This window comes from Nuphar pumila, chromosome 3 (genome assembly GCF_984573655.1).
Source record: "Nuphar pumila chromosome 3, dmNupPumi1.hap1.1, whole genome shotgun sequence".
Classification (NCBI taxonomy): domain Eukaryota; kingdom Viridiplantae; phylum Streptophyta; class Magnoliopsida; order Nymphaeales; family Nymphaeaceae; genus Nuphar; species Nuphar pumila.
In genome coordinates this window covers 118387312-118459400 of record NC_143251.1, presented here as the reverse complement: position 1 = coordinate 118459400, position 72089 = coordinate 118387312, and the positions used below count along the sequence as shown (strand labels likewise).

Sequence of the window (72089 nt, the reverse complement as noted above, 5' to 3'; positions counted from 1 at the left end):
ACTCCATAAAGGAGTGGTCCCCAAATTATTTTCTCATTTGAATTAACTCCTCATCTCCTTTTACATCTAACATTCTCCCAAAAATTCAAAGAATAAAAAAATGAAGAAACAAAGATGCAAGATGGAGTAATCTACAACAGGATATATCATGCTTTCAGTAATGGTAGCTTTCGATTTGAACCACTATCTTAGTTGGCTAACTTTACCTCCATAGAAACGAAGTGAACTAAAGTCTTGATCTTGAACCTTTGGTGTAAGAGTATCCATTAGCAACAACATGTTAAAGGTTCTGGTTGTAATCTTTAGGGGTGGCGCGCTAATGGCCATGCGCCCAAATCCTGTTTTATAAGTGACTTCAGGAATAACCCAATTTCGTAAACTGCGGTCACACAGTCACACTCACATAGGTGGGCTTCTCCAGAGATGCACTGCTAACATCTCGCCTAGAAGGTTTTGAACTCATTCACAGTTTTCACTCTTCCTTAACTTGCAGCTACAACACCTTTCCAGAGTAATCAAGAGAAAAGACAGATATATAGCATCACATTAAGAAGATGCTATCAAGTTCACCCTACAGCTTGTTATTACCACATTGAACCTACTTTGTGGGATCTCCACTCAGATAGGTTGGGTTGCCACTATAGATGAACTACTGATGGACTTTAGTTTCATCCTCTCTCTAGATTTCAAGACTAATGACTTATCTAGTCCTTTCGTTAATGGATCAGTTGTGTTCTCTTTGGATCCAACATAGTCCATAGCAACCACTAACTAAGACACCAGTTCCCTTATAGATTTGATTCTGACTTGGATGTGTCTTCTCTATTTTTTATTATATTTTGTATTTTTAATCTTTGCAATTATAGTCATATTGTCACAATGCACAGATATTGCAAGAATTGGTTTGCTCATTAAAGGAAGTTTATCAAGAAGTCTCTTTAACCATTCAACTTCTATTTCTGTAATATCTAAAACACAGAGCTCAGCCTCAAAAGTAAACCGTGATAAGATGATTTGCTTTACTGACCTCCAAGCGACTGCGCTACCACCCAAGGTAAATATATACCCCGTTACGCCATAACTCCCAGAGTTCATGGCTATCCAAATCGCATCACTATATCCCTCAAGAACGGCAAGGAATCTCTTGTAATGCAAACTCAAGGAAATGGTTTCTTTCAGGTACCTTAGTACCCTGTCCAATGCCTTCCAATGAGTGCGATTTGGACAATTTGTGTATCTACTTAATTTTGTCACGGAGAACAAAATATCTAGTCTTGTGCAATTTGTAAGATACATCAAACTTCCAATAATCTAGGAATACCTTAATTGAGACACAGGAACACCAGTCGTATTCTTATAAAGAGGAGTAAAAGGGTCATATGGAGTTGCTACAGATCTTCCTTTGTCATAGCCAAATTTCTCAAGTACTTTCTCAAAAAAGTGAGATTGAGAAATAGCTATTCCATCAGCTGAACGAGTCAGCTTTAAGCCTAAGATCACATTTGCAATTCCCATATCCTTCATATCAAATTTACTACTAAGAAATGACTTCGTCTTATTCATAATTCCTATATTGGAACCAAACAATAGAATATCATCTACATACAAGCATAAAATGATACATGCATCACTTTTAACTTTGCAATAAACACATTTATCAGATTCATTGATAACAAAGCCAAATGATAAAATAACTTTATCAAATTTCGCATGCCATTGTTTAGGGGCTTGTTTTAGTTCATATAATGACTTAACAAGTCTACAAACTTTATTTTCATTACCAAAAGCTACAAAACCCTCATGTTGATCCATATAGATCTCTTCTTCAAGATCGCCATGCAAAAATGTAGTTTTCACGTGCATTTGATAGATTGAGAGATCATAAATGAAGGCGAGTGCAATAAGCACCCTAATTGTGGTCATCTGTGTAACCGGAGAATAGGTGTCAAAATAATCTATTCCTTCCTTTTGTTTAAACTTCTTAGCAACTAGTCTAGCCTTGTACTTATCAATGGATTCATCTGGTTTTAACTTCTTCTTAAAGATCTATTTGCTCCCAATAGTGGAGCTACCACAAAGGAGGTCAACCAGTTCCCAAGTGCTATTAAAGACAATGAAGTCCATTTCACTCTTTATGGCTTCTTTCCAATGCCTTGCTTCAGGTGAAGCCATTACATCTCAGAAAGTGGGAGGATCATCCTCGATAAGGTAAGTGATATAATCACTTCTCAAATTCTTGGTAATCCGTGGTCTCTTGCTCCTTGGTTCAACCACTTCCTCAGACTCATTTGGTCCAGAGTGGGAACAAGATGACTCAACATCCACATCTGTCATCATTTCCACATGTTCAGGAATGGAATCAGAAGTTGAAGGTACATCTAAAGAAGAAAGATTTTGAGGTACACCAATTTTCATGGAAAATACATCCTCAAATAATGTAGCTTCTTGAAGTTCAATAATAGAGTTTACATCTATGCCAGATATCTCAGACTTAATTACTAAGAACTTATAGGCATAGTTGTTCTCTACATAACCCAGAAAGACAACATCTACGGTTTTAGGACCCAACTTCTTTCTGTTATGCTCTGGGCAAGTACCTTTGCAAGGCACCTCCACACTTTGAGGTATTTTAAGCTAGATTTTCTATTTCTCCAAAGTTCAAATGGGCTACTATCCTTATGCTTCTAGGGAACTCTATTCAGAATATGGTAAGCCGTATTCAGAGCATTCCCCACATATAGGTAGGTAATCCAAAACTCCCAAGTAGAGCATTTATCATGTCAGTTAGGGTTCTATTCTTTCTTTCTGCAATCCCATTAGATTAAGGAGAATATGAAGCGGTAAACTCATGAACTATACCAACGGATTACCAATATTCATCAAGTTTGTTAGACATATATTCTTCCGCTCTATCATACCTCAATCTTTTAAGTTTTCTACCAGTTTGTGTTTTTGATTTATTCTTAAAAATAAGAAACTTATCAAAAGCTTCATCTTTTAATTTTAGCAGATACACATAGCAGTATTTAGTGTCATCATCTATAAAAGTGATAAAGTACTTTTTATGATTTCTAGTTAACACTTCATTAAACTCACAAATATCTGTGTGCACCGGATCCAATATTTTAGAATCTTTAACAATCGTATGGAATGGTTTCCTACATTGTTTTGCTTGCACACAAATTTCACATTTTTTAGTTTTATCTATGGAATGTTTAAGAATCATATTTAAGTTCATCATGCATTTTACAGAATTAAAATTCACATGACTCAATCTATTATGCCACAAATCAGATGATTCTATATTGTAAGCAACATTAGATAATGAATCAAAAGAAAAATCATTATCTAATTCAATGCTGCAAACATGTTCAATATGAAGTTTAAACAAACCATCATCTAAATACACATTACCAATAAATGTTCCAGAATGTAAAATAACAATTTTATTACATTTAAAGTTAAATTCATAACCCTCTCTAACTAGACATGAACCACTCAAAATATTCCTTTTAACTACAGGCACATGGTGAAATCTGTGTAAAGATAGAACTCGTCCTGAAGAAAACTTTAGGTCCACGCGTCCAATCCCCAACACTTTTTCAGCCATGGAGTTGTCCATAGTCATGGATCTGCCTTCAGCAGCCTGGTAGGAGGCAAAGACAGACTTATCAGCACAAACGTGCATATTAGCCCCAGTGTCAACCAACCACTCAGTTGGCTCATAAACATGATAGATTTGAGGGTTAATAGAAACATACTCAGCACTGGTCCCAACGACCTCAGTTACCATATTGACTTGAGGAGTATCATCTATGGTTCCATGAGCCTTGGCCTTCTTGGAAGGACATTCCTTAACTCAATGCCCAACCTGTCCACAGTTCCAGCAAGGTTTGTTCTTTGTCTTCTTTTGGATTTTGGCCTTAAGTTTAAATTGGTTTTTCATTGCAGGTTTAGCTTTTTGTCTCTTGCCTTTAACTGATCCGGTCATCATGTTCACTTTAGGTTATTCAGTTGGCATCACAACTTGTTTATAACTCCTATGCTCTTCCTTAATGGCTATGGCTACCATAAGATCATCCAGGGAGATCTTTCCTCTATGGTGCTTCAGAGATATGCCAAAGTCTACCCAAGACTTAGGAAATTTTTCCACGATGGTCATCACTTGAAACTTCTTAGAAAGTTTCATATCAGCCTCAACCAAACTGTGAAGCATTAACAGAAACTCATGTACATGTTTAGTGATCGACTTGCCTTCAACCATTTGATACTTCAAAAACTTGGCATCCGAGTACTTCTCAAGACCTTGGTCTTCGGTGTTGTACTTTTTGTCAAGTTGATCCCATAGGGCTTTAGCAGTGGTAGAGAAGGAACTGTATACGCCAAACAAAGTGTTGGACAATGCCAACAAAATGCAACCACGACATATATCATCCTTCTCTTTCCACTCTACAGTCGCAGAAACAACGGCGAGACCAGGATCAGTCTCAGAAATCAACAAGCATTTAAACTCAAGAACAAATAACAAGCCTATAGTCGTGAACCAGATTTTCATGCGTTGTAGCCAGCGCTTGAAATTCTGACCGGCAAATTTTTCAGGCATACCGGGCATGTCTACTTTCGATATAAAACTCGATGACATTGACATGCTTAGAATCTTCTTTAAGACTGTTGGAATTAAAACTAGTATCATGATATAAATCAGATTTTTATATAACCTGATATGCAAATAAACATTACAAGAAAAATGCGGATTAGCGACGAATGCTATCTATCGCAAATCTGATTAGCGACGGATTTGCGATGGATTAGCGACAGATAGCATCTGTCGCATATTCTTGGTCGCTAATTAGCGACAGAACTAATTTATCGCTAATTCCATACAGATTATGTCCAATGCTAATCCGTCGCTAAATAAGCCCTGATTTAGTTTTGCAACAAAATGTAATTTGTCTCTAATTCGTCGCTATTTTAGCGACAAATTACATTCCGTCATAAAACTAAATATTAGCGACGGATAATATCCATCGCAAAATTTAAAAAAAAATATTTGTCGACTGGTTTTGGGGATGCAGTGGGGGTAAAAAAAGAAATCAATAAAGACCAAACAATTAACATGACAAAGGAGTTCAAGCTAGATCACAAAAAGATATAGAGCTACAGGTAAATAAAAAGAAAGTGTAGTTGCTTCTCCACTTTTATCAACAATGCTTAAAGAATCAAGGCTCACTACGTAAAGGTGCAAAAATATCATCTTCTTTAATTCTCCCTTTTAACTCGGCAGAAATATAAATTTAAAAAAGAACAGTCAACTTGTTAAGCATCTAAGAAAATATAATACCTCCGGGGAGGAACAACTTGTTAGGAAACGTTCAAGCAAGAAAATGAAGAAACAAGAACAATCAAACCACAAAGAAGAAGGACACACAGATTTACGTGAAAAAACCTCCCCTCAAATCCGAGAGGGGGTAAAAAACCACGATCGCCCAAAGAGAAATCTTATTACTCTTTTCAAAGATACAAGAGAGAAAGGAAAAAAGAAAGACTTTATACAAGGCAAGAGCGTCAACCCTAAACCTAAACGAATCAGGTCTGATCCATAAGAATCTGGGACCCGCATCGGGGGGAACACCCAGACCCCCCCCCCCCCCCCTAGTAAGGGCAAAAACACTGAATCAGACTCCATAACTCATCACAACTGGCAACGTATACCCAGTAGCAACAAGAGGATCTTGAAGTAACATTCCAAAAGATGGATCACACAGGAATGGAGCATAACCCGAATGCGAAAAAAACCTCCATAAGACAACATATATCCATCCAAATCAAACTGCATCCTAGACCAATATGCATTATTGGCAGAAGGACCAACAGTCATTACAGAGATCTCAGCACCAAAATTTTCTATATTCCACACAAATTCTAAAGGCTACCTTATGAAGAAGTTGTTCCTGAAGGATACGATTGTCTGCTGATTTAATCTGCACAAGGTTGAATCGTTATACACTATAGTGGCATCCGAAAAAGAGAGAACATTTAAGAAAAGTCAAACCAACATATGTAAAGGGAAAGTATATCTGATGACAGTAGCCTGCATTGACAGATGCTCCGGATAGAATGATAACAATTAACCTTACCAAATTCCCCCATTATGCTACTTCAGAAATAAGACCAAGTTTTAGCAACCAAGAAATGAAAACAACAGAATAGGTCCAATAGGAGACTACCTCCAACTCATAGGCCTTCTCGTTGCATTGAGCCATTAATCTTGTAACAGCCTGCTCCATAATTAAGTATCTAAAAATCAACTTATGATATACAGAAAGTGGGAAAAAATCAACCACTTCAGTCATGTAGACACATACAAATAGACCACCACTTGAGCAATACCTGTTGCATGTCCACCAGTGACACATTTGACATTGATGCCTCACCAGTTTCAACAATACGCTGCTCAAGAATCCTCATTTGCTTCCGTTTCTTTTGGATTTCACCTTCCAACTTTTGTATCTCTTGCACTGGTCTGTCATGTTCTTTAGGGTTCACAAACTCTATAATGCCAAACTTCTTTGCTGGAAAAAGCCAGGAAAATTGACCACATAAGCAATGAGTGGAAGAACTGAAGTTTGTTTACCACAATTAAAGCAATAGTTTTTACCTTCTTCAAACCTACTAGAATTCAAATCAACACCAATAATTCTTGAAGCACCAACAATTCTTGAACCATGAGCTACCTGAATATCTTTATATCATAAATAGCTGAATAGAGAAGCTAAAAACAATGAAGAAACATAGTGAAATAATTGTACTCACAACAAGTCCTACAACACCCAGGCCAAAAACTGCCACTGTTGATCCCTTCTTTGGTTTTGCAACATTGAAAGTGGCACCTAACCCTGAACCCAGAAAAAGTTTGGAAACTATTCACTTCATCCCATAGAAAAACAAACAACGACTAACAACCCAATACCATAAGGTGGTTACATGTTGAAATTCCGCAACTTAGGATACATACTTTGTCCAATGGTGCTAATGGATTGATTTTTGCAAGGCAACCTTGTTTAACAACAGTGTATTCACTAAATGTCGATGTGCCTAAGAAGTGATTAACTGGAGTTCCATTAATAGAAAACCTGGATTTTCCATCACTAAGCATCACACCTCTCTCTGTGTTTATCCTTAAAAGCTCACACATGTTGCTTTCTTTAGACTTGCAGTGGGCACATTCTTTACGTTCTCCAATGAAAATTGGAAGAACATGATCCCCCACTTGAAAATTTGTCACCCCTTCTCTAACACTCTCCACAATGTTGAAAACCAACTAACCTGGCCAGTAGAATGGTGGAAAACGAGCGAATCGAGCAGAGTGGTGGGGCTGAGGCCCAGTGGGATGGTGACGAACGACGGCTGAGGGCCGATGACAGTGAGCCCCAAGGGGTTCCCCAACTTGAACCTCAATCCTCCCTCTTCACCTCTGACGCCTCCTTCCCCCTTCCCGGATAAACCCACCGGCCTGCCGCCGCTGTGGGGGTGGGGGTGGGGGGGGTGGGGGGTCAAGGCGTTGGAAGAGGCCATGGCGCCTGCGAGCAGCTATGAGAAGAAACAACACTCTGTCTCAGGGTTGTTCTCGGCGAAGAAAGAGGAGACGAGGGTCATGGGGCCGGGGCTAACCTCCCCCTTGAAGAACCCCTCCAGTGAGGGTCTTCCCAGAAGGGTGATCGTCGATCGAGGAGGTGGAATCGAAGCAGCCAAAGAAGGACTACTACCATCACTCTCCCCTTAATTAGCGACCGGTCTGTGGACGAGGAAGAGAAAAGAGAAGACTCGGAGGGCGGCTGCGTACAGTAAAAGGGAGAAAAGTGCGAAGCAGGTGAAAAAATTTTTTGTGTCCCCGTTTAAATCGAAAAGCGGCCAAAAAAAAATTTGTCGTTCATCCATCATGAAGTTGCGACGAATTTTGAAACGAAATGTTTCTGGTGCTAATTAACGACGGATTTTGAGATAAAATTTTGTTGTCTCTAATTCCAATTTTAGGGACGACTAGTTTTCTCTAGCTAATCCGTCGTAAATTTACGACAAAAATAATCCATCATAAATTTTTGTCGCTAATTAAGATTTTTTTTTGTAGTGAAAACATTTGAGTCAAATCGTAACATGGTTCAAGCATGTCATAATCGATTTTAGACCAAAATTCAAACGAAGGCAACATATCAAACATATGCACAGAACAGATTAAGAATAACAATAAAATCATGTTAATATTCTGTAATAGGCTAAGGCTTATAAAAATACTTTCCTTAGAGAAGATTCGCTCCCACATACGATACAAAAAGGGTCCGACGTCCTTCTCCCATGATACAATAGCCTCAACGATCTGAGTCGGTGCACTCTGATGATAGATCGTCCTTCGAAGACAACCTCAATGAATGACTGTTGCAGAACTCTCCTTTCCGGGAAACACCCACAGGGCAGCAAGAGAGAGCAGGACAGAGAGGGAGAAAACTAAAATGCGAGAGTCACTTGCATCTTCACCTTTTGTAACCGCAACCCTCTAACCACATTTTATAACCTCTGAACAGGTACTAAAATGTGGAAGAGACCCATGGTGACCCGTCAACGAAACAATTCATAATCTATTTTTCTTTTTTCATTATTTAATCCAAATAAAAAATAATAATAAATGCGGAACAAAAAGAACATTGGACTTTGAATGGATATAGCCCTAAAGGGCCAATTACCCGAACCCGAACTCTGCACGGCACGACGGGCGGGTGCGCGTGTGTGTGGTAGCCATCCCATCCCCCCTTGTTCTTTGGAACAAGTGATAGAATCTTCATGTAAGTTATAAACTCCACAACCTTTTTGAAATTCTTCAATATGAGACTATTTCACATCATCAAAGTCCAAAAGTACTTCATAAAAGATGGTCCCCAAATTGTTTTCTTCTTTGAATTAACTCCTCATCTCCTTTTTACATCATCCTGCTAAGAGTTTAACCTCCACCCAGACTCGATGGTAACTTTACTGCTATGTAAAATTGGACAAAAAAGAACCTCATTGAAATAATGTGACATGGAAAAAATATTGTACGGGTACATAGTACATGCATGTGTTTCCTAGAGTTGAAGATTATTGAATACACACCAAAACCCGTGTGTGTGCCCTAGCAGATTATTGAATACATAGCCGAAACCAACAAATTATATCTTTGCATCTGCTGTGCACGTGTGTGTGTTGTGTGAGAAGGTGATACTTTCAATCTCTTTTGAATTGGATGCTATCCAGAATCATGCTGGAACCATCTCAACTGCTCTCTGTAGGGGTAATCCAAGTAAGTCAATCACTCCGTAGCATCTGAAGTGATCTCAATAGAAAGTGGCATCACATCAGCTACTTGCCAGACAAATGTTCAGATGGCCAACCTTAAAAAGTGAAGCAGAACAAAAGTGTATCAATAGAAAGTGGTATCACATCAGTTACTTGTCAGCCAGGGTAGCCTACACAAAATGTTCAGATAGCCAACCTAAAAGAGCGAAACAGAACAAAAGTTCATGTCGTTAAGGAGAAAATGCACCATTTCATCCAAACAGAGAATAGTTCATGCGTTACTATCTGAACAATATGGCCACAAAACACACATGCTTGAGTCGTACAAGACTTGGTTGAGTTACTCAATGTTCAATAAAAGTCACATATAGACTATCAGTTTCAAATTCATTGGAGACTCCTACTTTTTGTTATTTTTAAGCAACAAGATCCATTAACAGAAAAAAGACTTTGGCTTGACTCTGTACGGCTCTGAGGCCAAAAGATTGTAAACTCTCTACCTACAGCTGACAAGCCAGCATTAAGTCTTTACATGGTTGAGTCATAGATGACTTGCTTGACTTGGTAGCAAGGCATCAGAAGCATCCATGAGATTTAAGAAATTTTTGGTTTGCAGATAACAATATCTGTGCACTGTATGTTTCAAGCGGTTAAAATGTAGAATGGACGTTGTACTACATCTGAACACTATATGGTTAAAAGTGACGAAACTGCAGAACTGACTTGTCCAAAATCTAAGGTTGTCTCGATCCTTGAAACAAGAAAAAAGAAAAAGGGTTTCTAAGGTTGTCTTGACTCTTGACCAGTGATTCTATTCTTTGGGATCTATAGGAATTGCAAAAACATTGTACACCGAAAAAGGTAGGATATAAAAGGTGAAGAGTAATGCTAGTATTTGCTGTTACAAAAGAGAAGGATTGGATCCCAAAGGGAAAAGAACTTATTCTAAATCCAAAGAAGATATACCAAAAAGAGTGCACAAGCCGAAAATTTTGGCCAATCATCCATCTCTATCGCTGAGTAAAATGAATAGATAGTTGGAAGTTAATAATGATCCAAGTTTTTCGGTTGTAGTCTATGTTACATGGACACTTCACCTAGGTTGAATTGTTGGTGTCAGATACTTCCGGACACCGATACTGACACTGTTTTTAAAATTGAGTGTCCAAAAATATGGACACGTGTGTCAAGTGTCGGACACTTTAAAAAGTGTCTCGACACGCCATGTTCAGCAAGTGTCATACCTGTGTCTAGTGTTGGGTATCATAAACACGGGTGTCCAGCTTTGTGGACACTTGTTAAACAAGCGTGGACTATTTTATAGTTGGAAGATTGCTTGGGAAGTATATCCATCATGCCAGCATCAAACATTCAATGCTCATGATTTGTTTTGACATTTTGTACTTAAAATCTTACATCATTGACATTTGTGTAAATCATCAAGGATCAAATTGCAAATGAGAAGGAATATGCATTTTATATTTTATGGTTTTGTTTGCATAAATATTTAAGTCTCTTTTTTCCTCTCTCTTATATATATATATATATATATATATACTCTTTCAAAATCAGTGCATTATAGACATGGTTTTTATCAAATCTGACCACATGGATGTGATATCAATGGTTCAAAACATTGGACCAAATTGTTTTTGATGTAAGGGTCCAAAAATCAAAATTTATATATTATAAAATCTTACCTATACAAAAAAAAACTTTGATCCAAGAGTTTATTCATATATTTTCAACCATGGAGATCACATCCATATAGTCAAATTTGCCAAAAGAACATGCGTAACATACAAATTTTGAAGGAGGATAAGGGTGGACCATCCCTCTTCTCTCTCTCTCTCTCTCTCTCTATATATATATATATATATATATATATATATATATATATATATATATTAGGTGGTATATATAAGTATATTTGTTTAGCTATATATACTCATAGAGTAATGAGTCTGCTAAACCCATTTGGTTCTAAACGACATGCTAAATGGGTTTTTTGGGCTTTTTTCATTTTATTTTTAAATTTTGACCATGCAGATGTGATCTATGTACTTGATTTTAGAGGGATTGGTAGGTTTTTATAAAGTTCAAAAAATTAATGGTACAAAATCTTTGTAAATTTTTGAGGCTCCAATCATCGAAAACACATGATCCAAGTGTGGATTCTTAGTAAATCGACTATGCCCAGCACATTTATGGGGCATGCAGTTTAACACCAAATTGGTTTAGCAGGGACTCATTTTCTCTCTCTCTCTCTCTATATATATATATATTTAAAATGGTTGTAACTGGTAATACCCATTAGGGCTAATCATTTTATATTTTTGTAATAGATTGTACTTATTAGGAGTATATCATTTTTTTTGTATTTTCTTTATTTTTTCCTTTTTTGTGATTCTCTTTTAATATAGGGGTTTTATGGTCACCATAAAGTCGTTGGGAGATCCCAATGACTATATGAGGCTCCCTTAGCCCTTTTTGAGATGTATAAATAGGGACAATCTTGTCACTATTTTTTATAATGCTTTTCTTAAGCATTCTACCTCAATAAAGTTATTTTTTTTATGTTTTTGTATTCTTTTGTATGTTCAGGGGTGCCTCTTGTGATCCTATGTATGTGTCATTGATTGACTTGTATTTTGTCCCTTTGTGGACCAGTATTTGTGCATATTTCAGTTTTGTACCCATTGTATGCACTTGTGCGCTTGTGTATTGTCTTTGACATTTGTATTGCCCTTTGTAGGACTTGTACTTGTACTTATGCACATTATGGTTTGTTTTCCACTTTACTTTATTACATGATATCATAGCCAAACAAAAGGTTTCTTGGTATTTTACCTTTTTGGGTTTTGAGCTTTTTTGGTTTGAATTCCTACTTCGTAAAAAAAAATGATGACTTGTGTATAGCTTGAATTCAAATGAGATCTTTTCAGTATGTATTTTAAAGATGACTAGTTTTACTTGAGTTGTCTATCTCATGCATTATCCATGAGAAAACACTCATTTTTTTCTTATTTTTGAAAACTATTTGTTATTTTTTAAAGCTCTTTGTGAAATTTTTTGTTTTATAATTATTAATTAGCAAATGATTGAGCTTTTTGAATTTTATTTAAGTGTAAAAAAGTGAATCTGATATGAGCTTTTCACCATCCAAATTAAAATCGGTTTAGGCATTTAGCCAACATCCAATTAGTAGAATATATGGTATTGGCTGATTCAAATCCAAACCCTACATGAGGTCATCTAGTTATTTAGGGCAAGCATCCTGATGTCGGTATGCCGTCACAAGTTCGATTCACTTTGGAACAAATCAGTAACAGGTATGGAGCAGCACTGTGGGGCTGGCCTATCCTCTTGTGGTCTACTACCACTATAGGGTGGGAGCGATTAAAGGCTTGATCCTGGTAAGTTCCTCATCATACATAAAAAAAAGAAGAAATAAAAAATTAACCATGGGATGAGAATACCTGCAGGGGGGCAGCCAGAACAGCTTATAAGTAGGGGTGTCAACTGGTTGGGTTTACCTGGACCAAACCCTATAGGGTCTGGGTATGGTGACAAATAAGAAAACCCAGGTTTAGACCTGAAAGTCCGATTTATACATGGACCCGGGCATAGTTTGTGAAATTTTAAACCAGCCCAGGCCCTACCCGAGTTCCGATTAAGACCTGCAATTTGTCAATGTAAAAATGATAAAAAATATTATTTTACAGGTTATAGTCCGGGTCGGTTCATGTAGTTATTATGGGGTCCAAGTATAGTTTCTCTTATAGTAGACCTGGGTCTGGACCCGATACTATACTCAAAAATCTGGTCCAAGTTTGGTTCCACCTGGGTCCGAACCAAACCCGACCCGTTGACACCCCTACTTATAAGGTGTTCTTCCTTGGATCTGCTCACCTGCCCATCCCTAGCTTTAATGAAGCATAGTTCTGTGTTTTGGGACTGAACATCTATGAAGTATTGGGCCTGGGCTTTTTATAGGGGGACAGTCACTATGTGGCTCCCCCCTGATGGGATATACTCACAGCCTTAATAGAGAAAACAATTGGACAATGAAAGGTATAGAAAGATTTTGATCCTTCCAATCATGATCACTTGCTGAGAAATTCTAAAGATCCGAAGCATCGTACTGGAGAGCTGAGATGACATTTTTTATTAGATTCTACTGTTTGGAGAAATGCCAGCCCCTTCTATTGGAAAACTTAGAGGTTCAACATAGTTTCATAAAAATTAGTATAATTTTCCTGATCTAAATCAAGGTTTTTTTACAAAAAGCAGATCTTCCACATATCCAAGGAGATGAAAGAACTGCACGAGAATGAAAATTGACATTGTTTTTGCCTTGAGAGTTGGCATTTGGAAATTACTTACAGCACTGAATTAGGTAATAATAGGTTGGTTATTTATTTTGCTAGGTATGGGCAATGAGCAGCAGTCTGGCTTGAAATTATCCGGGAAATTAAATGCTTTATCATAACAAGAGTTTTTATGTTTTCGACCATTACTCTTATTCTATTATGGTTTTTCTGTTTTGTTTGAATGTGTACATGCTCTGTTTACTTCTCGTTTCTGCTGCATTTATGCACAGTGGCTCTGCTGCTATATTTGCTTTTCGGATCAATGTATTTGTACTGCCATTCAAAAACAAAAATATTTTGTCTTGTCCCTAACAAAGGGGCTTATTTTTGAGCTCCACTGCCAATCAAAAACAAAAATTCCATACAAAAATATTGTATCTTGTCCCTAACAAAGGGACTTATTTTTGAGCTCCACTGCCATTCAAAAACAAAAATTCCATACAAAAATATTTTGTCTTGTCCCTGACAAAGGGACTTATTTTTGAGCTCCAAAATTTATCATATCATAACAATGTTTTTAACAGTATTAAGTATATATTCTGAGAGAGAGAGAGAGAGAGAGCTCAAAGGGGCTTTCTCTGGGACATTGGTACCCTAAAGATGTGTTCCTCTCCACTCTCTTCATCAACCCTAACAATCCATTTACTCTTTCCACCACCCTTCATTTGGGGTGACCCTACTCCCTCTACAAGCCCTCCTCTCCCCCTTGTCTCAAACTCGTCCCTCCTTCCTATCTTTGTTACCTCCATTTCCTTGCCAATTGGGTGTGTCACTGTCCTCACTACCTTTCCCTTCACTCCCTTCATAACATACTTTCCCATTCCTCTTCTCCCTACTCCCAAGTTACTAGCTACAACAACTGATCTCCTGGGATTAACATCCAACAACTTGAACAAACCTATGTTACCCTCACTCTTGCAATCAACAAGAGAGAAGTCTATGTTTTCATACCTGGGCACCAGCTCAAATGGATTCCCAACCTTGAATTCCACCATATCTTTCAATCCTGAGTCGCGGATAACCCGCTTCGATTCGTCGAGTCTCGTCGGCTTGGAAAGGATGCAGACCAGTCGGCCGCCAGTTTGGCGAGCTGCAGCTGCTAGAGCAATGGTTGACAGTGAGACATCGGAGGTGACTTCCACGATCAGCTTTGCACTCATGCCTGCTGCCAATGCTGATAACAACTCACAAGTCTGTGGCTCAATTGGCTTCGCGCAGTGTTCGCAGCTTTCATGATCTGCCTTGCACTGTGAAAAATGATACAAAGAAAGCTAGTTAGAACATTCAGTTCCAACCCTTACTGTTATACGTGGTGAATTATTGGTCCGTTCTGCTTCGTGGATGATTTGTAATTTTTTCACATAATATCAATTAAGTTTTTCTTTTCTTTTTAAAAAAGCCGTCCTTGTTCGCTTGTACGAGTCAGCTTTGGCCAACTCCAGCATTCAAGCCCATATAAGATTCGGCCAACTAGGCTCGGTCAAGTCGCACAAAAATCAAAACCCACTTGGTTCCAGACACCGTGGGGATCATGGCATTGGGTTACTTTGAGCTAAATGGCCAGGCTCATGGGGAATCCATTCATGCAGCTATTGGATTAATAGTTCCAAGCCAAAGTCAACAGATTCACTTTATCAATCATGAATTTCTAGTTAACTTTCACATATTCCTTCAAAAAACAAAAATTTTGTTGCAATCAATTCTGAGAAAAGGAAATGATTCATCAAAGGAAGAACTGATAATATCTTAATTTACTTGGAATGAAGCAGCAGATAATTTGGCCCTATGTGAACATGTATGCTGTGAACAAGGAGATGAATACAGTTTGTATAACAGAACTTTTGCATAATAAGTATCTTGATAATTACCATTGCAAATTTATAAGGGACATAAGAGAATCAGTGTGGGGTGAGTCTGGTCAGCCGATTGCAATCAACCATTCTTTTAGGGATTTACTTTTGTCATATGATTTCCATCGGAAAGGCTTGGTCTCTGTGAGGGGCTGCTGGTTTTTTATAGCGTGAAGGACAGTTTAGCTGGAAAGGAACGAAAGGACCTTTAGTAGACGTTTCAAACAAATGGGGGTAGTCCTTGACATGATACAATGGAAACTTAGGCAAAGATGCAAGCTCAAATAGTCTGAATCGGACCGATCTGAACAGGATCGATCTCCCAAGGTTAGGTTTGGACGACCATGAAGATGAAAAGAGTTCTTGGTCTGTTTTAGTTTTTTTTTTCGTTTGTATTGCTTCATGCATGGCATTAGGGCTACACCTCGCCCCCTATGTAAGTGTTGTCAAATTCTGTTTTCTATGCCAATGAAATGAATGTTTTTCTTAAAAAAAAAAGTATCTTGATAATTACTTTTGTAAGAGATTTGAAAATAATTTTGTGTAAGAACTTAAGGGAAATAGTGAGAAATAGCAACGGGAAGGGGTTGGGGGTTTATGGGGTAGCAGAGAGGGCAAAAGAGCCTCAAGATAAACAGCCACTGGGATGTGCTTGAGTTTTGATAACAATCAATTTGCATACTAAGATAGATGACAAAAATTGATGACTCAAAATCACATTTAACTTATTAAGAAAACATCTATGAATAAAATTGGTCGATCTAAAGAGAGCACATGATTGGTTGTATTGTACATCTATAAACTGCAAAATTTATAATTCAAATAAATCCATGATAGATATCGTTATACTCATGATGGGCTGAACCAGGATTCTAAACTAGGGTGGGCACAAATACAGAGTAAAAAGGAAAAAATAATTACAAATAATATGTTTCAAAAAGCCAAATCAAAATCCTATTTTCTACAAAACATCATAAAAGATTCATTTATGCTAGTTGATAAAAAAAAACCTAATATTCTAACCAAAATCAAATCAAACAATATTCATGGATTTAGTCCAATGGTAATTAGAAAAAAAATACAAAAATATTAAAACTATAACCTAAACATTTATATCATTCTAAAAAAAAAATCAAAACCCAAATTATTACAAACAACATAAATTATGCATTTATGCTAAGTGATAGAAAGCACTAATATTCTAACCAAAATCACATCTTGCAATATTCATATATTCATGCCTAATGATAATTAGACAAAAGAAAAGCACAAAAAAACCCTTAAGCCATAACTAAACATTTGCATCATTAAAAAAAACTAATCCCTGCAAGTATTATAAATTATGTATTTATGATTAATTAATAAAAAACCCTTAATATTCTAACCAAAATAAAATCACATAATATTCATGTATTCATGCCTAATGGTAATTACACACACCTTAAAACCATAAACTAAACATTTTTGTTATTCTAAAAAAACCAAATAAAAACCTTAAATCCTAACAAACATTACATTATAGATATGCTAATTGAAAAAAAAAACAAAACCCTTAATTAAATATCTATGTCATTTGAAAACCCAAAATAAAAGACATAATTCCTAACAAAAATAAAAAATTTAAGGGTTTGATAACCAAAATCAAGCATTTAATAATGGAATCATGCATAATGATAATTAAAAAGAAAATAGCAAACAAAAAACCCTAAAACCTTCATTATATATTCATGTTATTTGAAAAAATCTAAATCAATACCCAAAATCCTAAAAAAATTATATATTTATGCTAATTAAAAAAAACAAATAAAACCCTTAATATTCTAACTAAAAAACAATAATTCATTATTCATGTCTAATGCTAATTAAAAAATAACACACAAAAACCCTAAAACCCAAATTAAACATCTATGCTATTTCAGAAAATAATTAAATAAAAAACCTAAACCCTAACAATACATTATGATAACTAAAAAAAAGTAAAACCAAATCAAAACCCTAATTCCTACAAACATCATTAATTATGCATTTATGCTAATTGATTAAAAAACCTTAATATTCTAACTAAAATCAACTTTCATTATTCATGAATTCATGCCTAATAATAACTAGAAAAAACACAAAAAAATCTAAAATCATAGCTCAACATTCATGTCATTAAAAAAAAACAAATTAAATTCCTAAATCCTAACAAACATCACTCATACATATAATAATCAAAAAATAAAACCCCTAAAATTCTAACTAAAATCAAGCATGAATTTATGGAATCGTGTTTAATGTTGATTGAGAAAAGAAACACAAAATATGCCTAATTACATATTCATGTCATTTGAAAAATCAAAATAAAAAAATAAAAGATTTAGGAGTTTGATAAGTGATAACTAAAATCAAACATTCATTAATAGAATCTTACTTAATAATAACTAAAAAGAAAAAGAACACAAAAAAACCCTAATTCCTAATTTAACATTCACATTATTTACAAAACTCAAAATCAATACCTTAAATCCTAAATGCTAATTAAAAATCCTTTAATATTCTAATGAAAATCAAACATTCATTACATGCCTAATGTTAATTAAAAAAACTCAAAAAACCCTAAACCCTAATTAAACATTGTGCTATTTAAAAAATAAACTAAATCAATAACCTAAATCGTAAAAAATATCATGCATTATGCTAATTGCATATATATATATATATATATATATATATATATATATATATATATATATATATATATATATATATATATAACCCGTAAAATCAAAATCTATCGTGCGCTCATTTATGATTTGAAAAAAAAAGGAGGAAAAGAGGAAGAAGAGAAACCCAACGGGCAACCACTACAGGTGCATGTAAAAGAGGAAAAGGCCGTTGGAGGTCCACCTCATACTGTGGGGTCGCAAGGAGGGCCGAACAAGAGAGAGAGAGAGAGAGAGAGAGAGAGAGAGAGAGAGAGAGAGAGAGAGAGAGAGAGAGAGAGAGAGAGACGAAAAGCGATGAACATTACTTAAAAGTGAAACTTAACAAAGCATTGAGTCCCACAATCACAGACACAACAACAAAACATGAAAACACCATTTACTCAAAAAACAGAAAAAAACCCGAACACAAAACAGAAAACTCATCAAGGACCATAAACATCTAGATGAGGATCGGTTGGTGGCAGAGACAGGTCTTTGAGATATATGCATAAGATAGCATACACAATTCCAAGACCCTATGAGTCAAACGGTTAAGGTTGAACGGGACATCCCAAAAAGTAGCATCATTTCTAGCCATCCATATGAACCACCACATTGTAAATAACCAAACTCTCCAAATAGTCCTTCACTTCTTTTCACGTCTAATTATAGCAGGGTCGAAAATAAGATCTAACGCAAAGCAGCCCTCCCGCACAACAACTAATGGAGCCCTCCAAGTTTTAGAAAACAATTCTCGAAACACTTCACATGACCAAAAAAGATGTTGTGTGGTTTCTTCAGTCTGTCAACAAAGCACACACCAACTGGGAAACTGAAACCCCATCCTCTTGATATTGTTATGGGTTTGTATCCGGTCATGAAGAATCAACCAAGCCAATACCTTTGTCTTCGGAGATGATCCCTTCGCTCATAAAGCATTTTTGGGGATCCAGCCCAGACCTAGAGGTAAAAGAGAATGGTAGACCTTGTGGACTTGGAAAACTCCCGCATTTGAGACTGCCCATTGAAGCCAAGATCTGTCTACCCCCACGTCCAAATCCCTGTCATGAAACAAACGCAATGCCCTAAACCACATTTTCCTCAAATGCGATGTGTATGGTCCACGAGCCCATTGACGAACAACAAGTGAATCGATTAGACCATATTTCAGCCGGAGGAAGTTTGCACATGCATCCTGTGAAGTATGAGTCAACCAACACTGCTTCATAGCCAATGCCACACTCCTTTTACAAAAATTCCTAAGCCAGCCATAGTCCTTGGCATAACGATGGAGTCCCATCCCACCAAGTGCCTCTTATAAGGTCCATTTACACCACGCCACAAAAATCTTGACAGGATGCGATTAAGCTGTTGCTCAACGTTGACTGGCATGACACAAATCGGCATGAAGAATTCTGGAATCGCTGACAAAACATGCCTGATCAAAGTAATTCTGCCTGCAAGAGACAAATATCTGGCACGCCAAGACTAGAGCTTAAGACACACCTTATCAACAACCGGTGCCCATGATTTTTTAGAGGTTGGCTTGACTTGTAGGGGGAGCCCCAAGTACTTGATCGGCAACAACCCTAAAGTTCAGTTGAAAAATTTTTCCGCCGCATTTTGACTGGTCGGATAACCATTCAGAAGCATGACCGAACACTTATTTTCATTGAGCCTCAGCCTGGACAAAGCTGCAAAAAATATGAGAATAAGCCTTACGTGAAGCATCTGCTGTAGTGAAGCCCTTCCAAAGACTAGCATATCGTCTGCATATTGTATAATATGCTCAGAAAAACCTTGGATATCCAACGACTGTACGAAGCCCCTTGTCTACGTGCATCTAAGAACCACCGCAAGTCCTTCTGCCATTGTATTAAACAAAAACGGAGATAACAAACATCCATGTCGTAGGCCACACCGCAATGAAAACTGCTCACCCTTTACCCTGTTAATGGACACCATGGCATGTGCATTGGTAAGGAGCTCTGACACCCATCTGGAAAAACGGTTGCCGAATCCCATATGATTCACCACTTGCAAAAGAAAAGGCCAGTACACAGAATCATATGCTTTATTAAAATCAAGCTTCAATACGAAGTAAGGAGTATGACTCGCGTGCATGGAATGAATGACCTCTGAAGCCAAGATATATGCTTGTTGAACTCTCCTATTAGGAATAAAAGTAAACTGAAAATCAGAAAATAGATTAGATGCCACAAATTTTAGTCTTGATGCTAAGACCTTTGCGATTGTACGATACAAGGCTCCCATTATGGAAATGGGACGGAAGCGCATAATATCTGTGGCGACGCTTTCTTTTGGAATAAGGGAGATTAATCCAACATGACACTGCCTAGACAGTCTAGAGTTACGATGAAACTCATCAAACACTGTATACAAATCACTCTTCACTACTCACCAAAAAACTTTGAAAAAATCTACAGGGAAACCATTTACTCCCGGTGCCTTCCAACCCGATAAATCTTTAATTGCGTTCATGATTTCTGCTTCTGAAAACCTACGTTGCAAGGTTAAGACTTGATCCGGTTGAAGAGAAGAAAATAATTCATGCCCAATATTACCCCCTGTATTTGAAGGAATAGAATAAAGCTTCTCAAAATAGTTAGAGACCGTCGGCACAAGATTCTGCCCTTCCCACAACACCCCATCAATTGTGATCGATTGAAAGATACTTCGTCTAAACCGATCAGAAGCAAATGAATGAAAAAAATGAGTATTTTCATCCCCTGTCGCCAACCATTTCACCCGAGCATGCTGCTTCCACTTCAACTCCTCTTTTATCCTCCAACATTTCAATAACGTCGTCTGATTAGCAAGTCTGCTTTGCACCCCCTTCAACTGCGCATCTGACAACCCTTCAATGGAAGATAATAGGGTGAACAATGATGAGATCTATGCCTCCCATTCAGCCATCACATGAAACTTACTCACAGACCGCTTTTGCAACCAAAGTTTAATATCCTTAGCTAAGCGCAAAAGCTTCTTTTGATATCGGATAGTAGCCCAGTCTTCATGAACCCTCGAACTCCATGATCCCTCAACCACTGAATGAAACTCTGGTTCAGTTAACCACCACTGCTCGAAAGAAAATCGCTGAACTGATCTAAAGCCTCCTCCCCATTGCACGATCACCTGACCATGGTCAGACACGGTTGGGGGAAGAATCCACCCATTTATATCTGGGATGATTTCAAGGAATCCAGATGAAATTAAGATTCTATCTAGCACCCTACAACATGGTCGTGCCCGTCAGTTAGACCAAGTAGACCTTTCTCCAGACAATGGCATGGGGTATAATTGATTAGCGGCAACGAAATCTTGGAATCCTCTGATCAACAGATTGGGCATCACTAAATTGTTTGAATCTTGAATGGACAATAAACAGTTAAAATCTCTTAATAGAATATGACAATCACCAGCTAGAGTGAGCACTCGATTTAGATCCTCCCATATCAATAATCTCCTAGAAGCGCAATTTGGGCCATACACCGCAGTAAGCACGACCATATGGTTCAGAGCTTGTACAGGGAAAGCGATGAAAATCGAAAACTAACCCAGATCCACCTGAGCCGCTCCCAATGAAGACTTTCACAAAATTAAAATACCCCCAGCATGATTAACAACCGCTTTAAAACAGAAACTCACACCCCTCCACAGCTATGAAACCAAAGCAATAGAAACCTCTTGCATTTTTGTTTCACAAATTGCAATCACATCCAAATTTCTCTGTCTAATCCAATTAGTCAAGAATAAGCGTTTTGTCGGGCAGTTAAGGCTCTGAATATTCCAACAAGTCATCTTTATTAGACACAATATAGAAAAATCTGAGGTCTGCGTGTCCGGGGTGAATGACGCAGCGAGACAACATCTCTCCTTTGCACGCGAGATATAGTCGTGCTAACATCCCTTCCATTTCGTGTATACCCCAAACGAGAGGACGTTGAAGACACATCATCCGAAAAAGGCTGATTAATTGATGAGACCACAGCTGTAGCACGGACCGTAAGATCCTTCGAGATTTCATGTAGTTGTGATTCAGATAACTCAATACCTAGTAGTTGTGCTGCCGCCATGACATCAAAGCCCATCACTTGAGAAAGCAATCGGTCATCATCCACCTTTTCCTCTAAGGATTCCTCTTCATTGATTCCGTGCACAATGTCTATTTGCACCGCTTGAGAAGCCTCAAAAAGTCATGTTCTCAACCCACCCCCCGTCACACACTAAGGCGGGAGCCATATCTGCCCGATAAGAAAAAACTTTTGTTCCAAATTAAACAAGTGAGAGAAGAGATGAAGGTCGTAAGAGTTTCCAAGATGATCTGAAATGGTCTCACAATGATATATTTTTATGTTGTCAACCGTCGAGAAAACGACATGACATAAAAATGAAATATCTATGCACTGACCGAGGACGATACGTCCTTCAGGGGCTGCTTTCTCAGCACCGTTAGGGTATGGGGAGCCCAATGGTCATGGCTCCCTTTGGGTGAGGGTGTTGGGTATGAGTGCCCACCCTGACCTGGGGTCATGGTGGGCACTGCCCACATACTCTGCAGGTCAGGGTGGGCACTGCCCCTGCCCTGACCCATAACCCCTTGGGGGATTTTTGTAGGTCAGGGTGGGCAGGTGCCTACCCTGCCCACAACGTGACTCATTCTCTGGTTATACTCGATAGCCAAGCTTGGCATATCGGTTCTCATCATCTTGAAGCTTGATCTAACACTCAAGATGTATCTGATCATATTTCCGTCATTTATTTACCATTCTGCTACATATGATCTCACTGTTAAATTAAGCTTCCCAATATTTTATTAAGATAATAATGGAACTCCTCAAAATAGGTTTCAACCATTTTACATAGAATTTTTTAATAAGCGATGTCAAACATATACTGGAGCTTTAGCTTTCAATGGTAGATCAGTAGAAACTAACGGGGAATATCATTTGGTATCTCGATTCCACATTATGAAATTCAAACCCACATATACACTTGGAGAGAGAGAGAGAGAGAGAGAGAGAGAGAGAGAGAGAGAGAGAGAGAGAGAGAGAGAGAGAGAGGATTGTCCAATCAATTGGAAGTCCCAGATCTGACAGATTTTAACGGGGTTATTCAGATGTGTTTATCATATGTTTTTTACATTATTTTTAGCAGAAACATGCCTTGGGTCGAGTTGTTACAGCACAAAAACATAGTTTTTGAATGGTAAAAGTTTGGTGCGTCATGGCTGGTTGGTTTTGATGTTATGAAACAACATAACTAAACATAATAAACAAATCATACCCAAACCATGTATTATTAACTAAATATAGAAATCAGATATGCAAAGCTCGATAGTACACTCAATAGTTAGAGAAGGAAAGCCATCACTTGTTATAGATTATAGACATTTTTTTATTGGACAGTCCCTCTCTTACCTCAAATCTTTGATGAGTGCACTGCAAATGGATTTATTAATTTCTAACATCGCCAAACCGTGCCTAGTGTATTATTTTCTGCCCTAGGGAATAATGAGAGCTTGTACCCTTTGACAATCACAGTATATAATGGCTGAAAGTTTGTTGAAAATGATTTTATGCATGCATCTAAGAAGAAAATGTCTTTTAAGATTGCCTTTGATCCCTAATGACCATGAAAGTTTTATTTATAAAAAGGTCAGAAACAGAACACCTCAAGATCAATGATCAACATCAAACAAAGATTAATATTGGAGATGTGGTTTTGACAAATAACATTTAAAAATGAGCAGCTACAACAAAAACTTATCGAAAAAAATTCTGACCAGTTTAAGGGTGTCGAAGTATGCATTGGTTGCACATTTTGGTGACCAACCCATGTCCCCTAAAGAATCCGAACCCTCCTGCAATTCTCCCTTCGGTTCTTATGATCTCCAAAATCTTCTCTCTGTGCTTTTGTTATTCAATATTGAGATCACACCAAACTGCTCATATCTAGAATTAAATAAGAAATAATGCGAAAATGTGAAGGTGCCCAAGAACAAGAAATGTAGAGAAAAGGTAAAATTGTCCTGTCAAGAAAATGAAAAGAAAGGTCTTGAGGATGAAAACGGTAGCCTTTCTTGGAATAAGAATGAAAATTGGTAGTTAAAGGCTCTATAACAAAAAAGAGGGGATGAACGCTAGGAAATAGCTGAATTCGTGGGCTACAGAGAGGCCACAAACTGCGGGTATGCAACTGAATCCCTGTTTTTCAACTACTAAAACAGACTCCTACATGTTTTTTTTCAAAGGCAAGATGGGGTTAGGGTTAGGCAGACTCCACCAGTTATTATTCAACGTACCACTGGGGTTTGAACCTGCAACCCCCCACTAAAAGGAGACGTGTACTGACAGCTCCTACCAACCACGCAGAGCCCCCCCGTTTGCACTCCCGACCATAAGTCTGAGTCGGGATAGGGTGCAATATGATTGCACAAAATTTTCTGCATTAAACACTTCATCGCCCTCCATGAGGTCTTGGGTCCCACACCTGACAGGTTTATGTGCTTAATGCACAAATATTTGTGCATTCATATTGCACCTGATCTTTTCACCATAAGGCTGGCCAACAGGTTGGTTATATCCTACCCATCAGGGTGTGCCCAAACCCGCTGGGATAACATGTATTTGGGTTCGGGTCAAGTAGGGTAAAATTAAAGTGATAAAGAAAACAGGGCTAATGTTTGCTACCTTCGTGGGTAAGAAACCTCTCACTAAAAACTGCATTTTTTTTTCAATTCTTTGATGTTTTTTGTACATCCATATGTGATACATTAGATTTGAGGAGGAGAAATTTAAGAAAGGTAAGTTGGTCATTAGGTTCTTACACTAAATCATGTAATTTTATCCAATGACAAAAATATCTAATAAAGAAATTGCAAAGTCATTTTGAAGAGTATTATTTTCTATCTCAAAATCAATTTGAAACACTAATCAATATATAACTCTTAACATGGGGGTGCAGTTACACCCTCCCTGGCCAGCCAGTGGCCACATATTTTGGGAGAGGTGCTGACCCTTGGGTTCCCACAGGATTGTGGGTGCCTATAACTGGTGGGGGCTTGAGTGTCAGTAACCCCCCAACCAGGGTGTACCCTGCAGCAGGGATGGGCAATGGGTTGGACAGTCTGACCGGTGAAGCCAAACTCGTCTTTACTTGCCGAAGTGCATCTTGGATCTGTCGATTATGTTATGGTCGAAGTCCCACTCATGGTGACCTGGTTGAATTGGGAGACGCAGTAGGTATTATTGCAGGTCAATCCATTGGAGAACCAGGGACTCAACTAACATTAAGAACTTTTCATACCGGTAGAGTATTCACAGGCGGTATTGCAGAACATGTACGAGCTCCTTCTAATGGAAAAATCAAATTCAATGAGAATTTGGTTCATCCCACACGCACACATCATAGACATCCTGCTTTTCTCTGCTATGTAGACCTATATGTGACTATTGAGAGTCATGATATTATAGTGTGAATATTCCATCAAAAAGTTTTCTTTTGGTTCAAAATGATCAATATGTGGAATCATAACAAGTGATTGCTGAGATTCACGCTGGAACATTCACTTTCCATTTTAAAGCAGTGGGGTTTGGGTTAAGGTTTTAGGCCCCTAACCTGTTAGCTGTCGGCCTAAAGCCCAGCCTGTTATATAAATAGGCCAAGCCCGGTTCAACCCACAGGCTACTGGGCTGACCCGATGGACCTGAGTTAGTTAAATAATTTCTTTACTAATATGGAAACTAAAGCTAATAACTGCATTAATTATATTGAAACTGATACATAATTGTGGAATTTATGATTTTTTATTAATTCATTGTTTTTGAAATTAATTTGTTAACTTTAATTTTCTAAAAAACTTAAAACAGGTGTGTGTGTGTGTGTGGGGGGGGGGGGGGGGGGTCACACTGATCCACTAAACATTGACCCATTAGGCCAATGGGCTGGCTCATTACCTTTCAAACCCGAGCCTATTAGTAACCGGGCTGAAGCACGACCCATTAACAAATAGCCCGGACTGTTTTTGGGCCGTCATTCTCAAAACTCAATGAACCAAGCTCCAAATGGGCCTAGACCAGGTAGGGCAGGCACGATGCCCACCCCTACCTTGTAGGGGTGGGCCCATTAAGTGATCTGGTTCTTAACAAGGGTTTCTCATCATTGGAAAAAAAAACACGAGCAGGTGGTGCTAGTGTTTTTTATGTTCTAAGGAGTGTTTTGCAAATTAGATCCTAAAGATCATAATGATCATATGCATCATTTTTTTGGAGTGCTAAAATAAGATCCTTTTTCTTCCTTTCAAAAAAATATTGTAGGTTATTGATTTTTAAAACCCTTCAGAAACCTACTTATGTATCGTAATTAGACAATCCAAAAGCTGATTTCTACTCAACAAACCATGTGGAGAAAATATATATAGGTAAATTAACAAATAAATAAAGACTAGCATTGTCATCGAGAGAATTATATATATAGTAGGTGGTAGCTGCCTATCGGAATTTTGAAGGTGTTTTTTTGTGTTATTCTTAAATTTGACTGTAAAGATGTGTTCTACATGTTTGATCTCTCTCTGTTTTGATTATGATTTTTATCTTTGATTTTTTATATTAGGGGTTTGAATCAAAATTAGGGATTTTTATAGTTAATTTGATCAGAGATTTTCTTTTCTTTGATTAGGGCTGGTTTTCTTTGATTAGGGTTTGAATTAGGGCTTTAATCAATTTTTTATTAGAGCTTTTCATATTTAATTTGATTAGGGGTTTTCTTTGATTTTCTTTTATTAGGGATTTGAATCAAATATCTTTAATTAAAGCTTTTGATATTTAATTTGATTAAGGATTTTCTGTGTTTTGTTATGATTTTTTTATTAGGGCTTTGAATCAAAATTCTTTAATTAGTGCTTCTTATAGTTAATTTGATTAGGGCTGATTTTCTCTTATTAGGGTTTGAATTAGGGATTTTTACATTTAATTTTTTGATTTATTTATGGTTTCCTTCATTTTATGATTTATTTTTATTGTAGTTTTGGGTTTTTTGGTTTATTTATTATTTATTTTCTTACATTTTTAGAGTTTTTGAATTTATTTATGGTTTTTGTATTTATATATAAAAAATATGAATTCTTATTTTTTTCTCAAATTATCATAGATTTAAACAGTTTTTGTTACTTGGATCTAGTTTGAGATCCATATTTGGAGCTAAATCAATAATTTTTTAATAAACTTTCATAATTAGATCCAATATGACATTGATTAAAACATATATATATATATATATATATATATATATATATATATATATATCAATTCTTATTTTTCTCAAATTACCTAAATTTTAAACATTTTTGGTATTTAGATCCAATCTAAAATCCATATTCGAGGCTAAAATCTATAATAAATATGTTAAAATACTCATATAGTGGGGCAAATCTAATAGGATTATCCAAAATGAAGTTATCCGACCTATTATCTATATGTGTTCAAGCTATCCACACAATGTAAAGGTCAAATGCTAAATACAATGAAAACAACTTCTTATCTAGTTGAAACAAACATTGGTTATATTGCCACTGATGTAGATCTGAAACATTGGGCTAAGTGTCACTTTCAAGCGAAAAGATATGATTGCTTAACATCTAATATAGTTGAGAGCTTCAATTTATGAATTCTTGTCATACATGACAAACCTCTAATTTTACTTATTGAAAAGCTTTGTCTCACGACAACATATGACATATGTAATGGTGTCGAAGATTAAAGAAAAACTAGAGAAACTGAAGAAAAATATACAACAAATATATGTACAAGTAGTGCATTGCCTCCGACAATTATATAAAGCATGCGACTGATCTCACGGTTACAATGTTGATCTTAAGAGGCTTTTGTGAAGAGTGACATGTTAGTGGGATTCTTTGTGAACATGTAATCACATGCATTTTGTATGAGGGAAACCTACCAGAGGATTACTGCGATAAGTAGTTCAAAGTTTAATCATATTGCACTGCATATAATCAATATTCATTTTTCTTGATGATAGATAATGTCTCACACATTTCTCCACCTCCTCTTATAACTGTTTATCCACCAAAAGTGGTTCGCAATACTGGGCAACCTAAGGTTAATAGATGGAGAACATAACACAAGGATGCTATGTCATACAAGTGCAGTGTATGTGGTGAGGCTAGGGGTGGCAATCGTGTCGGGTTGGCGGGTCGACCCGACGGGTTGGCGGGTCAGCATACCTCAACCCGAACCCGACCCGTTTATTAAACGGGTCATCTGTGGCAAACACGAACCCGACCCATTTAATAAACGCGTAACCCGACACGACCCGCCAACCCATTTAATAAATGGGTTGGGTCGGGTAAATAGGTTCTCAGGTTCTCGAGTCAGGTTGGCGGGTCGACGGGTTCACGGGTCGGGTTGGCGGGTTGACGGGACGGGTTGGCAGACAGGTTGACGGGTTGGCGGGTTGACCCACCCGCCTAACCCGTTTATTAAACGGGTCAGCCGGGTTGGCGGGTTGGCATACCCCCAACCCGAACCCGACCTGTTTAATAAACGGGTTATGCGGGTCGACCCGTTTATTAAACGGGTTGGCTTAAGCCCAACCCGAACCCGCCTAAGAGGCAGGTTGGCGGGCCGTGTCAGATTTTGCCACCCCTAGGTGAGGCTGGCCACAACAGGCAATACCATGAATAACAGTATGTATGTATATCCAGTGATGTTTAATAAATTGCTTTTGTATGTGCATATCCAGTGTTTTTTAATTAACTACTTTTTATGTGTATAACTAGTATTTTTTAATTAATTATTTCTTTATGTGTGTATTTAGGTAGTGACCTATATTAACCAACTCAGAATAACCACGAATGCCTTTTGTCGCTTATGTTATTTATTGCGTGAGAGGTGATTATTATCTGATTCAAGGTATATAATGTTGAAAAAGAAAATAGTAATATTCTCACATACTCTCAGTCATAATGTTTTGGAATCATGTTACAAGAGGATTTTTTTTCAAATTTGAGGAAACAATTAGTCATTATTTTCATAGAGTTTTAAACATAATACTATAATTATATCCTAATTTTGTAAGACAAGCTTCTTCAGAAATACCACCATAAATTCTGTCTAATCCAAAAATTTATCCTTCAAGGTAAATTTTATTATTATGTATATTTTTATCTAATTTTTTTAAATAAAATTATATATTATATCATTAAATTGATTATTTATATAATGCAAATAGGATTGCAATGGAGCAATTGATAGAACACATATTCTGACATTCATTCCACATTGTGATCAACCAAGATGGTGTGGCCGAAATCATAATATAACACAAAATGTTCTTGGGGTCATTTATTTTAACATAAAATTTCAATACATGTTAGCTGGCTGGGAAGGTTCTGCTTATGATGGTAGGGATTTAGGAGATGCTCTTCGTTGAGAACAAAAACTTATAGTTCAGCGTGATAAGTATAAAATTCATTGCAATAACTTTAAGATATAATATAATTTCCATTTACATCATATTTAAAACTTATTAATGCATGAAAATACTATATAGTAGATGGTGGTTTTGCCAATGTTCCAGAATTTTTAACCCATTTTCGTGATGCACACTATCATTCAGGAGAATTTAGAATTAGTGGCCCAACAATTGAAATGGATGAAATATTCAACCATCGTCAACATTGTTGAGCTTGTGTTTGGTGTTTTTAAGTGACGTTTGAGTATTCTAAAAACAACTCCTCAGTACTCTATTAAGACACAAATTAAAATTGTGTTAGCTTGTTATGTGAGGTTACATGTTTGATGATCAAAATGCTAGTGTTGCTAAAGACATAAACAATGATGAAGTACATAAAAATGGTCCAGATGTAGAAAATATGGGCTTTATCACGATCACAACATGAAAGAGATGGATGAAATAATTTTAGTGATGAACTTGCACAAAAGATATGGGATGATATACATTTTAATAGTTGAAAAAGATGAATTTTAAAAGTTGTCAAGTTATATAATTTGATATAATCTTCTATATTATGATGTAATTAGCATTAATAATGATATGTGTTCTGATATTTATTTAATATTTTTCTTTGATAAATGCATTTTCTATCATATGATTGCAATATTGTTAAACATTGTATTGTGTATATTTGATGTTTATTTTGTATAGAAAATATGGATAATCATGCATTCAGAGATATGAAAGAGGTAGAAGGTAGTTTTAATATTCATGACAATGCGAAAGATCTAAAATCTCGATTTCATTGGGAAGATCATAAACATGCAGATAACTTATCATTGAAGCGGTTCAACGAGGTAAAAAACCGATAAAGGTTTTAAAAAGTCAACAAAAAATCAAATGGTCGCCGAGATTCGAAGGCGATTAGGGATTGTAGTTACAATTGACAATGTGGATTCTAGATTGCAAACATGGAGACAAACATATAATCATATTAAGGAACTAATAAATATTAGTGGATTTGGCTTTGACCATGCAACTAACCATGTTACTACACCATCTCAAGTATGGGATGGTTATATAAAAATATATTGCAATTACTTTATTGAGTTTTTCAATTTAATTGTGTGATTTGATTCATATTTGTTGCATGCATAAACGAAATCTGAAGCGAAATATCTTTGTTACAAGAGTATTGCAAACTATACACAACTTTGCATCATTATAAGAAATGACCAAGCAAATGGTCAAGGTGTTGTATCCTTTTGGTGATGGTTTTACTAATTTAAAATATTCATCCATGGAAAATTCTAATGATGATTGTTACATTCCAAAAATGCCTAAAGGTTTTGAGGACCATGATTATCAAGAGCATCCACAACAATCCATGCCTACTTTGGATAGTTTTCGTTCCACTAGATCTTCTCAACCAATTTTTCAAAGTAAAATGGTAAGAAATAAAAAAAGTAAGATAGGAAAAAAACTAAAAGATGCGTTAACTCCATTATCTGAAGCAATTTAAAGTTTGTGAGAGACAATGACCAACTATATTAAATTTACTTTGCAAAACAAATGCGACAAAGAAAATATGTCTTAAATCTTGAGAAGGTATTGTTTTATGATGCTATAAAAAAATTTATTGAGAATAAGCACTTGGCAAATATATTCCTATCTTTGTATGCATATATGAAGCCTAAATGGATACTTGGAGAGATGCGACTAAATGATGACTAAATTAGATGTTTTTTTAATGATAGACTTTTTGAATAAAGTAATTATACTTCATTGAAATGAACTTTTATTTTTTATGTTCATACTTTTTGACTTATTTTAGAATATTTGAGATTGTATTGAGTTTAATTAATATTTATGTTTAATTTAAATATAAATTGTTTGCTAAAAAATTAAATATCAATGATGCAAGTAAATATAACTTTTCTCTACATTCTTTGCTACTCAAATACCTTGTTATGGGTTCCCAAACATGGTGAAGAATCAAGCGTAGTTGAAAAAAACCTGAACTTTTGAAGTTGTTTATGCTTCCAAACAAAAGTGGAAGTCCACAACTCCTCCCAAATCCATCGATGGGCTACTTACTTGTGGAAGGCATCATTTGCAACATAAAGCCTTGCAACGTTCATGGGTTGTAGCCTTTCAAATAATCATTTGAAAATTATTGAACCTGCGGAATTCGATCATCTTTGAAAATAAAGAATTCACCCTCCAGCAGGTCCAGCGAGCATGTTTTCTTGCGGTGCATGAACATGTACTGTGTATCTGTGGTAAATTGGACCATCCAATAGTGTGGAATTGGCGAAATGCTGGTGCTTGCCTTTCTACTCCACAAAACTGGTTAAAAATCAATAATTTTTTTGTAGTAATTTCAGAAATAGATGGCTGGTGGGTTATACTATTCTCTACTCCCTAGGTCGGTGGATGGTACCTGAACTATGCTACAACGGAGGATCGTGATTGGCTTGTCTGGGACAGGATTGTTAATTTGATTTCAGGTGACCTTGCCTCATGATTGAGTCATCACGTAAAGACCAAGTTCAGAGGGTGAATAACAGAATGGAAGGTAGGGGTTCTTGGCATGAGGCTTTGGATAATCTGGTGGTTCACCTATAATGTTTTCAGTCATTATTGGTTCAGTTTGTAAAGAGTATAATGGAATATCGGGATCTCTTGCTAGATTGGTATGTTGATACCAAGGTTACTTAGACTAGGAAGCAGAAGCAGAAAACGATACAGGAAGTGGAAGCGAGGCATTTTAAAATTTATAAGAAGCAAGAAGTGAAGTATCAATTTCAAAGCGAAACATGAGTAAAAAAGAAAGCAATATAAGAACTGAATAGAAATAGAACAAGAAGTAAATAAAAACTAAAATAAAATTAATTATTCTTATATTTCATGATTTTTCAATAAAAAATAATTTTTTATAAAGAAAGCACATGAAAAGTGAGAATGCGTAGAGAGAAAGCACATGAAAAACATGAAAATAAATGTGAGAAAAGCATACGAAAAGAATTAACAATGTATGTGGGAAGCATAGAAGAAGCATAGGGGGAATCCAGATTCTCATAAAGTTTCAAAAGCAAGGAGTATCGCACTTCTAAAACGATTTTCTGAGAAGCACGCTTCCCATGCACCTAAGAAGCTTCCCGTAACTCTGGACTGGTCTGATATGGATCCTGATTGGGTCCCACCATGACTTCAAGCTATGCAAAAAAGCCAATTGATATTTACAATTAAGTGAAAGAATCCAATATTCTGTTAAGACGGGGAGGCAAAATTGAACGAAGAACTAAATCGGATAAAGCACAAGAGAATTGCAGGAATGATCTCCAAAAAGTGGGTATTGTCCACTTCCAGAGCTCCTCCACTGGGATCACACGTTCACGAGCAACATCTGGAAAATGCCTCATCTTTGAGATAGCAGCAACAGTTGCCCTGTCATTGTTGAGTGGATTCATGCTGTCCAGTTGCTTTCCAAGTGCATTCTTGACACCCGCCGTTTCCAACACAATCCTCAACTCTACCTGCAATGACACCAGTAGCAGGTGATGCAGGTTGCAGTATCACCTTAGCTGCCCCATAATCTACATCACCCCTGTTGATCACATGTCCAGAAAATGTTATTCATTAGATCTATTCTGTTAAGATGATGCAGAATTGAGTCAAATCCCAGACATACCCTTGAATGTAGAGCTCTAGCTCGCAACAGTGGATGAGATAGACTGAGTTATTCACACAATGGAAGATGATGCAGGAGGCAAATTTGAAGAGCTCTGCTGTGCTTGACACTGATTAAGAAAGGGAACGAGAAAAGGTTCTCCTTGGTCCCACGTCGTATACTGTTGAGCCCTTTTTGAACAAAAAAAGAAGAAGATAAAAGTGATCTAATATATACATTTAAATACTAAATGCTCAAGCTAAAAGCAATTTTTAGCTTCTGAAGAACAGTATGTGATTGAAAGAAATTTTTACTTTGGCAAGCAGGTACCTGAATCTTGTAGGTTCTGGCTTCCAGTAGGAGAGTTTGATGCCAATGGATGCATATTGGTGGATTTTGATTCCATAATATTTCCGCAGATAATCTGACTGAGGAATTAACATTGCAGTTAATATGTCAATAAATAAAAATAATTCAAAGTCCAACATAAACAATAACTTAAAATTTGATGTTTTATGTTTCAAGTAACCTACAAGTGAAATGGCTCAAAGAAATAGGCCTCCTTAGTTATAACTGATATTTCATACGCCTTAAAAAAATGAAACAAGATCCCAAATACACACTATGCTAACTGACAATCAGGGGTCATGCCAAAGCCACAGTCACCATGACAGACTAAATAGACCTTTTCATGCTTGGTCGCAGGTCATGAGTGTGACTCAGGAGTCAGAAAAATAACCCACTAGCCACAGAGACGTTTTCTCAACATGTTTGCTTATCATTTCCCCTCTCTCAAAGGATTTTCCTTATCATTTCCCCTCTCTCAAAGGATTTTCCTTATCATTTCCCCCCTCTCTCAAAGGATTTTCCTTATCATTTCCCCTCTCTCTCAAAGGAATTTCCTTTTCTTCAGTTTACTGTGACATTTTTTCCAGCCCAACTCAAGCTAATCTCCATGAGCCATTCAAATGGGAATTATTTGATTTATTGAAAAGTGTCATCTCATTGGTTAAATAGTAATTACATGGCATTTCACTTTTAAAAATCTTCACCCTTTAAGTAAATATGTGCTTTGATATCGAAGAGGTATTTTTTTTTGAAGAGAATGAAATTTCATTAATGAGCGGCAAAACAGAAAGAACAAAGATGACAAGGAGTCATCGTTGTTTGAGAAAAAACAGTAATAGGAGGTGCATAAGGACCTAGCGGCTGCGAGCCGATCCCTGAAGATCCTATGAAATCACACGAATAATTTACTGGGTTGAGGACTGACGATCCCTGAAGATCCTGCTATTGCACTCCTCCCAAATTCACCACCAAGTTGAAAAAGGCCACCATTTCCAAATACCCTTCCATTTGCAAGGGAGGTTGGCAGTGTAAGCAACAAGCACTAGTTGTGTGAAGCATGAAATGTTGAAGTACCACAGCTTTGAAAATCACTTGAAAATTAATGGACGGCAGAACCAGAATAGGTCTCGTACATATATAGGGAACGATTGGCTAAATGCAACCCAAGCTTTTGCAATCGATCAAGGGTGTTGACTCTACCAGTAGTGAGGTTCCATGCAAAAACCTGGCTTGCGGTGAGGGACCGAAACTCCAAATAGCCTCCCCTTCGGGAAGGGAGAGACCCCATCTTCAATAACAGAGGCCGCATAACAGGAGAAGGTGGTGAAAAGTGCCGCCCTTGGGGTTCGAACCTGCAACGTCCCAACACAAGGTGACGTGCACCAACTGCTCCAGCCAGACAAACCGAGGGCCCGTTCATTTCACAGCCATTTGCATAGCAGCACTTTGTTCAGGTGAGAGGGGTGACGTTTGCCGAGTTGAGATCAAAGGAGCGGCTAAGTGACATTAGTCAATCACATGACAGCATTGCATGGGGGGCTCAGAGCTACTTATTGTAGGCCTCAGTGTCAAATAGGCATTGACACTTAGCAGCTCTCTGGATCCCTGTTCGACATATGCCTAATCCGCCCCGTTCAATAAGGTAGTGATTAGGGGTGTCAACTGGTAGGGTTTGGTTCAGATCTAGGTAAAACTAAACTTGGATTAAATTTTTGGGTATGATATCAGGTCTGGACCAAGGTTTAATCGGGTTCAATATAAGAAAAACCATACTCGGACTCGATACAAGAACCAAACCCAGTAAAACCATATTTTTTTTTATTATTTTTACATTGAAAAATTGCAGGTCTTAATTGAAACTCGGGTCGGGTCTGGGTCTGGTATAAAGTTTCATAAACTATACCCAGGTCCATGTATTAATCGGATCTCGGGTTCAAAACTGGGTCTTAATCAGGCCTTGTTATTTATCACCATACCTGAAACCTATAGAGTTTAGTTCGGGTCCGGTCCAGGTAAACCAAGCCCGTTGACACCCCCTAATGGTGATTGAAGTCCAAGCAACTAATGATTTGAAGAGTCCGGCTTCCTTCCAAAGAAACTTTGTCTCTGAATTATCCTGCAACTCGAACCTTCTCAAAGAGCTGAACTGATCAGATTTCATCCTCATCCCCCAAAAAACAAGAATCCCGAAGGTATCACCCGGTCCAGGCCGATTTCTTTGCTAGGAACCCCTTACAACCTTCTAGCTAAGCTCTTGACTAATCGATTGAAGGTTGTGCTCCCACTTCTAATCTCGCCATTGCAATGTGATTTTTCTTTGGAAAATGAAGTTTACAGGACTGAGCCTTATTGGCTAACGAGGCCCTTCATTCCCTCGATGCCAATGCACGTCCAACATCCATTCTCAAATTAGATATTCACAAAGAGCAATGATTGATGAGGTTGTAAAAATATCAATCAGTCTTCAAAAGGTGTTTTACTTTGTGGGCAAGAAACAAAGAATATTTCTTGACCAACCAAGCTCATATCCATACTTTGGGATGCTTCTCATTTAATTTATAGCCATGGTGGGATCATAAGTTGATTTTACATATTCCAGTTAGATTTACTACTTTCACAAAATAAATAAAAAAGAGTTTCTTATTTGCAGAAGTATCTAATTGCATCTCCAAAGTAGGTGCTTGTTGTCTTGTATGGTGACAATGAGAACCCACTAAACTATTCTTTTAACGCCTACCTATAATAAAACCTTGACAGTAAAAGCAGAAACTTTTTTTAAGGATGAAACCTCTGGGATGACCCCTTTTGTTTAATTGCAATTTGCGACAGTTGGTTTTGTTTATTTTATTTACTTCCGCTTTTGGAAGTCAAAAACTTTGTTTAGTAGTTGAATCTGAAGCCTTTTTTTTTAAATTCTATTGGGGATGATCACTATTTATGCTCAAGTTGTTGACAACCTTTTCCCTTTTGTTGGTGAGATTTTCTAGTGGAGATGTCACCCATATTACCCCAAAAGCTGGATTTTGGACATCCAATCTTGATTGTTTGTTTGTTTGTTTGTTTCTATATATCTAAGGGTGTCAAGGGGTCGGATCTGGTTATAAGAAACACCATACTTGAATCATATAAGGATTGCTTGAACCAGAGCCGGTAAAATAGTATTTTTTTTTTTACTTTTTATATTAAAAAATTAAGGATCTAAAACAGAACTCAACTCAGGTCGGACTCGGGTCTGGTATGAAATTTCACAAACCATACCCGACTCCATATACTAACCGAATTCGGGTAGGAGCAACCTTTACCGAATCTAATTTGTCAGATATTGACTGCTCAGATTTGGAATTGGATGGAGAAAGGGCAACGCCGAATCCAACTGGTTACCTGTAATCAAGTTGGGATTGGATTAGGTTATAAAATCCTGTATCAAATCTGAACCTGATTATTAATTGGATTCAGTTTTCTTTACCGAATCCTACTAAACAAACCTGATATCAGATCACAGTTAGGGGTGTCAATGGGTCTGGTTACCCAGATCCGACCCAGATCAAACCCTATAGGGTCCGGGTATGGTGATAAATAACAAGACCCAATTAAGATCCGGGGCCAGACCTGAAGGTCCAATTAATACATGGATCCAGGTACAGTTTGTGAAATTTTATACCAGACTCGGGCTCGACCCAAGTTCAGATTAAAACTCGCAATTTTTCAATGTAAAAATGATAAAAAAATATTATTTTACCTGGTATGGTTCAGGTCTGTTTCATGTAATTCTTATTGGGTCTGGGTATGATTTTTCTTATACTGGACCCGATTAGACCTGAGTCTGGACCCGATACCATACCGGAAAATCAGGTTCAAGTCTGGTTCCATCAGGGTTCCAACCAAACCTGACCCGTTGACCCCCTTAATAACATTGGGCCGGCTGACATCACTTATCCTTGGGTAACAAGGATATCCAGTGTCTTGTCTTTCAAGTGGTGAGCAAACCAGCACGCCCTGAAAGTGACATTCCAAAATTGAGAAACAACGTTTCCTATTGGAAATGGATTCCTATAGATGAGAACAAATCACATGTGATTTGGTTTCTCATGCAAATGAGAGTCAATTTTTTGACGTTCCATTTTCTCACGTTTGTTTTGATGTGAGACAGAGTGATTCTCATGGGATTTAAGAAAACGTCCAAAAAGGTTGTGATGGGTACCTACCAAAAGTTTTGGATTGACTATTACATCTCACTCTAAAGCCTCAGTTTTATTGGGGGCTTGATGACCGCTAAATTTGAAGCCCTTTTTGGATCTACAGTTGGTCGTATTGGTGCAATATTGATTTGCTGTATAGCAGCAAGTTTTTTCTAAACCATTTCCCGTACTTTTTCTGATCTCAAAATCATGATTATGTGATCCGGATTCTTTTGGGTTTATCTGCCGCAGGACAGGAGGAAGATCACGAATTTGTATCAAGAGTTTGAGAAGCTAAAGCCAGAAGCTTTTGGATCTGGTTTTGCATCATCATTTTCTTGTTAATGCTGGTAAGATCATGCCACTCTCTTTGTATATGGAACAAATTATATGTTTGTCCTCTTCGTGGTTCTGTAGTTAGGAAAAGGAAAAAAAAACGACAAAAATTAGAATATTGTTCTACGCAAGCAGAAAAATGTTGTGTTTAATGTTGTTTCATGCAAAAGGTCTGTGATTTGCTGATCAGTTTAGCGAATGTTGGTTTATTTTATGTGAATTGAAGGGGTGCTTAATTTTGTGTTGTGCAACAGGTTTATGACTTGCTGACCAGTTTTGAGAATGTTGGTCTATTTCATGTGATTTAAACGGGATTCGTCAGGATTTGAATTTTGTCATCTTGAATTGGAAATGTTACCACAGTTTTAGGATATGTAGGATTGAAAGTTGATAGAATGTTTAAAAATATGATACCAATAGTCAGCTGAAGAAAATGATGAACATGTTGGCAATGTCTGATGTCATAAGATGTTTTCCTTCCCTTCAACCTTCCTCTTCTACTTCTTCCTTGTGTCTTTTTTTTTTGTGTGTGGGCGTTTATTTTTCTGGGTATTGAAAGTTGAAGACAATCGAAGCTGTGAAAAATGGATGAGAAACGGGGCAGTAGGCAAAACAGAAATTCATGTCCACTCCTTGGAGATTGTTCCAATCAATCTTCTCATAAGCATGCTTCTGAATTTCTTGAATGCGGAGTCATGGCGAGTTGTGTTTGTTTTTAATCTTATCAAGTTTTTTTTTCTTATTTTTTGTCGTTGTTTTATGAGCTTTAGAGGCATGTAGTTGGCTGGTGGCACTTTATAAGGGTAAAACCAGAATGATACTTGTTTGACGTATCATATGAATTTTTGTGAATCTAGACTTGGTGAAAAGTGTAACATCTAAGCCTGAAAAGTACAAATATGTTTACTGTGTTCTAATTAATGAATTTCCAATATAAACAAATTAGCGAGGTGTCCTCAATTGCACATCCTCCTTCAAGAAGCACTGTGCTGTGCTTGTCATCATTAAGGCTAATTATGGACAGGATGTTGTTCCCATTTGGATTCATCAAATTTTCTAGATTTGTAAATCTTGATGCATGTAGAAAAACGGACTTGGCTTTTCATAAATCCTTGCTTTTGTGTGTCATTTTTTCCTATTTTCATCCTTGCCGCCTATTTCTTTCATTTTTTTATTTCCACTAGTTAGTACCCCTTAGGCATTGGCTATGCTTCTTGTGGGACTTTAAGAGAAATGTTCATGGATATGTTTTTTTTTTCTGTCTTGAACATGAGGGTTGGTGCCATGGGCCCTTGATGTATGCTATGGTTTTAGACTAGAATTGGCTGTTTCTTGTGCAGCCTTATGTAGCAGACATTAAAACATTGTAAGCATATGAAGGTGGCGTATATTGACACATTCCAGCAACCTGTGCTGATTTGGCAAGGAACAGGTTCATTCAATGTAAACTGTGTTTAAGGTTTGGTGGAGGAGCTATCAGTTGTTGATGCTGACCAAGTGATGAAGGCACATTTAAATCTTTATTATTTCAAACTATTTCTGTTGCTGATTTTTCTGTAGGCTATTCAGAGTAATCTTGTTCAAATATGGCTGTGTAACCCAAAGTCTGGAATTACTACCTCACACCTTGGTATCTGGGCTAGCTTAAGGAACAGAGTCTGTGTCATCATCCATCAAAAGCTCTCACTGGTAAATAACCTGGCATTATGTTGAAACTTTGTACTTTTCCATTGATGCCAGCAGTGTGGGATTCTGATGACCCTCACGGCTCATATATTTTTTCCAAAGGAGGGCAGGAGATTCCAATTCTTGATCAAATCTTTTAAGAAATTTTAAAGTTGTATAGTTGGTGCTATATAATTTCATAATATAAAGGCACATATTTTGTCACCATTGGGCTGCTACTCTCCAAGTTTTGATGAATGTTGCTAAGATGGCGGGAGGATCCCAGGATTGCTGCATGTTCATGCGGTTGAAGAAACTTCTGAAGTGAAAAGAGCTTGAGGAAACTAAAGTTTGTCCATTGGGTTAGTCCATTGTGGTGTTGCACAGAATTTGATCTTCTAGTTGCATGCACTTAGTCTGGCTTGAGGTGTTGGATACATCCAAGTTCAATGATTAGACCAAATAATACCTAGTCTATGCGAGTGATTATTATTTTAGCAGTTGAGTCAGACCAATTTCAGTTCAGGAGAAAACAAAGCAGGGCCATCTCTTTTAAAATATCCTACATATATAAGCCAAGGAAAATGAGGACTTTTCTGCTTATTTTGCTTCTGTCGTTTTCTGTTTATTTGACAGTAGACACCTTTGGGGGACACTCAGGAAGAAGCATATAAGAATGACATCTGAGCGAGACATTTTCGATCTTTCAGGTCCTTTACATTTGACATGTGTTAATTGGTACCTTCTCTTTCCTTGCTTCTTATTTAACTTTACATGATGCTTCTTTTGTTTTAACTTTTGGTTTCTATAAGCCACCAAATAACTTGTATCTCACAATACAGTTGGATCTGTACTTATAAAATCAGCATGAAGATGCACTTTAGTCCACATTCTACAGTTTAACATATTTTCCACCTTTATTTGTTCAACTCTGTACATCTTGCTTTGAAGAAAACCAAAGTGTAGATCTCTACAGAGCCTGGCATCATGTTTGCAAAAGATTTTCCTTGTCACTTGACCCTCTATTATTATGGAAATCACTGGAAACCCAAATCTGAAGATATTTGTTTTGTCTTTTAGGCTTTTGAAAAATGTTAATTTGTTCCTTGATCTTTATAACTTTTTAAATGAGTATTTATTTCGATCAAGTTGTGTTCTTACATTTTCAAAGTTAGAATACTAAAATCATCAACAAGAAGTAGTACACTGTTCTAAAGACAAAACTGCTTCTTGCATTGGAAACGTAGGGCTGGTCATAATGAAAAATGGAACAGTTAACTTTGATGGGATGGTTGAGTTAATGAAATACCCTCAAACCTCTAAATGTTCATGGATGGTATGATCTAATGGTCGATTGCAAAGTTACATGACCATGAAAACCTTCCTCAAGAAATGGATATTGGCAACCAAATAGATCATTATGAAGATGTCCATGCATGTTTTGTTTGCATATTAAACAGTGTCTGTCTTTTCTGTGATCAGTGTAACAGCAGTCAAATAGGAACCCTCGATTATTCCCGTGCCGAGTTCTGTCAATCTTTGCTACATGCAGTTGTGTGGGTACCAGCATGAGCTTTTAAGGACTATTTATAGGAACATCTCTCTCTCTCTCTCTCTCTCTCTCTCTCTCTCTCTCTCTCTGCATGTGTGCTTCCATGTGTGTTTGCTCACACACACAAAAATGCAACTAAGTGTTGAAGTTAACAACATAGTCACCTGTATCGTTCGAGGTAATTTCTTGCTGAGGGTTTTTCTCAGAAAGATTTTCAAAAGTTGTTTTTTCTTGAGAAAATCTTGGGAGTTTAAAAAATTGAAAAAATAAAATAACAATAAAAAGATAAGAAAATGATTGGAGGATATGAATGCTTTGAACCTCACCGAGGACATGGCATTGGATAGAAATGATTGGAGGAGAAGGACTCATGTGGAAAACCTAGAATGATTTTTTTTTTGGTTCATATCGCCGACCCCAATTGTTTTGGGATGAAGGCGTAGTTGTTGTTGTTGTAAAAAGATAAGAAAATAATAAGTCTTGTTTTATTTTTCTTGCAAAAATATAAAGAAACAAGTTTTGAAAGGTTTTAAAATATAAAAGAAACAAAATGGGGTTTTCCCATAATATCGTGATATTATCGCAATATTTTGTGTTTTGGCAATATTTTGAAAATATCATGATATATTGCCTATAACATCGGCTGATCTTAAATGACCAATATTATCACGATATTTTCAAAATATCAGTGATATTAGTGATTGGTTAACATTATCCCTTATTTTATTTTCTAGTGGACTTGATTTTCCTCTATTTCATATATTTGTGCTACAATCTATGTCACGTAGACATGGCTATTGTGAAACGACCCCAATCCATACCCATGAAAAAGTGGTAATTTTTTTTTAAGTGCGAAAACATTTCTAGAAACCCGAGGCCTTTACCGTTTAAACACAACCACCACCAGAAGGGTTCTTATACCCATCTTCCAACACAACCCAAATTTATTTATTAAAGTGCATAGAGTTTGAAACATAAGCAAATAAAATATAAATAAAGCAAAAAAAAGAGCTACGCTGTCCAAAAGAATCTATCAAATAATCGTGTGGTCCCCTCATAGCTCCTCTTAAAAGCAAGTCGCCTCACTGGGCCTCTGAGGCTGCAAAAAACACAAAAGTAAGGGTATCAGAATCCAAAGAATTCTATGTACGAATCTCTCTAATAAAACAAACAAGTAAAAAAAATATAAATAAGACTCGTGTAATATTTTAGAGCGCTGCAATTATGACAAATTCATAACTCAATAGACTATTCATGCACTAGAAAACAATTATTAAGCATGAAGAAACAATTTAATAAACAATAGGGACCACAAATTAAGCAATAAAACATTTAACATACGTTAGAGAATAAACATCATGCATTTACCAATATATCACAATTAGAGAACAAGTAAATATGCATGATCTAATGCATAGCAGGAATATGCACGATTTCTATGCACATGCATGAATAAATTATTATTTCTTATCCGAATTTTCTTTTCATATGTATGTCCCTATTAGATGCACACAATTTAAGTTCCTCTTTTTAATTACCGTTGTCCGCTGATACTCAAAACGGGTAAAAATTTCTGAAGTCAAGTAGGGTTTTTAAGGTAACTTAGCACACAAGTTGTATTTTATTACTGAGTTTTAAACTTAGCCCTCGACCGATATCAGGAATCAACACCATCCATCGGAATATTGAAAATCAACAACCAATGTCGGGATATTATGGACAACAACTATAATGCCACTTTCTTGGTGTAATAAAACTACAGTTGTGTCTACACACCACCCCCAAGCAAAGTGACAAATTCTCTCTAAAACCGTAGCCAGGAGAAAACCACAATATCGGGTTCAGGGGCACAACAATGCACACAGAGTTTTAATATCCTCACGGTTCTCCAAAACCGCAATGTCCAAGATTCCCATAATATAGAAAGGACATTAAGGAAACATATATTACATTGTTCTTTTAATTTTTTTTATCTTGTTATTAATTCATCTTCTTTAATTTGCAATTCAATATGAAGAATTAATAACACAAGCTCGCAAATCAACATGCGAAGCTCTTCGCGAGACCACAGCCCGTGGCAACATAAAACAATGCAATAAGAACAATAATATCATATTTGATTTTTGCAATGCATAGAACAACTAAAACAAAGAGCAACACATGCTCAAGGCTCACACCCTGATGATCCATTTTTTATCATCGATGCATTCTTATGCAAAAATCATGAATAACGTGCTACTATGCATTACTTTTAAATGCTTCTCAATGCACATTCATTTATACCAATTTAAGGATGTGCATGAAACAACAATATTCATATGCATGTGCATGAGTTCACACATTCATGTTAAGTGCATGCTTTCATCCAATACACATTCATGTCAAATGCATGCTTTTATTCATGAATCCTTTTCAATTAAAACATGTGAGCATTCATGCAATCACTTACATGCAAAACATATCGATTTCATGCAAGCACATGCACATAAGAACAATGGTGCATTAATACTTCGATTAAGCATAATATACTGTCGTGCAAGCATGCGGAGATTTCGTTCTTTTACATGCAAAGGCACCTATATTTAGGTTCTATGATGCATGCATATGCATATACAAATTTAGGCTGCAAGTATAAACAACTTTCATCCCTTAAGCAAATATGATTCCATTTCATTTTTCGCATGCATATACACTAAACATTTATAATAGGCAAAATCTGAAAATTTAGTGCATCAGACCGAATTTTCTTTAAGCTCAAATCAATGCATTTAATGTGAAAAATGTTGAACATTTGTCATACTCAAACATGAACATCAACTGTACATAAATCTGAACACAACAACAGGACTCGAAGCATGAACTATATCAAAATCGGAATATGTAGCAAATGTGAATCAACATACCATTAGGTTCAGCATATGTGGATTCATGCCAAACTGCATTCGTTCTTTCCTTTAGAAAGACTTTTTTTTTTGTAAAACATAGTCCAACACCCAGCCGACCCACTTGTAGGCATGCTGCCAGGGCCTGGCAGCCATCCCAGCAATAACAAGAATTTAAACCCTTTTTTTTTGTAAATGGGCTACCCAGCTAGCACAAGGCCAGGTCTGACCAACCGAATTGAGGTCGGTTGGTCTGCCGACCAGACCCTAACCGAGCCCCGATAGGGCCTGGCAAGTCAGGCCAGCCAAACAAGGTTCGACTGGTCTGACAGCCAGCCCATCCGAGAATATTAAAACCTGTTTTTTTTTTTGACAGCATGCCAGCCCAGTCACGTGGCTGGGCCTAACATGGTGCTGTCAGCCATGCACTAGTCCAGCCAATGGGCTGGACTTGGCAAGGTCCAGTCCTTCCACACCGAGCCAGTCAAGATTCCAAGCAAAAGAAAAATAACTAATTTCAGATTTACAGGTCGAACAGGCAGGCATATGAAAATTCACAACCCAATAAGCATGCCGTCACATCTTCAAATCTCAAACATGTTTACACGTGTCTTTGCATGGAACTTAAAAAAAAACATGCAACTTAATACACTGTTATAACATGAATTCAAAGCACAAATTTCTGTTTTTAACTTGTGAATAGACTTGCACAGAAATTATTTTGAAGCACTGACACACTAGATTGGCGGCTCATCCAATATATATATCTATATCTATATATATATATATATATATATATATATATATATATATATATATATATATATATATATATATATATCCCCAAAATAAATTTTGAAAACGATGCAAATACATTAATTTTAACCATGGATCTTAGAGTGAATATTCAAGTTTACTCTTTCTCATGAATTTCTATTAAAACATCGCATGAAAATTGGATTCATGCTCTTTTTCTCATTCAGAACAAAAGAGAAACCCGTACCTTACACAAAGATCGAAAAGAAATATGGATTTAATGGTGAAAACGACGGATGATTGAAGAAGGTAGCCTTCTTCTTCCTCTCTTTTCTCTTTCTTTCTCTTTCTCTCTCTTTCTTTGAGCTATAAATAGGTGAAAAGGGCCTTATCATTCCAGCCCCTTCTAAATGAGCTGGAGAGAGAGAGAGATCTCTCCTCTCATGAGACTCTCACACTCACTTTCCAAAAATTTTAAAATTCTAAAGTGTTGACTTTTCAAAGTTTTATTTTAAGTAAACTTTCTAAAACCTTCTTAGTTCTTCCATAAGTGTTTAAGGACTCTTTTAAGATTCCTAAACCAAATCCAAATTAAAATTTCGGAATTAAATAAAGTTAATTAATTAATTATTAATTAATTGATAAATACATAGAAGCTTCCAAAAGTTATTTTATTGAACTAGGATACTCTTTAAGTGATTCTATATGGGTTTAAGGACTCTACTTAGAGTCCTAAACCAAGACTTAAATCAAATTTTGAAATTGAAATTAATTAATTAATTATTGTTAATTAATTAATAAATATCTAAAAATTTCCAATGGTTATTTTAATAACATAGAAGACTTCTTAACACTAAATAACTCCAATTTAATGCTATCTAATAAATTTAAATGTGGAAATTCATTGGGCATGGATTTGGATTTGGATCCAAGATCCAAATCCATCTCAAAAAATTCAAATGGGTCTTGGGCTGAATCAAATCCAGATTAATATTGGTATTGGATAGAGTCCAGATCCATATTAATTTGGATAAAATCCATTGGATCCAGTCCGATCCAAATTCGGATCCAAACCGACAAACTACTCCTTTTTCAAAAAAACACAAATTTTGGGTCAACCGTAGCCCAAATTTAGAAAAGTAAAATACTGTTACGCTCAAAATTTCGACACACATCCAATGATATATAACTTCAATTTTGCCTCTTAAATTTGTCCGAAAATAACCCAAATTTTGCTTGAATTTAAAGGTAAAAAATAAAACTCTTTCTCACGTTTTAAGTGGTTCGTTTAGGCCTTGCCGATGAGACCTGGGTCAAGCTCAGACTCAAATTTAACTGTGTGAAAATATGTGATATTACATATTGAGCAGTCGTACCCGTGTTTCGACACGGCCCGACACGGGTATTGGTACCAGATGCAACACGACTATGTGCTGGTCCGGATTGGGTCGGGTCCAACCTTGACCCAAACCATTTTTTTCTTTTTAATGTCGGTGAAAGGCAGGGGGAAGAAGAAAAAGGAGGAGGAAAGAGAAGAAAGAAGAAGAAGAAGAGAAGGAAGTAGTAGAAGAAGAAAAAGAGAAGGAAGTAGAAGAAGAAAAAAAAAAGAGGAAGAGAAGGAAGAAGAAGACGAAAGAGGAAGAAGAAGAGGAGGAGAAGGAAGACAAAGACAAAAGAGGAAGAGGAAGAGGAAGAGGAAGAGGAAGAGGTGGAGAAGGAACAAGAAAACAAAAGAGGAAGAGGAAGAGGAAGGGGGGGAAGAGGAAGAGGAGGGGAGGGAAGAGGAAAGAGGAAAGAGGAAAGAGGAAAGAGGAAAGAGGAGGAAGAAGTCGAAACTCGAAAGAGGAACAAGAAGAGGAGGAGAAGGAAGATGACGAGAGAGAGAGAGAGAGAGAGAGAGAGAGAGAGAGAGAGAGAGAGAGAGAGAGAGAGAGAGAGTACCCTCTTCAACCTCCTCCTCCTTCTTCTTCCAATCTGCCTAAGAGAGAGAGAGAGAGTACCTCCTCCTCCTCTTCTTCTTCTTCCTGCAACAATCCGAGTGCAACAATCCAAGAGAGAGAAAGCAAAAAGGGGGAATGGCCCTTTCCCCTTTTATAAGATGTCTTATATATGGATCCAACGGATCTATATATAATCCAGACCTAAACCCAAACTCTCTCTCTCTCTCTCTCTCTCTCTCTCTCTATATATATATATATATATATATATATATATATATATATATATATATAACCATGTCCCCATGCCCGCATTTTTTTAAATTACCATGTCGTACTTGCACCTATACTTGTACCTGCACCTGTACCCATGTGACATAGGCTACAATTTATGTGCACTAGAGAGCATGTGCTAGATAAATATTCCTCATCCAACTTGTCCTTGGGGTCTTCTCCTCCTTTAATACCTCTAAACGCCATCAATCAATAGCTCCTCTAGGTCCAGGTCCTCATTGTCACCACTTGTGGTATTGGCATTTATTCCCAATTTGAAGCTTAATCTGGATATTGCTGTTAAAACGTATCCCTCTTATGTAAATATTTACATATATATATATATATAAAGAGAGATACATATACATATATACATGATGTATATATGTATATGTATCTATCTTTATATATATATGTAAATATATATGTTTCCTTTTTTCTTGTAAAACCCGCAAGGGTATTTTAGTCATTTCCCTTCCTTTTGCGCATATTCATAATTATGAATATGTTGTAATATTTTTTGTATTTTTACTTTTTCTTCTTTTTCTTTTTTCTTTTCATTTTTTATTTATTTCTTTTTGTTGACTCAAAGTCAACTTGGAGGGGGCTCAACACTAGCTGTTGAGCCTCTCCAACGGTTAGAATTCTAACCGTTGGAGGGGCTCCAACAGCTAGTGGAGCCCCTCCAAGGCTCCTTTTCCTCTTATAAATAGGGGAGTTCCCCCCTTGTAAAACTCACTTCTTGGAGCTTTTGTTCTCCATTCTTCTCAATAAAATTCTTTATATTTTGTATGCCTTTGTGCATTTGAGTTTCTTTATTGTACCTTCGTGTACATTTGTTCTAAGTGTTCTTGTGCATTTGTGCACATTGGTTGTGTTGTGCTTATCGCACACTTTATCTCTTTTTTGGGATATTTTCACATGGTATCAGAGCTAGGCTTAAAGGAAAAGAAGATCGTGCTTTTTTCTCTCTTCGTTGGAGTACCTCGTAAAGCGTGCCATTAAGTTGTGGTGGTTGGAGTGAAGACTCAGTCCTTCATTCTATATTTTAGAAGCTTCCTACATCAAGAAGGGACTCATTTCGCATTGTGGTATGCATTTATTTCTCTTTGTATCCTCTCTAATGGGCAAAAAGGATTCACACTTCTCTTTTGGCTTCAAATTAAATGGAACGAATTATCATGTATGGGCCGGGAATATGGAGGCACATATAAAAGGAAAGGGTCTTTGGGGATATATTCAAGGAACTATTCTCGAACCCAAACCTAAAATTACTATCCTTGAGAGAGGGGAGATTAAGGTTCTTGAGGGAGAAGAAAGAGAAAAGGCTTTTGAAGATTACAATAAGAAGCATGAAGAGTGGGAAATGAAAAATTACAAAATACTCTCATGGTTCTTCTCTTCGGTTGAGACCAAAATTAATGCCAACATTCTAAAGTTCAAAAAGGCATATCAAGTATGGGAATATCTTGAAAGAATGTATACTTCAAGAGATTTGTCCCATAAATACTATCTCCAAAAGAAGGCTTTAACCCTTCAACAAGGAGAAATGTCCGTTAGAGAGTATTTCGCCGAGTTATCCACTATTTGGGATGAGCTTGCTCTCCAAGAACCTAAATGGAGTGGTGAGGCTATTGAATTGAGGGCCAAACAATTAGAAGATGATCATTTCTTTAACTTTTTAAATGGGCTTAGACCCGAGTTTGAACAAACTAGATCCTCTCTCTTGTCTTCTTTCTCTTTTCCTCCATTGGAAGATGTGCTTACCAAATTAAGTGGAGAAGAAACTAGATTGAGAATGAATAAAACCAATCTAAGTGTGTTGGCCGTTCCCTCTAAAGATGAGGATAAGGGTGCTTATGCCGTCTCAAGACCGGGGAATAATGTTAAAACCTATAAACCCCCTCATTTTAACAAAAATCAAGGAGGAAGAGAAAATGGTGGGCATTATGGAAGAAGAGATTATAGTAAGATCATATGCCATTTTTGCAAAGAACCGGGTCACATTAAACCGGTATGCCCTAAATGGAAGAAGATGGTGGCTATGTCTACTACTTTCCAATCAACCAAGGAGGAAGGTCCATCAACTTCCAACCATGCTACTTTGTCTCTCAATCAAATCATGGAAGCTCTTCAACCACTCCTCAAGGGATCCGTTTCCAGAGCCGCCATGACCACCTTCTCTCCTCCCGGTAAGACTCTTTGGCTCTTAGACTCGGGTGCATCCTTTCATATGACTCCAAATGTTTTTGCACTTTCTAAATACTCAAAAAATTTGTCACCCTCTTTTGTCTCCACCGCGGATGGGGCTTCTCTTGAAATAAAAGGAATTGATGATTTTGAAAGACAAGGTTTTTCTATTCCTAAAGTTAGATTTATACCAAAACTAAATTTAAATTTGTTTTCCGTCTCTCAACTATCGGATCATGGGTGTGATATCAAATTCTCATCAAATAAATGTTGGATACAAGATCGCCGGTCCGGGAAGTTGATTGGGGAAGGTTCTAGGAAGGGAGATCTTTATCTCATGGAATTTCTTCAAATTCCAAAAACCTCTTTTTGTAATGTTGCCCAACATAAAGATATAAATGTTTGGCATAAACGTCTTGGGCATCCAAATATTGTCAAGCTTTCTTATTTACATTTTGCTAAAACTTTATGTAAAGACAATTTCAATTGTAATGATTGTATTCTTGGTAAAATGAGAAGCTTACCTTTTGGACAAAGAACTATGTTTTCAACTAAGCCTTTTGAAATTGTGCATTCGAATGTTTGGGGACCAGCACCCGTTGTGTCTAAGGAAGTTTTTTCGTATTATGTTATTTATGTGGATGATTTCTCAAGGTATAGTTGGATATACTTCCTCAAACATAAACATGAGGTTTTCTCTACTTTTAAGGTTTTTCACATGTTAATACAAAATCAATTCAATAGTAAATTACAAATTCTTAGAACCGATTCCGGGGGAGAATATCTCTCAAATGATTTCAAAAGTTATATTGAAAATAATGGGATTGTTCATCAAAGGTCTTGTCCCAAAACTCCCCAACAAAATGGGTTGACCGAACGAAAACATAGACACATAATTGAAACTACAAGAACTTTGCTAATTTCTCAAAAAATTCCAAAAAGATTTTGGGCCGAAGCGGCTCTTGCATCGGTTTATCTCATCAACCGACTTCCATCCAAAAACTTGAATCAAATATCTCCATATGAAATCTTGTATAAAAAAGAACCCGATTACAATAGGTTAAGAATTTTTGGTTGTAAATGTTTTGTTCTCACCGATAAGAATGATAAATTATCTCTCAAAGCTATTCCTTGTGCGTTTTTAGGATATTCGGAAACCCAAAAAGGTTTTAGGTGTTATGATATTAAGAATGATAAACTATATGTTTCAAGAAATGTAACCTTTTTAGAAAACATAAGTGGTTTTGAAGAACACAAAACTCATGAAGATAATGCCGATTATTCTTTTTTGTTTGAACTATTATCTAGAAATGAAGATTTTTTTAGCGATGATGAATTAAATGAGAATGAGGATATAAGTGAAAGTATTCCTCAAACCATTCATGATGAAGAAGAAATGATAAATGAACCAATTACCTATACTCATAGAGATAAAAGCACTTTTAGAAGTGCAATAGAGAAATATAGTGACCTTAGTAAATCTTCCAACAACTCTCGAAAAACTGAAAGATCTAGGAAAAATCCTTCTAGATTTATATCCTATGAGTCTTTTTCTCCAAAGCATAGGGCATGTCTTAGTGCCATTCACTCATATCAAGAACCTAGAAATTTTAAAGAAGTTAAGGAAATAATAGAATGGAGGGATGCCATGGACAACGAACTTAGAGCCCTCAACAAAGCCAAAACGTGGGTTTTTCAATGTCTTCCAGAAGGAAAGAAAACAATAGGATGTAGATGGGTTTTTAAAGTCAAAACCAAGAGTGATGGCACTCTCGAAAGATATAAAGCCCGTCTTGTCGCAAAAGGATATAGTCAAGAATACGACATCGATTACGAAGAAACCTTTGCTCCTGTTGCACGAATGGTTACTGTTAGGTGTTTGATCACCATTGCATCTATTAAAAAATGGAATATTTACCAAATGGATGTTAAAAATGCCTTTCTAAATGGGGACCTTAATGAAGAAGTCTACATGGATGCTCCTCCTGGCATGAACGTACCAAAGGGGAAAGTCCTTCGTTTACAAAAAGCGCTTTATGGTTTAAAATAAGCCCCTAAGGCTTGGTATGATCGACTTAATGATGTGATGGTTCAAAATGGTTTTACCTCATGCTACACTGACACTGCTCTGTTCGTCAAAAAGTCTGATGCAGGAATTGTGATTTTACTGTTGTATGTTGATGATATGTTGATAACAGGTAGTGACATAAAGGGCATCAGAAACATTAAAACCACTTTAAAAGAAAGGTTTGAAATGTCAGACTTGGGGTATCTAACTTACTTTCTTGGTATCGAGGTAGCCTACTCTCATAGAGGCTATTTTTTGTCTCAAACTAAACTTGCTTGTGAGATTCTTGACAGATCAGGTATTACTGAAGATAAAATCTGTGAGACCCCTGAAATTGTGGGATAAAAAATGAAGATCGATGATGGAAAACCTTTGGAGGATCCTACCCCCTACCGACAACTTGTGGGATCTCTAATGTATCTTAGCATCACAAGGCCGGACATCTCTCATGCCGTGCATACTGCAAGCAAATTTCAGCATGCTCCTACATCCGTTCATATAAGTGCCGTTCTCCGAGTTGTCAGAAACATAAAGAGAACTTTAAACAAGGGAGTTTTCTTTTCCTCATCTTCTGAGTTAAATTTAATTGCATATACTGACTCTGATTGGGGAGGTGATCCAAATAATCGTCACTCCACTACAGGCTTTTGCATTTTTTTAGGTGAATCCCTGATCTCATGGAGATGTAAGAAACAACAGAAGGTGTCTCTATCGTCCACCGAAGCAGAATATCGAGCCATGACTTCTACAACTATGGAGATTGTCTGGATTCATCAGTTGCTGCAAGACATGGGCATTCCAATTCAAGAACCCACAAAGTTGTGTTGTGATAATAAGAGTGCAATCTATATTGCTAAGAATCACACTTTTCATGAGCGGACAAAGCATATTGAGATGGACTGCCATTATGTCAGAGAGGCATATCTACAAAAAGTCATCGATCTTCCTTATGTGACTTCAGAATATCAGTTGGCAGATTTCTTCACCAAGGTGCTTTGCTCTTCAAGATTCAACTTTCTCCTTAGCAAACTTTCGGTCATTGTGCCCTAAGTTTGAGGGAGGGTGTTAAAATGTATCTCTCTTATGTAAATATTTACATATATATATAAAGAGAGATACATATACATATATACATGATGTATATATATGTATATGTATCTATCTTTATATATATATGTAAATATATATGTTTCCTTTTTTCTTGTAAAAACCCGCAAGGGTATTTTAATCATTTCCCTTCCTTTTGCACATATTCATAATTATGAATATGTTGTAATATTTTTTGTATTTTTACTTTTTCTTCTTTTTCTTTTTTCTTTTCATTTTTTATTTATTTCTTTTTGTTGACTCAAAGTCAACTTGGAGGGGGCTCAACACTAGCTGTTGAGCCTCTCCAACGGTTAGAATTCTAACCGTTGGAGGGGCTCCAACAGCTAGTGGAGCCCCTCCAAGGCTCCTTTTCCTCTTATAAATAGGGGAGTTCCCCCCTTGTAAAACTCACTTCTTGGAGCTTTTGTTCTCCATTCTTCTCAATAAAATTCTTTATATTTTGTATGCCTTTGTGCATTTGAGTTTCTTTATTGTACCTTCGTGTACATTTGTTCTAAGTGTTCTTGTGCATTTGTGCACATTGGTGGTGTTGTGCTTATCGCACACTTTATCTCTTTTTTGGGATGTTTTCACAATTGCTTGCCATGCACTTCAATTAGAATGTTTGTCCCATGTTGACTCAAAATGACACAGGGCATGACACTAGAGTCCTGTGTCGCTAAGGTTAACATTGTGTCCTTCATCTATCTTTTTTAACAATTTGATTATTTTATTTCTATTGGCTTGCATTTTTTTTCAAATTTGTCATCGATTGAATTCCATTTCAATTTCCATCTTGAATTTAATGTTTATAATCGTAACAATTTAGAATTTTTGGTCAAGAATTTGCACTTGAAATGATATTCATGCTTTATTGTATCAGATTAAGAATGTTGAACATGTATGTATGTGTAATGCACCCTTGTTCTAATTTTTACAAAAATCTTGTGTCCTGTGCCCTTGTCTACTTTGAAGTATGCATGTCCATGTTGTGTCCTGTACCTTTGTCTTCTATATAACACGGACTCTTCTAGCAGGGTACCGCACTCGCACCCATGCGGGTGCGACACTTGGACATGACTTCCTTTGTGACCGGTGAAGTCAACCACACTGAGGTCCATTTCTGTCCAAAAGTAGATTCAGTTAACCCTAACCACACTGAGACACACGCATTTTTTTATTGATGAGGAATAGCAATTGTAGATTGTTAATTTGATTTATTGCATGAATTTATACATGATGAATTGATGATATGATAATTATTTTTATTTCATTAGTGTTAACTTAAAACTGTTAATATATATACCCTCCCCGCACCCCCGCACCCAAGTTTTTTTAAAGTGCTGCTTCGCCGCTTCTGCACCCACACCTATGTGACATAGCTTGTCTGTGTTTTTGTAATATGGATTGTTTCTTCTCTGCATCCTTCTAGGAGAGCACCAAAGGACTCGACATCCTCCTCAAGTCCACCATGTTATTGTAAGTAGCGACCGTTTTTTCCTTCGCCTAGCGAAAAAGAAAAAGTAACAACCTCTTATTTTCTCTGTTCTTGAGATTTAGTGATCTCCATAAATTCCATCTTGATGTATTTTCGACTCCAAGTAAACTCCTGCATGATATGTTTCTACATGCCCTCTAATCCAACCTTGAAATGGCCATTTAAAAGGATATTGCAAGCAACCAATTCATGGCCCTATTTTATAGATTGCTAATTGGTTCACATCAACCTTCACGACCAGTCCTCTGAAGGCTGCCACAACCTATACTAAGGGTACCACACTCTCAGAAATTGGACTTATGAAGACACCTTATTTCACTTCAACCGGTAATCCAACTGAAGACCTGAAAAGCCATTTATGCAAACCCTTCATTTACTATAGCAATCATCTGTCCTTGAGCCCTATGCTTTTGTATGTTGTGATTCCCATAAACCTTCTCTAATTTTAAAATGTGGTGTTTTAGCCATATTTGAGCTAGGCCTCAGCAAAAAATTGCCAGAGGGAAGCTTCTCACTACAAACAATAAAAAAGTAAAGGATGTAGTTGGAAAGTTACTAGCAATGCATACTCTATTAGTTTGGTAGTTGAGAAACTTGTCAGTGTTGTTCTTTTCAACTCTCTACTCTTTTTGGCTCTCTGCACCTTGTCTTTCTTACTCGGGTTGAAGGAAGCAAAGCAAAGTGGGGTTTTGCATTTCATTGATGGGCCTTTACAGATGAGATCATGTAGATCACAAGGAATGACCTTTGATGCTCCCAAAGTAAAAGTTTTTGCTTCTACCTCCCATCTTCATTGCTATGTTCTTCTACTAGCATTCTTTCTTAAGTCTGGCACTCCCACTTTGGTTCCTAAATGCTCTTGATGTAGATTGCACCCTTAATCTAGGATTTTTAGTTCAGATCATATACTATGCACCAGACTCTTTATGTGAAATTTAATGCCAGCATCATAGGCAAAGCCAATCAACCGGTGATGTGCTCATGAGCTTTAATTTCTTCAACAGCTTTTCCGTTTCTTCTGTTCCTTCAGCTACACCTTGGTCCATTTTATCCTCTTTGTGCCTAAGATTTTATTCATTGCTCTGATGCCCATTATTTTGGAGTCTTTGCATCCACTGCAGCCAAATGAGGATTACATTTCCTGATACTAAATGAATTCCAGAGAAATACCCTTGAAAGGATTAAGGTACTGCACCGTTACCACTGTTAAAAAGTGTATATATATGTATATATATATATTTATATATATATGATATATATATTATGTGTACATACCAATGTATATACAGGTAGTATATATGTATATTATATATATATTTATATAATATAATATTTCTTTCTTTATTTTTCATTTATTTATTTTTCCTTTTAGTATCTAGTTCCATTTGAACTAGACTTAAACTAGTCAGCATATTGTTGACTAGTTTGAGAGCCTCCGTTGGACTAGCTCCAAAGACTCTCTTGTGCTTCTCTTAGCTCTATTTCAAGAGCTCATTCATGTGTATAAATAAGGGTTATACCCCTCCAATTGTATTGATGTTTTTTTAAGCATTTTATGTGAAGTTAAATAAAGATTATTCATTTTATTCTTATGCCTTCTTATTTGTGCCCTTTTGTGGGTTTTGGTTAATGTGTCTTTTATAGACACTTTTTGTCAACATTTGTGTTCTTGTTAAAGGCTGGTATTTCATTACATGGTATCAGAGCTTGGAAGCTCTTGGAGTTTTTTGAAAGTTGCTGCCTCGTTTTTCATTCCTTTGAAGCAAAAATAAGACCCTTCTCCGTTCGTGATTCAAGTGTCTTTATGCTTGCATAGCTGGAGAAAAGAGTGGTTTGTTGGCTCGTGTGATCGTTGACTCCTCTCAAAGATCGTGAAATCGTGATTGTGTTATTGTTTTTTCTCTCATTTTATTTTTTTCTTCTCTTTCTCTCACCTTCTTTTTCCTCTTTTTTCACCCTTTAAGAATGAATGACAATGATAAAGTCACCATCATGCCCATAAAATTAAATGATACCAATTATGTAAAGTGGGCTTCAATTATGAAAGGTCGTGGGGGTTAGTAGATGGTTCTGATCCGGAACCAAAACTAATCCTCACCAAAATGGAAAATAAGAAAGAAGTACCTCTCACGGAATAAGAGAAGACTAAAGCCTTAGCCACATATAAGAAAAAATGAAAAGAATGGAGAATGGGTCATGTCAAGTTCATGTCTTGGCTAATTAACAATGTAGATATCAAAAAATGCTCAAGTCTTGCAAAATTTGAGCATGCCGATAAACTTGAGAATACCTTAAAAATGTGTATTTCCTTAAAGATATTGTATATGTGTGCAATTTGCAAGACAAGGTACAAACTATGACTCAAAGCGACAAGAGTATTAGAGAATATTATAACGAGTTGTCTAAACTTTGAGAATAATTGACTCTTCTTGAGCCAAAATGGCATTTCCCCGAAGATATTACGCTTCGCCAAAAGCAATTTGATATGTAACACTTTTACCAATTTCTGAATGGTTACCACCAAATCAACTCTTCTACGTAGAGGAAAAGTTTCCTCTATTGTTCATACTATTGAGGAATTAACTATGGAGGAAAATAGGCTAAAGAAACATACTTTAAAAAATGAAGATGATTCCGTTCTAGCCGTATCTAGACCGAAGAATTACATGCGTACCTATAGATGACCTCATTTTGAAATACAAGACAATGATTATGACAAAAGGAAAGTAATTTGCAACCATTGTCATAAACTGGGACATTATAAGCCTCAATGCCCCAAATTAAGAAGGGATGAAAATAAAGTGGCTTCGGTTGGCTCATCACAAGTGTCAAAAGATCCTAGCAATCAAGATGCTCCTGTATCCATAACACAACTAATGAAAATACTTCAACTTCTTCTCAAAAGAGTATCTTTATCTTTATCAACTATAACCTCAACTAGAGTCATAGTTCCATCTTTCTTTGATCTCAATAAATCTCCTTGGCTTCTTGACTCTGGTGCTTCTTTTCATATGACCCCAAATAGTGATATTTTGACCGAATGTCATAATAACTCAAGTGTGCTAAATGTTTTTACGGCCGATGGTACATCTCTTGAAATAAAAGGAATAGGTAATTTCGAAAATTTTAAAAACTTCAACAAATTTTTTATTCCAAAAGTTAGATATATTCTCAAGTTAAATTTAAATCTTTTATCTGTTTCTCAAATATCTGATCATATATGTAATATCTCCTCTTATGATAGTTATTGGGTATATGATCACCAGTCAGAGAAGGTAATTAGGGAGTTCAGAAATTGGATTTGGATTTATGGAACAAAAGACTTGGTCATCCTCGTATATCCAAAATCTAACATTTTTGAAGTTTAGAAAAAATTTATAATTCTGAAAATTTAGTTTGTAAAGATTATATTCTTGGTAAAATGAAGAGATTATCATTTTATGACAGAACTTTTGTTTCCTCTAGGCCACTTGAGTTAATACATTCAGATGTTTGGGGTCCTGCACCGGTCATATCAAAAGGTGGATACACATATTATGTGATTTTTGTTGATGATTTCTCTAGGCATACTTGGATTTACTTCCTTAAACATAAATTTGAAGTTTTCTTACACTTTTAAACATTTCACAAAATGATCAAAAGTAAATTTCAAAATGATATTTCTATTTTTCATACCGATTCAGGGAAAAAAAATTTATCAAAAGGATTTAAGGATTATCTCAATTTACATGGCATCACACAATAAAGATTTTGTCCTCATACATCACAACAAAATGGTTTGGCTGAACGAAAACACGAACACATTATAGAAATTACTAGGACCTTATTAATAGCAAACCAAGTACCAAAAGAATTTTGGGCTGAAGCAACCTTAACTGCCATATATCTTATTAATAGAATGCCAGCTTTCTCATTAAAAAACATAACTCCAATCGAAAAACTTGTTAAATTATCTCCTGATTACTCCAGATTAAGAGTTTTTGAATGCAAATGTTTTGTTTTCACTAACATAAATAATAAACTTTCTTCCCGTGCTATCCTTGTGCCTTTTTAGGTTATGCAAATAAAAAAAAAGGCTATAAATGTTTTGACCCTCAAAATAAAAAATTCTATGTTTCAAGAAATGTGTCCTTTTCGATTTATTTTTTTTTGAAAATACTAAGGAAGTACCTGAGTATTCTTTTCTATTAAATTTAACTTCAAAGCATGATAGTTATGATTATGAATGTGACCTAGATGATGGTCAAGATATGGCATATTCAGAACAACACCTTGACAATGTATTTAATGAAGAGCAAACCCAGAAGGACACCAATTATTTACAATACTTCAGGCATTTTGTATCCTATGAATCCTTTTCTACAATACTCCAAGAACAAACCCAGAAGGATCTCAATCTTTCATTTGCACTAGAAAATATTCTAAAGTACAAACCCGAAAGTCATCTAGAATTTCTAAACCTCCTATTAAATTTGTATCCTATGAATCATTTTCTCAAAACTATAGGGCATTCATTGCATTAATACACTCATACATAGAACCTTTATCCTATGCTCAAGCCAAAGAACATTCTGAATGGGTAGAAGCCATGAGAGTAGAATTAGAAGCCTTAGAAAAAGCTAACACTTAGACTATTCAAAACATTCCACAAAGAAAGAAACTCATAGGACGTAGGTGGGTATACAAGGTTAAAACCAAGAGTAATGAAACTCTTGAAAGATATAAAGTCAAATTAGTTGCTAAGGGATACTCTCAAGAGTATGGCATAGATTACGAAAAATCTTTTGCTCTAGTTATTAGGATGACAACCATTAGGACTTTAGTAACCTTAGCCTCTATTAGAAAATGGTCTATATTTCAATGGATGTCAAAAATGTCTTTATTAATAGAAACGTAGTTGAAGAAGTTTATATGGAAGTACCACCTGGTATAAGTATTCTTAAGGGTAAAGCTCTTCATTTAAATAAAGCTCTTTATGGTCTTAAACAGGCACCAAAAGGTATGACAGATTTGGTCATGTTATGATCGATATTGGATTTAGATCTTGTTTGACTGACACTGCTTTGTTTGTTAAGATTTCTGATGTAGGTATTTTTTTTCTTCTTCTTTATGCAGATGGGGTGATCATTACCAGAGGAGACAAACAGGGAGTTGAAAATGTTAAAAGGTTTCTTAAAAATCATTTTGAAATGACCCATCTGGGTTTATTAAGACATTTTTAGGAATTGAAGTTGTTTATTCTCCTAGAGGGTATCTACTATCTCAATGTAAATTTGTTTTTTAATGTTGTTTTTAGGTTTAGAATCACAGATGATAAGAGAGTTGATACTCTTGAGGTTGTCAACACCAAAATACGAATTGATGATAGAGAACCTTTTGAAGATCTCACTCCTTACATATAGCTTATTGGAGCATTTTCCTACCTCTCAATCACTCGACCTGATATATCACATGTTGTACATACAGTTAGTCAATTTCAGCACACTCTCACTTTTGTTCACTTGGGAACAATTTTGCATATTATTAGATACATTAAATTTTCTTTCTCGAGGCCTTTTCTTGGCTGCTTCATCTTCATTATATTTAATTGCTTATACTGATGCTTACTGGGGAGGTGATCCAAAAAACACACATCCAATGGTTTTTGTGTTTTCTTAAGAAATTCCTTGATTTCGTGACGGTGTAAGAAGCAACAGAAGATCTCTCTTTCGTCAACAGAAACTGAATATCGAACTATGACAATCACAACCATGGAGGTAGTCTGGCTCAGAAGATTACTAGCTTATATGGGAGTTGAAGTCACAAAAACATCACACGTCGTCAAAGATAAGTATCTATATGGGACTATTGATCTGCCTTATGTTACATCAGAATATCAATTAATAGATTTCTTCACCAAACCTCTCGTCACTTCTAGATTTCATTTTTTCTTAGACAAACTTTCAGTACTATAAGTTTGACGGGGAGTGTTAAAATGTATATATATATATATATAATATTTTTTCTTTATTTTTCATTAATTTATTTTTCCTTTTAGTATCTAGTTCCATTTGAACTAGACTTAAACTTGTCAACATATTGTTGACTAGTTTGAGAGCCGTTGGAGCTAGTCCAAAGCTACAAATAGAGTCGTTGGACTAGCTCCAACGACTCTCTTGTGCTTCTCTTAGCTCTATTCCAAGAGCTCATTTATGTGTATAAATAAGGGTTACCCCCCTCCAATTGTATTAATGATTTTTTAAGCATTTTATGTGAAGTTAAATAAGGATTATTCATTTTATTCTTGTGCCTTCTTATTTATGCTCTTTTGTGGGTTTTGGTTAAGGTGTCTTTTATAGACACTTGTTGTCAACATTTGTGTTCTTGTTGAAGGCTGTTACGACCACCACCATTTTCAACATGGAAGATTTGAGGCATGGATGAGGCTTATCAACTTGCTTTCATGTCTGTTATCCATCTCTTCTATTCCATTGATCTTTCTTTTTTCTTGTTGGATTCCATTAGAAAAATCTGATCCAGGTTTCTAAGAAAAGGCTCTGAGATAAAGGGTTTAAAGTTTAAACCCTTCTCATGTTATGTTACCTAAATCCAAATAGTTTTAGGAGAGTATGCGAAGGATTTCCAATAAAGAACCCTCTATGAGGTCTAGACAGCGGTCCCGGTTCTTCCGTAAAACCATGGAAATATTTGCTTGTCCTTAGTTCTTGCCACAAAGTCTATGAGATCTTTGAGAATCCTGAGCCTAAACTCCTTTCATTTTTTTCCATTGGAAACCAGTATTATGAAATTATTTCCATTGTTCCTGGGATGTGGAAAAGCCACTTTTTCCATTGTAGTTCATTGTTCATCAAGAAATTACCATAATTGGTGTATTTTTTTAAATTTCATGATTAATTTTTCTGATTTTTCATTCAACCTTTGGATTTCACTTTCATCTAATTTAAAGGTTGTTCTTTTCCAGGGATAATCCAGACCATCGAAGGTCAGTTGCTGCTAGTTTAGTTCAGGGTGTCTATGTACTTGAGCGTGACCGCCAGTTGAAGCATAAAGGGGCTGATGCTCTCGCAGCCCCATGGTGGGAATTCTTTGGTTTCAAGTTAGTCCACCCTCTTGTCGATGATGCAGATTTTTCCATCTTTGGAGCCATTTATGAGCTCAAGGGCTCATCTTCCAGCCAGGGCTTCTCATCTTTGACAGCTCCAAATGCAGTTATCGCTTTCCGGGGCACAATTACAAAGTCAGATTCTTTGTCTCGTGATTTGGAATTAGACCTTCATTTGATTGGGCATGGCCTTCATCAAACTTCCCGGTTTCATGCTGCAATGGAGGCAATTAGAAATCTTTCACCTGTATATTCAAATAATATTTGGCTGTGTGGTCATTCTCTTGGCTCAGCCATTGCTTTGCTTGCTGGAAAAGGTATGGCTGAGCAGGGTGTTCTGCTAGATACATTTTTGTTTAATCCTCCTTATGTTTCAGCACCCATTGAAAGGATTAAAGATCGTAAGCTGAGAACTGGTCTCCGGATAGCCAACAGTTTTATCACTGCTGGCCTTGCCTATGCTGTGAAGGGAAGCATGCATGTATCAACAGCAAATGAATTATTTGCTGCTCTTTCAGCTTGGACTCCAAACTTATTTGTGAATGAAGCTGACCATATATGTTCAGAGTATATTGGGTATTTCGAGCACCGCAAACATATGGATGCTATTGGAGCTGGCAAAATCGGACGGCTTGCGACACAGCACTCTATTGGAGGTTTGTTTCTGAATGCAATTGGACTGGAAAACCAACCATTTCACCTGATTCCATCAGCAAATATGACTGTAAACTTGGGTCCAGCAGCGGATTTTAAACAGGCTCATGGTATTCATCAATGGTGGAGCCCAGATTTGCACTTGCAGTGCAAGCAGTGCAGTTATAACTGATTATTTTGTTAAAGATTTATTTAAATTGATGAACTGTTTTTGTGGAAGTCTTTAAACATTCAAGTGGCACTTTTGATTTGATGCAAGGGGAACCAACAAAGGAAAGGGAAACATTGACGTGTATAGTTTGCAAAGACAAAAGAAGGCTTCTCCCACCCCGAAACGTCTCATATGATTGAGGTGGTATACCATGCCATTGTCACTAAATAGGAAATTCTTGCAGCAACCACATGATCTTTACCATTTGTTTATCCCCCAAGATTAACTTATTCAATCTAATGGAGTGATGAGTTTTTGTAAAATAAGGAGTTTATGTGGTGCAAAAATGATTGTTGACCTTTAGTCCCACAGAGAGAGTGCATCTAAGTTGCTAAATCGGCAACACCAAAGGGGTTTAGCATAGGGGGATGGGGGCCTAGGCTGCTAGGCAGGCAGTCTAGGTTCAAATCTCATGGGCATCACCCATAGCCTAAGCTGAAGTGTGACGACTCCCTGGGGGCGGGTAAGCCCACGGAGTTTTACGTTGCCAGGACAGTGACCGTAAGTACAGCAGGCAAAGCCAGTGCGGCTAGGTCTCTGTTCATGAGGTTCTCTGTGTAAATATAAAAAAAAAGTCGCTAAATCAGCTACAAAAAGCTCACCTTCCACATATACAATTTCATTACATTGCAGAAGCAAGGAATGCCATTTTGAAATTCAACTTAAAAGACAGCATGGTGAATGTACTCCATATGATAAATAGTGATTGGAAGAGGATGTGGTTGGTTGTTCCTGTTTTTTTTGCTTTTCTCCCCTTCTATTGGGAACTTGAAAGTTTTTTCCACTAAATGTGCACTAAATATGTTCTTGAAGAGATTATAAAATGTGTATTATGTTATCTAATGCGAAAATTTGTAGTTTAATTTTAATTTCTAAAGAAACTTTTAAAATAAGGCCATCATTGCTTCGGGTTGGTATGGTGAACAATGGATTAGCAGAGCACCAACCGTGTTAACTTAGTCCAAATGTTGTATGTTGTGGTTCTGTATTTCATTCAAAAGTGAAATAGCTATAAATCGAGAGGCTTTGAAGAGAGGATCAGTCGTCATCAAATTTTGATTAACATGGTCCTTTAATTGTGCAGCTTACGCAAGTCATCCATGTCACTTTGTGTGGGAAAAATATTGGATACTCATGGCTTCCAAACCCCCCAGTTTAAATTCATAAGGACAGGTTATATTGACTAAATTTTACCTCATTGATGTGCTTTGAATGGCAGGAATTGACCTTTGGATCGTGTTTTTTCGACATAAAAACTTGATTATTTAGGAGTAAAATTTTGTACATTATGGGGGCGTTTGATTCGCAGGACGAATTCCGCAAAAGAACGGTGCAGTCATGAAAAGGTGCATTGTCCAGGTGTGCAATCAAACAAAGGACAAACACGTTCCAAATTTTTTGGAACCTACTAGACTAAAGAGGCTCCAGACTACCAGACCCGTGAGTCGCACTCACTGGTTCGGAACAACAACAAATTAACACAACCCACCTTTCCCCTTTTCCTCTTCCACCCTAGAGCAACGACGATCATCCATCGCCCTGCAACTCTTTCTCCGAAGTTGCTCGTGGCCATCTCCGACCAGTGAGCTCTCTCTCTCTCTCTCTCTGGAATCCTCAACTCACAAAGTGCTTCAATGGTTTGCTGTTACTCAGAGTAGCTTATGCAGTTACAGATTCAGCTTATGGAGATCACCATTTTATCTTCTTCGGTGTAACCCTATTCCCCTAGAAATACATGAAAACTAAATCAATAATGGATTACAGATTCAGCTTATGGAGATCACCATTAGCATCTTCCCTGCGATTCTCAATGGATGAGCTCAACTTGAGAATATGCAGATGATTTGTGTGTTTGGATGGATACCATTCTCCCAAGTTGGGACGATGGAGAAAGAAGGGGTTATTGCCCACCAATTGTTTGTTGATATGTCTTAGCAAACAATTTTGGTTTTCCGAAAGTAGAAGTGCAATATTATGACTTTTTTCTTTAATGAAGTTTTTTTCTTTCATTTCAAAAAGACGTTAAAGAATCAACTCAATGTGGGGAATGGATCTTTAGTCTTCCATGCAAAATGGTACATCTCTCTGGGTGTTAACCATGATGACAAAAACTGTATCAGTTGAATGATGAACTGTACAGAACATTTTCTAGTCTGTCTTAAAGATCACCTATGAAATGACCAAGTATAATTAAGGCAACCCTTGAACTCTCAACCTCATACTGAGAGCCAGACAGATCGTACAATAAATAATGTTATTAAAAAGTTATTCATAGGTGCACCAACTGATCGTACAATAAAATAATGCTATAAAATATTTTAAGACTCCATTTGGATGCATAAATAGTGAGGGAAAATATTTTCTATTGACAACAATATACACAATATAATAGAAAAGCATGTTTTTCACTTTTTATTTTTTATTTTTGCAAATCTGACTTTAGATATGTGACCTACATAGCTTGCTTAGTAGAAAACATGTTCTTTTCTTTTTCTGTTTTTTGGGGATAATGTGGATACCTTCATAAGGGCACGTGTCTAGGGGTGTCAACGGGTGTTTGCCCGGACCCGACCTGAACCAAACCCTATTATAGGGTTCTGATAAAGAAGAAGACTCGATTAAGACCCGAGTCTGGACCTGAAGGTCCGATTAATACACAGACCGGGTATAGTTTGTGAAATTTTATACCAGACCTGGGCTCCACCCAAGTTTTGATTAAGACCCGCAAATTTTCATTGTAAAAATGATAAAAAATATTGTTTTATCGGGTATGACCCGAGTCTGGTTCATGTAGTTCTTATTGGATCTGGTATGGTTTCTCTTATGGTGGGTTCAATTAGACTCGGGTCTGGACCCGATACCATACCCAAAAATCGGAGCTAGATCTGGTTCCACCTGGGTCCAAACCAAACCAAACCCGTTGACACCCTCCTCACATGTGACACTTAATGGGCCTGTGCTCCTACGAAGTAAAACCCCTAGTGATTCAGCCGGCCCATGCTTTACAGGGACTCACCTTGACATAGGTGGAAAGCATGTTTGGATCATGCAACTGTACCATGCAAGAAAGTTTCCCAGTGTTCAAAAAATCAGTGGCTCACAATGCACTAAAATTTCACAACTCAGAAAAACATGTTTGTACTTTTAAATGGCAAAATCCAATATGGTACCCCTAAAATACCAAACCATGTTCAATGCATCTGTAGGGTCAGATTGACTAGAAACAGTTGCACCCATAATTTCTAACTAAATAGTATCGTACGATAGACAATAGAAGGTATATACTCAAATAATGGCATATGCATATAATTTGTAATGATAATCACCACAACTAAGATACAGGAATAAGTTGAATGACCATACATCTCTTATGGCGATTAAATCTGAGGCTATATGCAAACAAGGAAATCACCTCTAAAGTTGGAATCCAAGACAAAAAGAGGTAATTGAGAAAATGCTGCATTCCCAGTCAAGCATTTTGTACTGATGTCAAGGACAGTGGTTGGATCATCACAAAAAGAAGACAATGACAGCAAGCTGTGGTTAGGCAGACCCCTACCAGTTACAAAAATATATCATTATTTGGGTTAGAAAACCAGTGAAGGTTTATCCTTCCAAACCCTATCCTACTGAGTGTATTCCATGTGAGCGAGACTACATTTTTCCTTTTATTCTTAAACATTGGTCTGCAGTTGAAAACCCCTTCCTATTGAGCAATAATGCACATGTACCAAATTATCTAGTCAAGCACATGCACCAAATTATTGATCCCATGAGGTCAATTTTCAGTACCAATATTGCCAATGCTCATGGACCCCATGCAGCTCATGACATTGAACTCAATGATAACATGCTTTGTGAGATGATGCTCCACGATGTACGAGTCATGGGATCATGCTATTTAAAAAAAAAATTAGTTTTTTTTTTAAAGGATCAGTTAAGTTCTATGTGAAAAGGGCTAACATTTAGGTAACAAATCCTAAAATAAGTGGGGCTATTTGTTTTTACTTTTAGCCACTTGTGTTAGTGGGAACCTAGTGCTGTTATGGCCAGTTTTTCTTATTGTCTGTAAGTACTTTATGTTACCTTGTTTTGTATATGATGTGAAAATGAGAAAGAGGTATCAAAGATAAATGCTTTAATATGTTTTTTTCCTTGTTCTATTTAGCTTGTGTATTCTGGTTTATATCCAACAGTGGTATCAAAGTCAGGTTCGTGGTTTGGCTGGGAGTTGGAAACAATGCTGCTGAAGCAAAAGTGTGGATACGTGTAGATTGAGTTGAGTATGTGAAGATGTATTTGTTAACAATTGAATATGACATCTGGTACAAATTTTCTAAACTTGTCTCAAACTTTGGTACCTATTTTCAATGAAAAAAATTATGAATTTTGAAGCATTAAGATGAAATCGTTCTTTATTTCCCAAGATTTATGGGATTTGGTAGATAATACAGGTGCAGCGGGTGAAAATGAAAAGTCGCCTGAAAAATCAACAGAGAAACTGGACAAAGACATCCAGAAAAGAGATGCAAAGACATTGTTAGTGTTGCAACAAGCTGTCATAGATGTCATCTTTCAAAGAATCACAAATGCAATCACTTTGAAAGTGGCATGAACCATTTTGAAATAGAACTTTCATGAGGATAAGAAGGTAACCACTGTTAAATTGCAAACCTTGCATCAAGAATTTGAAACATTCTTTATGAAAAATGGTGAATTTGTGCAAGACTTTTTTTCTAGACTTTTAGTAATTATAAATCAAATAAAGTCGTTTGGAGAGTTTATTTCTGATCAAAAGATTGTGGAAAAGGTTTTGAAGAGTCTTCGTCCTAAGTTTGATCATATAGTAACAACGATTGAGGAGTCTAAGGATTTATTGTCTTACAATCTCAATGTGTTGACAGGTTCTTTGTTAGCACATGAAATTCGTATGAACAAAACGGAAGAAAAAATAGTTGAGCATGCTTTTCAGGTTAAAGTGAAAGATTCAAACAAGGAGAAAATGACGAGTGGGCCCAACGATCAGAAATTTAGATTTAAAGGTCACGGTAGAGGAGGATTTAGAGGCAACCTTCAAGGTAGAGAAAGAGGGCGTGGAAGGTATGGTGCAAATTTTTCTAAAGATGGTAATACACAAATGCAAGGTTATAAAGAAAAACAATGTTTTCACCATAAGAAATTTGGATACGCTGAAGCACATTGTTTTGAAAAAAATAAACAGCAAGCAAATGTTGTAGAAGAGAATGCTAATTTATTTCTTACTAGTGTTGACAATTGTAAAAAGAATTCTTGGTTTTTGGACAGTGGTTGCAACAATCATATGATAGGGAGAAGAGAATTTTTTAAAGAGCTTGATGAATCGATGAAGTTGAAGGTCTGGTTGGGTAATGATTACAAAGTAAAAGTTGAAGGTAAATGTACTATTGCTGTGAAAATCAAATCAGGTAAAGAAAAACTTATTCAAGATGTTTACTTTGTACCTGGTTTGTCTCATAACCTACTCAGTGTAGGGCAGTTGATCCAAAAGGATTATTTGATATATTTTCATGATGCAGTTTGTGAGATAAAAAACAAAAAGATTGGTTTGATGATTGCAAAAATTTACATGCTTCAAAATAAGTTGTTTTCACTTGAGATTGCAAATATGGATACATGTGCACTTGTAGCTAACATTGATAATAAGTTAAAATTGTGGCATCTAATATATGGGCACTTGCATTACGGTCTCAAGCTATCAAATCAAAAGAACATGGTGCATGGTTTACCATCATTTTTTATGACTGATAAAGTGTGTGAGGGTTGTATTTTTGAAAAACAACATCGAATTTCACTTCCAGTAGGAAAAGCATGGAGAGCTAGGAGACCACTTGAACTTATTCGGCAGATATTTGTGGCCCAATGAGAACGTTGTCATTGAATAAGAGTAAATACTTTTTATTATTCACTGATCATTGCACATGCATGAGCTGGGTTTATTTTCTAGCACAAAAATTGGATGCTTTTGACAAATTCAAGGAATTTAAAGTGTCAGTTAAAAAAAAAGTGATTTACCAATAAAAATCCTTTGCACTGATAGAGGAACACTACAACAAAGCAGTAGATTAGCGACAACCACATTCCGTCGCTAACCATGTTAGCGACGGATTAGCGACAACTCGGCGACAGTATGCTTACGTCGCGAATATTTCGACGCTAACTGGCGACGGAATAATTCCGTCGCCAAGTCCGTCGCTAATTGCGACGGAATAACGAGCGCTATATTCCGTCGCCAATCCGCCGGTACTAAACGGCGACCACGGCGTGGCGACGGATTTAATTCCGTCGTTAAGCCGTCGCTAGATTAATATGAATAGCGACGGAATCATCCGTCGCTAATCCGTCGCAAAAACGAAAAAAAATCAAAAAAAATTTATTTAAAAATTAATTACCGAGAACTGTACAATTTATATTTCCTGTACAATTTATATTTCCTGTAAATAAAAAACAAACCACACAAAAAAATTCATATAACAAGTATCTATAATAATTAATCGTTCCACCTTAAAACTAAGAAGTTTAATTATTTACAATTCAACAATTACAATTAGGAAAAATAAAAAAAATAGAACTTCTTCAACACAGTCCTCTAATCATCGCCAAGATTTTGTGCGTCTTCTTGTTCATTGTCTTTATCTGTCCCTTCAGCTCCACTACCCTGATTATCGCTAGCAGCCTACACAAGAAAAGAACAGTCAGTATTGATAAACAAAATATAATGAAATAAATTACACACTATATGTGATTCTATCATGTGCTCATGTGTGATCTAAGGCAATAAAAAAACTCTATATGTGAATAAAAAAACTCTATATGTGATTCTATCATGCTCATATGTGTGCTAATGCAGTCAAAAAAATGAATATGTGATTATAGCATGTTCATATGTGTTCTAAGGCATATAAAAAAACTCTATATGTGATTCTACCATGCTCAGATGTGCTTTAAGGCAGGGAAAAAACTATATATGTGATTCGATCATGCTCGTATGTGTGCTAAGGCAGTAAAAAAATTGAATATGTGAATATAGCATGCTCATATGTGCTCTAAGGCAGGCAAAGCCAAAAATTTTATATGTGATTCTATCATAAATGATATATAACATGTTCATATGTGTTCTAAGGCAGTTAAAAAACTCTATATGTTATTATAGCATGTTCATATGTGTGCTAAGGCAGTCAAAAAACAGAATATGTGATTATAATATGCTCATATGTGTTCTTAGGCAGTAAAAAAACTGAATATGTGATTATAGCATGCTTATGTGTTCTAATGCAATCAAAAAAACTTTATATGTGATTCTATCATGCTCATATGTGCTCTAAGACAGACAAAAAGTTAAATATATATATATATATATATATATATGTGATTCTATCATGCTCATATGTGTGCTAAGGCAGTAAAAAAATTGAATATGTGATTATAGCATGTTCATATGTGTTCTAAGGCATCTAGAAAAACTCTATATGTGATTCTACCATGCTCAGATGTGCTTTAAGACAGTAAAAAAAACTATATATGTGATTATACCTGAGAGGGACCTGGAATCAAAGATCCCCTATCCTGAACAGCGGCCTTGATCTCATTTCGGAGAAAGGGGGCGACGGTGTATTGAAAGTAGTTATTCAGTGATTCATTAATGATCTCGCGTACATCATCACCAGAAAGAATAGTCGGCTGCTTGGAGCTTATGTCGGCGCAAGAAGTTGGTGAGCCGTAACTGGAAGAACCAATAACTGGTGAAGTGTTCATATTACTCCCAAACCCGAACACGCGACATTTTTTGGGTTCACCTGCTGCAGTCACCCATGCTGTAGGATCAAATGATGGATGCTGAGTAGCGTCTTCGCCATATCGCTCTACCCTTTGTTGCTCATATGCCTCCTACAAAATAATGTTTAAAGTATTCATTAATAATTAATGATAACATTATGATGACTTGCATATATATTGCAATGATTATTAATAGAATTAATACATACCGTTGTCGTTCTCGCCTTCTCTGATACGAAGACTCCCGTGGTCTTCCGTTTATGTGTTTCTACAAACACATCCTTATATGGTACACTGCCTCCTTTTTCTGCTTCCTGCGAAGTTAAATGACAAAAGATTTAGTACACAAATTTGCAACAATACTTATAAAATTAATATTATATATTGATGAGTTACCATTTTCTTTAGGTGGCTCCCAAATGTCTTAGATCCACCTGTGTGTAGATGGGCTTCGGGCATCTTCGATCGATTTTGTGAAGCCTTCGCAGAGCGATTTTTAAATGCATCTCCCGCCCACATATCGCACATTTCATCCCAGTAATCTCTCCTGATAGTAATAGGACCATGACCCTTCCACAGTAATGGATCATCTACTACGCCAGATGCTTTTTTTGCTGCAGTCTTCATAGTGTGCAACATGTCTGCAAATCGATTGGCAGCCACCTTCTGCCACACCTTCCTTGCATCATTTTCTTCCACCGTAGTTGCAAAGCGATTCGAAGCCTACAAATATTTTTAGAAAGTTAGTAGACATTGCTTAAATAAATTAAATATGAAACACATTAACTATGAGGAACAACTGTATACCATGAATGAGGACCACAATCTGTCTAACACCTCCTTTGGGTACTCTTTCCATTGAGCAACTGGTCCTGGTAGATGTTGAAGAAGTGAATTCCTAATCTCCCGTACTACTTCTTGTGGCTCAAACCTCGTGCTGCACATGAATTGTTACATAGTAAATATCAATATAAAATATTTAAAAGATATGCAATAATTGAAAACAAAATACTTACGGTCGATTATCGATATACACTATTCGAATGAGTCTTCTTGTGCCAGCCTGAGAAGACCCTGTTTCCTGTGTTGGCTGTTGACTTGTGCGATCAACTGGTGTAGGTGGGTCGTGTACAGGCGCAACATCATCTGTAAAAAAATACACACCAAGTTCTCAGAATGTGCATTTGAACTAATCAAGCATCTAATTAGTTATATGATATACCTATCACAGGAGCCCGTGAAGATGAAGGTTGAGCCTGGCTACTACTGGATGAGCGACCACTATAACCTCCACGAACCATATTCTAACAAATAACATATGTCATACAATACATTCAAATAATTCACATCAAGTATTACAATGCATTCAAGTCATTCACATCAAGCATTGCAATGCATTCAAATAATTCAAATCATTGACATCAAGTATTGCACTAATTCAAATCATTCGTTAATTGCATAAATTATAATACATTCAGATAATTGAAATCATTCACATCAAGTATTACAATGCATTCGAATCATTCGTATCAAGTATTACAATACATTGAAATAAAATTTTTAATCATTCACACCAAGTATTGCAATACAACTCACATCAAGTATTATAATGCATTTAAATAGAGGTTTGTAGTATAAGATTTTGCTCACTAGCTTGAGAATTCTTCCTCGTCACTTCTTCTTCTTCTTCTTCTTCTTCTTCTTCATTGTTTGCCCATCCACTTGGTACATCATTTGGATCACATTCCTCTATGAATGTTTCATCAGCCAATGGAGATATGACATGCATATCATGCGCAACATCGTGACCATAAGCGAAGTCACAGACATCATCTGATTGATAGTAATCACTGTCTTCAGCTAACTCATCTTCTTGTAACTGATCATACTCGGGGTATAGTTTGGATTTCACCTTGCAAACTGCCCACCATTCATTTCTATCTGACTTTTTTATACTCGGATATGAAGTATAATAAACTTGTTGAGCTTGCGAGGCTAATATGAATGGTTCATATGTTCCAAACCTGGATTTATGATTCACCTCCACAATGCCTGAAGCTTTGTCGAGTCTTGTTGCAGTTGGATCAAACCAATGACACTTGAATACCGTAACCCTGTTATTCATGCCTAAG

At 36.5% G+C, this 72089-nt stretch overlaps 2 protein-coding genes across 7 annotated transcripts; one reads left to right on the top strand and one right to left on the bottom strand.

The window, feature by feature from the left end:
* Nucleotides 1-38010: 38010 nt before the first annotated feature.
* Nucleotides 38011-62169, top strand: LOC149843447 (GDSL esterase/lipase At4g10955-like). 5 transcript variants are annotated; one of them, XM_089999801.1, is made up of 5 exons: nucleotides 38067-38282; nucleotides 39609-39727; nucleotides 39829-39957; nucleotides 40570-40671; nucleotides 61140-62169. In XM_089999801.1, exons 4-5 carry the CDS (start codon nucleotides 40610-40612, stop codon nucleotides 62104-62106), a joined length of 1029 nt encoding a protein of 342 aa, XP_089855927.1. In that variant the 5' UTR covers nucleotides 38067-38282; nucleotides 39609-39727; nucleotides 39829-39957; nucleotides 40570-40609; the 3' UTR covers nucleotides 62107-62169. The 5 variants fall into 5 exon arrangements, with proteins under 5 accessions (XP_089855931.1, XP_089855927.1, XP_089855929.1 ...); XM_089999803.1 differs by having other exon boundaries at nucleotides 38068-38282; nucleotides 40573-40671; XM_089999804.1 differs by having other exon boundaries at nucleotides 38099-38282; nucleotides 39609-39700.
* Nucleotides 62170-68665: 6496 nt separating this feature from the next.
* On the bottom strand, nucleotides 68666-71275 carry LOC149843446 (uncharacterized). Of its 2 annotated transcripts, XM_090001836.1 has the most exons (3): nucleotides 71180-71275; nucleotides 70974-71103; nucleotides 68666-68857 (listed from the first exon to the last, which is right to left on the bottom strand). In XM_090001836.1, the coding sequence occupies exons 1-3, from the start codon at nucleotides 71256-71258 to the stop codon at nucleotides 68758-68760; spliced, it is 309 nt and encodes a 102-aa protein (XP_089857962.1). In that variant the 5' UTR covers nucleotides 71259-71275; the 3' UTR covers nucleotides 68666-68757. The 2 variants fall into 2 exon arrangements, 1 of the variants encoding a protein (XP_089857962.1); XR_016431136.1 differs by lacking the exons at nucleotides 70974-71103; nucleotides 71180-71275 and adding an exon at nucleotides 69715-69796.
* Nucleotides 71276-72089: the final 814 nt, after the last annotated feature.

What these genes read in the sequence shown, in the direction of transcription:
- LOC149843447 (XM_089999805.1), top strand. Translation starts at nt 40,610, where the DNA reads ATGACATCTGAGCGAGACATTTTCGATCTTTCAGGTCCTTTACATTTG. An exon ending in CATTTGACATGTGTTAATTG is followed by an intron (nt 40,672 to 61,139) that starts GTACCTTCTCTT and finishes GTTCTTTTCCAG; the next exon opens with GGATAATCCAGACCATCGAA.
- LOC149843446 (XM_090001836.1), bottom strand. Translation starts at nt 71,258, where the DNA reads ATGGTTCGTGGAGGTTATAGTGGTCGCTCATCCAGTAGTAGCCAGGCT. An exon ending in TTCACGGGCTCCTGTGATAG is followed by an intron (nt 71,104 to 71,179) that starts GTATATCATATA and finishes ATTTTTTTACAG; the next exon opens with ATGATGTTGCGCCTGTACAC. An exon ending in GTGTATATCGATAATCGACC is followed by an intron (nt 68,858 to 70,973) that starts GTAAGTATTTTG and finishes TTTCTTGTGTAG; the next exon opens with GCTGCTAGCGATAATCAGGG.